The sequence below is a fragment of the Triturus cristatus genome, chromosome 7 (genome assembly GCF_964204655.1).
Source record: "Triturus cristatus chromosome 7, aTriCri1.1, whole genome shotgun sequence".
NCBI classification, from domain to species: Eukaryota; Metazoa; Chordata; class Amphibia; order Caudata; family Salamandridae; genus Triturus; species Triturus cristatus.
In genome coordinates this window covers 86,370,147-86,442,235 of record NC_140590.1, presented here as the reverse complement: position 1 = coordinate 86,442,235, position 72,089 = coordinate 86,370,147, and positions in this window count along the sequence as shown.

Here is a 72,089-nt window from a genome sequence, read left to right as displayed (position 1 = left end):
AGGAGTTCTAAAAGTGTAAAACAGAATTTGCTACTTAAACAAAATAAAAGAAAACTTCCCCCCCTGTTCATGGTCAGCTAGCTGACAAGTGTGTATCCTGTTTGCCTCATTTGCTATGGTGGTGTGTAGGGTGGCGGGGTTTTGGACCTTCAATGGCAGCAAAGACGAATGTCTTGACAGAGGTGCTTCAGTCGAGAGTCACCCCATCTGAACCCTTCTTTTAATGAAGCCCTCACTGATGTCCTACTCGGGGCATGGTCTAAGCCCTGTACAGGGCCTGCTGTGCATAGTACAATTGCCTGTCACCGTTGTTCCGCTCCTGGGGACCCCAGTTTCCTTACCCAGCACTCCACCCTGGAGTAACTCGTGGCCCAGGCCTCTAACTCTGGAGTTAATCCTGATGTGTTCCATACCACTCCACCGGATTGGGGATACAAGAGGTTGGATACCTTTGGGAAGATGGGTTGTATGAAGGAACCCCACATGCATTCACCACACATGCCTTTACAAGCAGTCACTACCCGACTGTGACGTTACCACACTTTACTTTACCACGCAAGTCATTACGACGACTTGATTTAGGTGGCGCTGGACTTTGTAATAGTATAAATTACTATTCCAACTCCAGTTTAGGCATCAGTAGGGAAGGTGTTTGACTTAAAAATCCAACACCAGTCCAACAACGCGTCCCATACAGCAAGTCATTTTAACACTTTGTGGGTTAAAGTAACATGCTGTAACGTCACAGTCGGGGTTGTGACTGTGTTGTATAAGCGGGTCTTTGTTGAAACTGCGGGGTAAAGGATATTTCCTGGAAGAGGATGTCCTCTTCTGCCAGCCTTGCACTGTGGTCGGTGACCACCGCATGCCTCTTGGGCTGATACTCCGTATGATCTGGGACTCGGAGGAGGCCGAGCCATACTTTCCGAAGTCATTGCTGAGGGGAGAGATGCAGCACAATTCAACATACTATGTGGACTGAACACGACAGACTTGCTGGGTAGAGTGATCTCATTGTCGGAAGCCCTTCGGCGACATGCCTGCCTGAGAACCACCTGCTTTTTAGGGGATGCCTGAGCCTCACTAATGGGCATGCCCTTTGAGGGCTCTCCTCTCTTTGGAGAGAAAGTGGGCTCAGTGGGGCTGCGCTTTAAGGATAGCAGATCTATAGCCAGCTCCTTGGGCTTCTCCATGGCCCCTCATCCACCTCAGCCAACCTTCTGCCACAGAAGAGGTTTTTAACCGCATTCATACCTTCCCAGCCTTTTCGTAGCCTTGGACATGGGTCCCACAGACCATGTGGGAGAGGTAGCCAAAGTACACCGTCCCCAGCAGCTGCAGCCTCCAAACCGCTTTAGTTTGCCTTAAGGAATCCAGTGGGGAGCAGGATAGGCCATCACCTGCACCACCGGAGTTTGGAAACATCTGACCATTGTGTTTTACAGATTGTAAAAAGGAGTTACTCCATGCCCTTTATGTCAACATCTACACCCATGTCACCCTCTTACAAACAGCTGATGGAGGACCACCTCTCCTTGTTCCATCTGGAAGTGTTGACTCTCTTGGGGAGCAATCAAGCGGCATCAGAAGTAGGTCACGGTTTCTATATCGCTACTTTCTGGTGCCCAAAAAGGACAGAGGTCTCCGTACTGTCCTAGACCTCCGCCTTCACAATTTATTTCTGATAAAAGAGAAATTCAAAATGCTCATGCTCCCTCAAGTCCTGTGTGCCCTGCACCCGGGAGACTGGATGGTAGCGTTTGACTTGTAGGACACATATTTCCACTTCCCCGTCTTTCCTATCCACAGATGTTACCTGCCATTCACGGTGGGCCAAGAGCACTTTTTAGTTTGCAGTGCTCCCCTTCAGCTTTACCAGCACTCATTGAGTGTTATCCAAAGTGATGACGGTGGTTGCAGCACATCTAGGGAGGTCAGGGATACCAGGTTTCCCTTACCTTGAGATTAGCTGTGAAAGGCAGGCTCACAATGGGCAGTTGTCTCCCACCTCAATACTATGTTGAACCTCCTGCACTTGCTGGTATTCACTATCAATGTGCCAATGTCACACCTGACTCCCTATAATGCGCTCCCTTTCATCTGAGCTGTTTTGGACAAAGTGCAGTTTTGGTGAGTCTAGGATATTCAGGCTTTGATACAAATGTTTCAGCCTCTATCCTGGATTTCGTTATGAATGACACTGAGGCTGTTGGACCTCATGGCATCCTGTATCCTGCTTGTAACACATGCCCATTGACATAGGCAGACTCCGCAGTGGGACCTGAAGTTCCAGTGGGCACAGCATCAGGTGAATCTCTCCAACATGGTTCACTTCTCGGAGGAAATTGTGAAAGATGTGCAGTGGTGTGTGACGAACTACGATTGGGTTAGGGGCAGATATCTCTACCTTCCTCAATCAGAGCTGACCATAGTGACAGATGTTGCACTACTTGGCTGGGACAGCCATCTGGGAGTGATGGAGATAAGAGGACTCTGATCTTCACATCAGTATGTTAGGGCTTCGGATAATCCGCTTGGCATTGAAAGTCTTTCTTCCTTCTAACAAGAGAAGACTGGTACCTCTGTTCGTGGACAATACAATTGCCATCTGGTACTGCAACAAACAGGGTGGAGTAGGGTTGGGGACCCTTTGTCAAGAGGCTCTACATCTCTGGACATGGCTGGAACACCAGGGTGTTTCCCTGGTGGCTCAACACTTAGCGGCTTCCTGTAGGTCAGGGTGGACAAACTCAGTCGACGATGCCTAGTGGATCAATAATGGCATCTCCATCCAGAGGTGGTGCAAGGTCTCTTTCAAGAGTGGGGAGAGCCTTAGCTAGATCTGTTCGCCACTGCCAAGAACTTGCAATGTCTGCAATTTTGTGCGCTGGAGTTTCCAAGGCGTCTTTCGCTCGGAGACGCTTTTAGTCTTGAGTGGAGCTCCGGCCTCCTGTATGTCTTTTTATCAGTACCACGTCTGTCCAGAGTTCTCAAGATGATCAGGAATGGCTGGGTCCAAATCATTCTTGTGGTTTCGAATTGGGCATGGAAAGTCTGGTATTCCGAGCTGTTGAGCGTGAGCATCAGTCCCCCGATCAGGCTGCCTCATCAAAAAGTATCTTCTGTTGCAACAACAGGGGAGGGTCATGCCCTCAAACCTGCACACCCTTCACCATTATGAGTGGAAATTGAGCGGTGACAGTTGACAGCTTTCAAACTTACTCATAAAGTCTGTGATGTTATTCTAGCAGCCAGGCATCCCTCCACCAAGTCGGTATACGCCAGCCAGTGGGATACATTTGTGGCATGGTGTTCATATAGGAACATCAGTCCTCTATCTGCACCCCTTTCTCAGGTTCTTCTGTTTGGTCTATCCTTGGCCCAGCAGGGCCTTGCTCTCAGAACAGCTACCTCCATTTCAGTCTTTTTGTGGTTGCCAGACCAACCTTCTTTGGTCAAGTCACCTGTTGTGGTTAGGTCACTCAAAGGTTTGCAACATATATTTCCTCCCAAGCCTTTAATGATGTCACAAAAGGACCTAATGTGCACATCACGTGAGCCACTACAAATTGCTTTCTGTTAGAAATGGGGATCTCTAGTTGGCATAGGTAGGTACCTTTGTCCAAGTAGGGACCCTAGCTTCTAGTCAGGGTAAGGGAATTTCACCCTTAGACAATCCCTGCTCACCCACTTGGTAACTTGGCACAAGCATGGGAGGCTTATCTCAGAGGCAGTGTTTAAAGCATTTGTGCACACATATAGTAATACAGTGAAGACACTTCAAATGGACACGGCACCAGTTTAGAAAAATAAGTAATCTTTATCTAAACCAAACAAGGCCAAAATGACAAAAATTCAAAATACAGAGATCAAGATTTAACTTTTAAAAGGTAAAAACAGTTCTGTCTATAGCACATTATTGATGCAACACTTTCAACACAAAGTACCTAGGATGAGTCAAAATCATAAGCAAAAATAGCCGCAGGGAAGGTGATGCGTCGGTTTCTTATGCACAGGGAAGGTGATGCCCTGGTTCCTTTCTCCAGGGGAGGTGATGCGTTGGTTCCTTACAATGCGGCCCCGGCGTTGCTGTAGACTTGGCTCCCCCGTGCGATGCTTTCGTTCTCGATAGGGCGGCAACCGTGTAGCAGTGATCTCTTCAGCCGCGGTCCAACGATGCATTGGTTCTTGCAGTCGCACAGCAGGGCCTGCATCAGAGTCGGTGCTGTGATCTTGGACTTCAGGGATCGGTACATGAGACTCGGCGTGCTGCAATTTCTCTAGCCACGGGCAGGCGCTGTGTCGGTTTCTTCAGCAGCACGATGGCGATGCGTGGAAATTCTTCCCGCACTACGGTGTTGTGTCGAAAATGGATGCTTCACGCTTCTGTAGTTGCTTCTCTTTTCCCAGCTCCAAGCAGCAAGAACAACCTCCAGAGGCCCAACGCAAGAACAGGCCCCTCTTGGCAGGTCAGAACTCCAAACAAGGAAGTTCAGGGGAGCTGGTGGTGAAGTCTTTGTGTCCCTGAGACTTGAAATAGGAGGCAGGCTCCACTTCAAGCGCTTGGAGATCTTTTTCAAGCAGATACACTGCATATAGCAAAGTCTTTGTCCTCTTCTTGGCAGAAACAGCCAATGCAGGCCAACCCCAGACAGCACACATCAAAGGGGCAATACTTCTCCTTCAGCTTTTCCAGTTGTTCTCCTTGGCAGATGCTCCTTTTGAGTCCAGAAGTAATCTATAGTCCTGGGGTCCGGGCCCCAATATTTATGCTCCGTTTCTCTTTGTTCTCTTGTGGCAGAGGGACTCTGTGCTCAGTCAAAACGAGTTCTGTCCTCTCTGGCCCAGCTTCCCGGCAGGAGGTGGAGACAGCATTGTCCAAGGCAGACCAGACCTATTCAGGTGCAGTGAAATCTCCTCCCACTATTCTAAATGCAACCCAGGTCTATTCACCCCAGCCCTGACTCATTCAGGAAAGGCAGGACACACCTCAACCCCCCAGTGGTTATCTGAAAAGAATGCACATCCCCAGCCTCTGTCACTCCAAGACCAGACAGTCAATCCACAAACCAGCAGAGGCACACAGGATGGCTAAGCAAGAAAATACCCACTTTCTGAAAGTGGTATTTTCAAACACACAATACAAAAATCATTTTTACCAAAAGATGCATTTTTATATTCTGAGTTCAGAGATACCAAACTCTACCTTTCTATCTTGTCCCAATGGAAAGTTATACTTATAAGATATTATAAATAAACTCCAATTCTATCCTCTGGGACAGATAGCCTTTCAATTGTGAAAGACGAAAGTCACTGCTTTTCACTATCAGGACATATCACACATATTAGTCCATGTCCTACCTTTCACCTATGTTTATGTTTATGTTTATAGGTTTATAGAGCGCTCGAATGCCGAGGCGTCTTGGCGCTGAGGTGTAACAAAGGAGGGGACGACAAAATTGCTCATATGGTATCAAAAAGGCGAGTTTTTTGCCCTTTCCTAAAAACCTGGAGGTCAGGTTGCAGTCTCATGGCTAGAGGCAGATTATTCCACAGTCTAGCCGCGCAATATGTTATAGACCGACCCCCCCATCGTAACTTTTTAATTTTAGGGACCCTAACAAGCCCCTGTGTAGCTGATCTAAGAAAGCGTTCAGGGACGTAGGGTATAAAGAGATTACCCAAATCTTCTATAGCTCCACCATGTATTGCCTTGTGCACATAGGTGAGCGCCTTAAATTCCACTCGTTGTTTAATGGGCAGCCAGTGCAGGGATCTAAGTGCTGCCGAGGTTGGTTGTCCTCTATTGAGACCCAACAGTAGCCTGCCCGCTGCATTCTGTAGCGACTGCAGCTTCAACAGCTGACACTTGTCAATCCCCAACAACAGGGCATTGGCATAGTCCAATTTAGAGAGAAATAGAGCCACCATCACAGTTTTTTGCAGTTCATGAGGTATGAAAGGTAGCACCTTTCTTAAAGTCTTCAGAAGATAGTAGCATGAGGATATCAAGCTATTTACCTGGGCTCCTAGATTGAGTTTATCATCAAAAAGGAGACCCAATTTTCTGACTTTTCCTACTGGAGTCGGACATGTACCCGCCTCAGATGGCCACCATGAGGAGTTCCACAGGGGCAAGCCCGGGCCAAACTCCATCACCTCCGTCTTGTCCGTGTTTATCTTGAGATAGTTCTGACCCATCCAGGACATGATCTCTGTAAGGCAGGCATGAAATCTGCCTGCTGTATCTCCACACTGATTGTTGGAGGTTAGAACAAGTTGGGAATCGTCAGCGTAAGAGACTAAAACAAAGCCATATTTCCTGACGAGATCAGCCAGGGGTGTCATATACACATTAAACAGAGTGGGAGACAGGGCCGACCCCTGTGGGACTCCACAGGGAAGGAAGAAATCCTCTGAGGTTATACCCTCCCAAAACAGCCTCTGCTCCCTGTCACTGAGAAAAGATGCCAGAAGGGTATGGGCCGTTCCTCCTATCCCAATATCCCTCAACCGCTGTGCCAAAGCCAAATGATTAACCGTATCGAAGGCAGCCGACAGGTCAAGAAGTACCAAAATTGCCTTTCCTCCACTGTCGACTGCCCTACGAATTTCCTCAGCCACCCTAACCAGCGCTGACTCCGTCGAATGACGTGGCCTAAAGCCATGTTGGGACGGGTCCAACAGACCATTAGAATCTAAATAGGCTGTAAGCACTTTATTCAGATGTTTCTCCAGCACCTTCGCTGCGAATGGGAGGCTGGCGATAGGACGATAGTTATTAACATTGGCTGGATCCAGAGTAGATTTTTTTAATAGGGGAGTGATGGCAGCACGTTTCCACATGGCAGGATACTGACCAGATATTATGACCTGATTCATAATCAAGGTGAGATGTTTACAAATCGGATCCGCTGCACGATGCATAAAGGAGGGGGGGCATGGGTCAGTTGGTGCACCAGATTTCAAAGAAAGCAAAATGCCCTTGAACTCATCTATACCTATCGTCTGAAAGCTGTTCAGCCCACATGAGGGTTGAGTGAGGGACCCTGACGGGTTCTGAACTTGTGTGGCATTGGAAAATTTACCATGAATTCCCATAACCTTTTTTTTTTTAAAGCGTTATTTATAAAGTTTAAACATTACAGACAATTGCATATGCATTCAGGAGCATAAAATCAGCACAGTGTACTTGCCATAATGCGGCACAGCTGCCGCTCGTTTGTTTTAGTTCAGGTACAGTACATCTGTATATCTAACAGAGTCCAGCCCATCCCCCCAAGAGATACTTCAACGGTAACCTCCCCAGCCATCGCAACCCCGCACTAATGCAGTGTAATCCATGCAGTTTCAAGTGGAGCATTCCCGTCCCGCCCCCCCCCTCCCCGCCTCCCTCCCCAGACACATTCCCCTCTCTGCGCACCTCAGTAGTGTCTCCCTGCGGATGTGCAAGCAAATAGCCCTTCAGCGGCCCCCAAATATCTCTGGGTTTAGAGGCACCCGGCAGCAGGTCCGCATAGGTGCCGAGCTGCTCCTGACAATATATCAAATCGCCTAACCATACTTTAAATTTCGGCGCTCTTCCTCTGCCCCAGCGACACGCCACTCGCCGCTTTGCCAGCAGCAGCGCCAGTGCTACAAACTTGCGGTGTTCAGCCTTCAATGGCTTGACATATCCCAGTATTGCCAGCAGGGGCGTGGGTTCGATATAGTCGTTTATCATCAAAGCTAAGGCATCAAAAACCTCCCTCCAGTAAGCATGGATACCCGGACACCCCCAGGCCAAGTGTAGGAAATCCGCATTCCGTGCTCTGCACCTTTCACAGTGATCCGCCGTTCTCAACTTGTATCGGCACAATCTGACCAGCGTGTAATATAATCTATGCAAAAATTTATAATGCACAATGCGCAGTCGGCTGCTAGCCGAAACCTGTTTCGTCTGCAACGCACAGTACTCCCACTGCTCATCTGTCAGTTCGGTTCCCAACTCCGCATCCCAGCCCGCACGGGCCGGGGCAGACGATACTTGCCTCTGTGTGTGAACGGTATTGTATATTAACGAAACCAAGCGTTTCGCCGTCGCGCTTTTAAGAATGAATTATAATGGCGCAAGTTCAGGGGGTTCTTCCGGGAAGCCAGGGGTAAGTGATCGGACACCCTGCCGAAGGCGGATATATAAGAACGCATCAAGAGGGGTACTCGGCGAGTCTCGAAGCATGTGCTCCAGCGTACGAAATCGACCATTGTGGTAAAGATCCCCCCATGTTTTAATGCGCACTCGGTCCGCAAATTTGCGGAACACCGTTTCCTGCAGCAGGGGCATTTTGGGGTGGTAGACGAGTGGCAGCAACGAGGAGTAGAGCATAGGTGCATCCAGTATGCTACAGATACGCTGCCACGCCGCCACAGTGCAGGTAATTGTCGTCCTCGGCAGCTCCCTGCCAGTATGCACATCATACAGTGCTCCGTCAATCGGGATGGGGTGAGCCAACCAGTGCTCCACCGCGACTTGCGGCATATATCGCTGCTGTCGCACCCAGAAATATGCATAATGTGCCTGTGCACTGAGATTGTACAATTCAAGGTTGGGTACACCAAAGCCGCCCTGTGAGTACGGCCTAACAAGTACATCCCACTGTAGCCGTGAGTGTTTGCCCCCCCACACCAGGCGTATCAGCTCAGATCTCAATGTTTAAAAAAAATAATTACCGGGATAGAATGGTATATTTAGGAATAGATACAGCAGCTGGGGTAAAATCACCATTTTAATCAGGGATGCACGTCCCGCCATCGAGAGCGGGAGGGAGATCCAACGAGTCACGCATTCCTCAATACGCGTCAAAGCCGTGCCGTAATTGAGACGCATAAGCGCATCCCTGTCTCTCGAGACCGTAATGCCCAGATATCGCACCTCATCCTCGCACCACTCCAGGGGGTAGTCCAACGGGAATCGAGTTGCGGCGGCTGTCAAAGGGAAGACACAAGACTTACTCCAATTTATTTGGATACCGGAGAGCCTCCCGAACACAATAAACTTGCAGAGGATCGGATTCAAGTTGACGTGTGGCTCTCGAACATACAAAGTGATGTCATCCGCGTATAATGAGATTAATCTGTGTCTCATGTTGCAGCGCAGCGCCTTATCGCTGTGATGCTGTCGCAGTTTAGCCGCTAAGGGTTCAACTGCTAATGCGAAGAGTAAAGGGGACAGAGGGCACCCTTGTCGGGTGCCCCTCGTGACCGAGAAGGATCGGGACACTCGGCCATTGACGAGCACTTTAGCCATGGGCATGCAGTACAGCAACCTAATCCAAGAAAGGAAAAGAGGTGGAAACCCCATACGTAACATCACCCCAAACATGTAGTCCCATTCAAGGGAGTCTAAAGCCTTCGTGGCATCCAGAAACACTGCCGCCAGAGGCAATTCAGGCGCAACATTGTTCAGCACCGAGAAAAGGGTGTGTGGGTTATGAGAGGTTGCGCGCCCGGGCACGAACCCCGATTGGTCAGGGAGAACCAAAGCCTCTATTAATAAGTTTAGCCGGTTGGCAATTAACTTGGCCAGTATTTTGACGTCGCAGTTAAGGAGTGATAATGGACGATATGAGTCGCACAAGTGAGGCTCCTTCCCAGGTTTCAATATGGAAATGATCAGGGCCTCCCGCATAGACGGCGGGAGGTGCCCAATCTCCAGGGCATCTTCATAAACTTCACGCAATATGGGGGCCATCTGATCTATGTACATTTTATAGAATTCTACCGGTATGCCATCTGTGCCAGTGGCCTTCCTGGATTGAAGCTGCATTATGGCCTCCCAATTTAAATGGGGTGCAGAGGAACTCCCGTTGTCCATCACTCAGCCACCCGAGCGCTACATTGGCTAAGTAACTATCCAGGTCCAGTTCCCCAACCCTCTGCGTGGTATACAGTTGCTCATAATGTGTGGCAATAAATTCCCGTAACCTTCTCTTGAAAATGTTCTGCGAGGGCATTACAGAAAGTCTGGTCTGGTTTAAAAATATTGACTTGCTGAGGTTTCATCAGGGAGTTGACTGTTTTAAATAATTCTCTGGAGTAGTTACCCGCCTCCTTAATTTTAATTGAGAAAAAAACTTTTTTAGCCACCACAATTGCCTCTTTGTATTCATGGGTAGCAAGATTATAAAGTATTTTCTTCGGGTTATCATAGTTGATCCTCCAAAGCCGCTCCGCCTTTCTGCAGACAATCTTTAAGTTTTTAAGTTCAGTAGTGTACCACGGGGAAGATAGCTTCCCTTTCTGTATCTTTACTAGTTTAACTGGCGCAACCTTGTCAGCTGCTTCTAAAATCCAGTTGTTAAACTGCTGTATTGTGATATTGTTATCACCCTTTAGGCTAGTAGGGCTTGAACCTAATACTGATTCAAACCCCCTCCTTGACTTTGTCCCAGCGTCTGATGGGCATTTTTGTCAAACTTGCTTGTGCTGTGGGCTGTCTTTTCATACTTTTAAGCTTAAAATAGATAGCCTTGTGATCAGTCCAAGGAAACTCCACTACCTTACAGAAGTAGATATCTGCTTCGTTAGTAAAAATCCCATCCAGCGCATGTCCAGCTGTATGTGTAGGCCCTACTATTATCTGAGTTAAATTGAAGGCTGCCATATTGTCTAAAAGTCTCTCAGTTTCCGCATTCTTGTTTAACTCCAGGTGATAGTTGAAGTCTCTTAAGACCGTGCAAGAGTGACAGTCAGTGTATGACTCCAGGAGCGTCATCAATGTTTGCGTGAAAGGGCCCCTTGGTCCAGGGGGTCTATATATTAGAATGCCCTGGAAGATCTGTGAATTATTCACTTTTATGCGAAACTGCAGTGCTTCTGCTGAAAGAGTTAAAATGTTCTCTGTGTGAACTTTGAGATCAGCTCGATAGATAATAGCTATCCCTCCGCCTTTACCTGTTTCTCGGTTTTGCGACAGATATGCATATCCATCCGGGACTGCAATGTTCCAATCCGGGACAGAAGAGCCATCCGTCCACGTTTCAGTTAAGAAAACGATGTCTGGAGCGGAGGAGCGAATAAGATCCTCAACTTCATACCTGTGCTTAACCAAAGAGCGCACATTTAGCAGAACGCACTTAAAATATTCAAAAGTGGGTGCTTCAGGGATTGAGGGGGCTTGCATCCAGTCCTTCCCAGCAGCGCCTAACTCTAAATGCCTACCACAAGAAATCTCCTCCGGCCCTCTCCTAAGACCTTTACGCTGCCCCCTTTCCCCTTTCACATGAGGATCTAATTGAAAGAGGCACCTGGGACAACTAACCACAGCTCTCGTGGCCAAAGATTCCAGTGAGTTCTGAGGTACACAGACCGTAGGTCTAAGCTTCAAGAGGGCCTTTCTGTCGTACCTTATACTTTTGGTTGGTCCAGGGGTTGTGGCGCTGGTCGCGCTCCAGGCGCCGCACCATTGCGCCAAATATAGCAGCAGGGTAACGAGCAACTAGAGCGCCAACCCCGTTGCAATGCGAGTCCCGGACTACTTCCGGGATTCGCCGGGGCCGGGCGCTCGCTCAGGAAGAGAGGAGGGAGATCACTGAGCCGGTCGTGGATACAGGTAAGTTAAAAGCATAAAAACCTTCAGCGCCTAAGCACCCAAGTTATAGGCAATGAATTATTAAAATTTGGCAGCAGCAGACAAATCTAAAAACAAACAGAGCAGCAAAAAGTATCTAAATGTGCAAATGAGCAACTCGAAGTAGTGTTTCCTCTCGTGAGCCCAGAGCCCCACAGAGCCTACACTGCATCCTGCCCATAGGGATAACATGGGCCTACCTTAGGGGTGACTCACATGTACTAGAAGTGAAGGTTAGGGCCTGGCAAATGGGTGCACTTGCCTGGTCGGCAAGGCAGTAGAGACTGCACGCAGACGCTGCAGTGGCAGGTCTGAGACAACTTTTGAAAGGCTGCTTGTGTGGGTGACACAATCAGTGCTGCAGGTCCATTAGCAGCAATTGACTTACAGGCCCTGGGTACACACAGTGCACTGTACTAGGGATTTAGTAGTAAGTCAAACAAGCCAATCAGGCAAACAACAATCCATATGCACAATTTACATAGGGAGCACTTGCACTTTGGCACTGATCAGCAGTGTCAAAGTGCCCAAAGTATCTAGACCAGCAAAAACGAAATCCAGCACACATCAAAAATACAGGAGGCAGAAGCAAAAAGACATGGGAAAACCATGCCAAGTATGCCAGGTCTAACATTTTCTTTATTTATTAACTATGAAGACTGCTTTTTTAATGCCTATTACAAATTGGCCAGAAGGGTCAGCGAATTGCAGGCACTCTCTGTACACCCTCCCTAGAACATCTTTGATCCCGACAATCTGGTACTCTGGACACATGATTCCTTCTTCCTGAAGGTTTTAATTCCTTTCCTTCTAGGCCAGAATATCACACTGCCTAACTTTTTTTCTCCATCTCACACTTCAAAGGAGGAGAGACTGCACCGTCTGGACCCAAAGAGAGAGTAGTAGCTCTACCTTGATCGCACAAAAGAGTTCCAGTCAGACGATCGACTCTTCGTGGAGTGCCTTGGGGCTAAGAATGGGAAGGCTGTACTGAAATGGACCATCTCAAGAGGGATAGTGCTCTGCATACATATCTGCTATGCATTGGCCAAGTAGCAACCCCCTGAGGGCCTACGTACTCATTCCGCCAGATCCAAGGCGGCGATCACTGCGTTAGCCCAAGGAGTCCCTGTCCTGAATATCTGTCAGACAGCAACATGGGCATCTCTGCACATGTTAACCAAGCATTACTGCCTGGACAGTCAGGTCCATTGTAACGGGCACTTTGTTCGTTTGGTCCTGTAGGACATCCTGACTTAAATCAGCTTTGCTACCCACCTCCCTGGAGGCATTGCTTGGGTTTTCTATTCTAAGATAAGGAATCTGTGGCTAAATGTCTCTATCAGATGAACAAGTTGCTTACCTTTGGCAACACCTTATCTGGTAGAGACTCTATGTAGCAGCAGATTCCTTACTGGGCATCCCATCCTCACCGCTTGCACAAGTGATTACAGTGTGAGGGTCACCCTTATAAGGGCCTTAGCATTTCAGTCCAGTTGACAGTCTTCATTGTTGACCTGCATTCCAGTGTGGAAAGTTGCGAAAGGAACTGACATCAGTGCTCAATGTGGCATTTATATAGGCACCACGCATCTCATTGCCGGCGCAGACACCACTGACACAAAGCTGAATGACGCCACCTTCCGGCACACAGGGGTACTGCTTGAAAACTTCTGGATCTAGTCTGATGCCTGGGGAATATTGTAAGGAAAGGAATCTGTGGCTAGATAGAGTCTCTACCAGAGAAGGCGTTACCAAAGGTAATTAAATAGTTATTCTGGTAAGGAACAGTCTGCAATGGTTAGAGGGGGCAGGTAAGCAATTGCACAAGTAAAGGGGTGTGGCAGGGGAGAGATAGGTACAGAGGTCAGGTCTCATTGGGACCAGGTGATGAAAATTACATTATCGTGAAAAAGGAAGGTAGGACGCATGAGAGTGTCAAGGAGTCCAGTCACAAAAACACAGCAAAGTAAGGACAAAGCATGAAAGGATATAGGGAGAAAATGGCACAAGCAAAGAATAGAGAAGGAAAGGAAAAAACAGACTGCATGGGATACACCCAGTGTGTGCAGGAGAGTGAAAGAAATAAATTACACAATATTAACTGGAGGCCAGGAAGAGAGGTCTGCTCATGTTCATAACCTGTTGAGATGGGTTGAAGCAACAATACCAGGATGGGATACACATGGAAAGGTAGAGGACTAAATGCGGGGAATGGATCCAGGTAGGAATGGGATCCAAGGAGAACTGGTACATGCAAGTGTACAAGAAAGCGGGGAAACGGACAAGTCAAAGTGGTCAAGGCTCTGTAGGGGAGAGGACTGAATGGAAGAAGTAGCCCAAGCATACAGAACACTATCCACACCAGGGAAGCCGGCACAAAGAAACAACATATTAAATTGAATGCCGGAGGCTGAAGGAACAGGATACTCCCATAGGTTCCCCTCAAAATTGTCTGCAAAGCCTATTAACTGAATTGCCTTTAGCAAAGCTGTGGGCTGTGTGCCCTTGCATGTAGATTGAAAACAAAAATGTCATAGGACTCGACATGGATCCAGGTAGTAGGAGGCACCTTCCAGTCAGCATCACACCCCACAATCCATGGTTAAAAAGGGGAAGACACAACTGTGCCACAAGATCAGCAGGCTCAGGTCTAGGGGCAGATTTACTAACAGTTTATGAAACAGTGCAGCAAGGCAAGTTTCTATGCTGTGTTGTGTGAATGGGAGAGAGCTGAGAAGGACCATATTTAAACTATATGGCACTTTTCAGCTCTCAAGTGCTTGCACACTTGTTACTGTTTAGCATCAACGCAGGCACCCTTGCATTATGCTAGAAGGGAGCCTATGTAAGGTGCAGGAAGGTTTATGTGCAAGATCCTACAACAAAAAAAACAATTCAAAGAGGCATTTTCTTCTTTCTATATGTGAAAATGTGGGAAGAATTTGGTCTCATTTCTGTTTCTGTTCTCATTGAAGTAGTAGAAAAGGACATCTTCCCTTGTCCTTTGCTCTCTTTTGCTCTCTTTTAGCTTAATCACCTGTGGAAGAAAAGCCTGGCCCCATTTACGATGCCAGCATCAGCGCAAACCATGCCCTTATGACCTTACAAGAGTTACACTTCCCCTAGCTAGCTACATACTCACTGCATAAGTAATGCAGGGCATTGGAAGAAATATGTAACTGTGTTGATGTCTATATGCAAAAAGAAAAGATTCAGAACTATGATTAATAAAGTAGTCTTTTCTGTCCCTCTCCTACTGTTGCAGGGATTCTGATCATGCACAGAACTATGCGCAGGAAACCAGGACCTCAGTGAATTGTTGTGTACCAAAAACTCACCTCAGAACCCAGAACCCCTTATCCGACCAGCATCAGTGTCCCATTCGTTATCCGAATTTATCTCGGCGGTCCCAATGTATAGCCAACCCAGAACAAGCAACTTAGTGTATTCTCAGGAATGGTGGGAATCAGAAATACCTGTTCGTTATTATTCTCATATCAGTCCACAACAAGAGTCCACAGAGACACGGTAAAGTTTAAAGAGTTTATTTTATAAACCTCGTGTCCTAAGATGCAGGACTTTGGCTAACATAAGCAGACAAATGATTAAAATCAAAACCATCAGCATAGTTACAATACCATAGACAATTAAAGGAGAAATCATAATAAAATGACAGTGGATTACAGCCACCTTCCTTTCGCTAGTATACTAATATTATTATTATTATTAGACTAATAGAAGGTCTCTAGGCTTGAATGGGGAACCACATACCGTAAAGATCAGCTTAGTGGAATCATATCACAGGATCAGGTATACTCTGCTCCTGGGAAAGCTCTTCTTCTGAATGTGCATAAAGCATGCAGCCTGCAATATTAAAAGCACTCGACTTTCAGGTATTTGCAGCTGCGTGCGTGTTACGGCTATATAGTGGGCCGATCAACCTGAACCCAAAAACATGCACCGTCTAGTGACCCAGACTGTTTCTTTACACAATGTTCAGACCAAGGTCGCAGCTTACTGTTAGGGATGTGAACAACAGACAGTTCTCATGTGAAGCAAAGGCGAGCAAGCATTTCTCAAATAATAACATGTAACTGCAGTGTCGTGTGCAAATGCAGCAAAAGTGGCAAGATGGCTTTCTAACATCTAACGCGGTTGTGCTAACTTAGCAATGTACGTATATAAATAGCAGTCCTCACTACACCCCCCTTGATCGGACCACTAACCAGTAGGGGCACAATTAAGGAACGCAGAGTTCAAGTTTTATAGAACAGAACCAAGGGCACAAATTGTGAATCCATATAAGGGCAGTGAAAAGTTCGAAGAGAAAAAAGAGAGAAAAAAAAACATTTAAAGGGGAAAAAAATATTATCGATGGATGTTCAACGAAAAAACAAAAGGTATTCCACAGGAATTTTGGATGACCTCCAAGTTAATCCATCAATGTATAAGCACAATAAGTTGCAACGGCTTCCAAGAGGAAATCATTGGAACGTTCTGCAAAATGATCTGCCATCCAGTTCAGCAAGGGGAATGAACACACATGTTCTTCGACAACTGGAGCCTCTAGCACCATCAGAGGACAACTGGCGTGTTCTTCAAGATAACTGCTTGCCAAGAATTCAGCTGCAGCCGTTCCGATGTCCCAATTCCCTAGGACTCCATGCGCTGCTCCACAGGCCATAATCCTGGCATCAGAACAGTCCAACTCATGAGCCACTAAGGGGCACATTAGTCGATCATAATCCGGGGCGGGAGACACTGAGTTTGACAAGCACAAATCCAGAGCCCATTGGAACGGACACTCTAGGCAATGAAAGACAGGCTGTATGCAAGTAAAGTAGGGAAACCGGAAGGACAACCCATAGGCTATGCTCAATGTTGCCAGTGGTAGTGTTCCATAGTATTCAATCATCCAGTTACGAAGATGGAGCAGCCGGGACATGCTGCCGTGTGACGCAAGTTGTGCATCCATTGCGTAGTAAGCAGACCAACAACAGTACCCCAGCCACGAGGGCAGCCCTCCGAAGATGCCTGAAAAAATAGAATGAAAAAATGCCGGGATCACACCAAAAATAGTTTGGAAGAAGGTCACGAGGCCGGAGCCCACAATTCTGAAAAAATGTGCCAGGCCACTTGTTGACGAGACATTAAAGATAGTCTGAATCAGGGCACAAAAATTAAGTGGGAGATCAGTATTCAAAAGCGCTTGCACCTCTGTGCGCGTGTTTGCTACGTGAAGGACAAATGTTTCCCGGGATGAAGTCAACGCGACTTCTTTTTGAGACAATAGAGCCCTTATTCTGCTCATCTTGTTGAACTCTGCTTTCAAGGTTGGAATGAAAGGTCAGATGGATACATCGAGCCGTCCATGCGGGGGTGGGAAAAAGACGTTGTTACAGCAGACTACTCTCTGTGATACAGTCACTATGTAGGGAATTCCCACTAACATCCCGCAGCAAGCTTCATTATTTAATAGCAAATAACTACCGTTAGCCAGCAGCGTAAACGACGGTGTTATGACTGGCACTGGGATCCCTTTCAGGACGCAAGCTAAATTAGGAGCGTGCACATTACATGCAGCATGCAATTGAATGTGCCGACACACTACAGAGCGATCCGGAGTGGAAGTGCACTCTTCACCTTTTAAGTAAGCTCTTTACCGTCCCTCACGCACCTGTATGTGAATGGGAGTGACCAAATTTCATGCAGGAAGGCAGTACCTAGTTGTTCATATCTGCCTAACGCATAATGTTTCATGCAGGAAATGAACTTAAATAGGGGAAACGGTAATGTGATTAACCCGTGGATAAGCCACACAGCAGAGTTTAATTTGGCAACAGAGAAAGGTAAAGGTTCTAAATTTTCAATGTGCAGCAATGAGTATGTTGTATCTTTCATGGACATGAACTGTTGTTTTGCAGTTAAATTAAAAGGAAGGAACAAAGATGAAGTATTCATGTAATCCCAAGGGACTTTCCCAGCCTTTAACGTTTGCAATGTCCATGCAAACTGCATTATAGAACGCAATTGATTTTGACCATTGTCGTAAATTGGCTGCGATTAAATTAGCGTTAGCAGAATCCATCTGGTATTTACAGGCTATCCTGTACATTTTGTGGAATCCATTTTGTATTTCTGGCAGCCATTTTGTCTTCCCTTGTGCTCTGTTTAAAGGACTGGCTATACTTAGACTCTGCTACCCTGCACATGCGCAGGAATATCTAACTGTCCATGCATCTGTTTTTAGTCTGTAACTATCAGGTTGTTTCTACCAGAGTCAGCAACTGCTAGCTCCTCCTATACTATTTACGGTGCATTTCTGTATGACCATCTATGTATGTAACTCTTCTCATGTATGCTTGCATCGTCCTTTTCCTGAGCCCCTGTGTGGGTATAAAAGACCCATGGTTCTTCTACTCTGGGTGCTACCTTCATTCAGCACCACAGGGTGCTGGGTGAATGTGGTTCCACCTCCTGAGGTTTAATAAACTATGTATTTTCTATTTCAGATTCTGTGCCAACTTCTTTCTAATAGTCTGAGGACTCTGTGCAGAGAAGGGCGAACCCCTTGCACTGGTAGGCCTAGCTGAGGTCTATTTTCTACAATTGGCGCCTCAACGTGGGGCTCATCGGTGACTCGGATGCCCAAAGGATTGGTCGCGACGAAGGATTGGAATCTCGCTCTGGACGTGATCACTGCCCGATAAGACCAGAGTCTTGGCATCCACGGCGACTTTTCCTTTCTTTCTGATCTGACCATCCAGGTGGCACCGGTCCTCGACTGAGATCTCTTCTGTTGATTCACCGTGCAGTGACCATTTGGTCGATTTTAGAACTTGGCAGGATGAATCTGAACACCAAGTGATTGGTAAGTGTCTGCGGCGCTTGCTGTTGGTTTTGATGCCTGTGATTGGTAAGGTAGTTTAGTAACGCTTACTGTGGCTTTGAGTATGGTATATTTTGTGTTGGCCAACTTGGTTTGTTTTGACATATGTGACTTGCAATTCACATAGGCAGGTAATGAGGAGAATTTTCTCTAACTGAATTGATTTGAACGGCACATCGTACTAAAGGTACCTTAAGTGCTACTTTGATTATAATATTGCATATTCTGCACTATTTTTTGGCATATCTGTCTTTAGCACACTTCAAAAGATGTGTTGCCTTTGGAATGGTACCAAAATGAAACTTGATGAAGCACAACTGGCCCCCCCTCGGAGGGGACGCCTAATAGGGATATGTATATTAAGTATGGTCTTTCTTCTATAATGTACAGCGCATTATGGAATAAAAATACTTGTAAGTGGTGACTAGTACCCCGAGGAACTAAATATGTACATAAAAGGATCCTGGTCTGTGCACTTAGTAACATTCATAAGTGATGAGATGCAGAGCGTTTTTTTTTTTGGTGTTCTGCCAGCCAAATCTGGTGAATATGACTTGCAACTAGTATTTACAAATGGTTTGGTTTAAGTACAGTCTGTGGGCTGTCTTTTGTTTCTGTCTTAAGTGTTGATTTGTGGGTTAAATGTGTGTTTACATGTTATGGTGTGGTAAATTGTGTTTTGGATGTTGCTAGCACTGGAAAAAGCGTGTGATTGAATGACTGTGAATATGTGAAAGAATTCTGAGAAGTGAAATTGTTAAGGAGTAAATTTAATTTGGTCTCATCACCATCAATAAGTCGCAAAAGGAAATTGAGAGGGGTGTAGCAAGAGAAAGAGCAACCCCTGTGATTTGATGACACCCTTAATGTACAAAAGTATTAATGAAGAGTAATTAGGGACCCGTTAAAAGTTTAGCTTGGAAAAATTGTGGGTATTTCGAATTTGCAAATTGTTCCTATGCAGCTTTGTGTTCTTGGTGGTTCAGTGAGCCAATGTGCTGGGTCCACAGGGTTGTAGGTTCTAATTTAAGCTGAACCTGCTAATCTGAGAATTGAACCTAAATTTATGACCCTTGAAAAGAAATTGTATATTAAAATAAATGTTTCCATAGGGCAAATTATTGCAGTTTAGATAACATTAGGAAGGCTTTTTGTCTTTGACAGCTTCAGGGCTGTGCAAGGCAGATTTTGACCTTGCAGCTTGTAAGGTGGGGGCTAGGAGCACTCGCTGTGGCCCGGTTCTGCGCTGAGGTTTAGCTTCTCTGATGAGACAGGGCAGCTGAGGAACGAAACCCAAGGAGCCTTCCTCTGCCCTATTTTGTGCAAAGACCAGTTAGACTTTCCATAGAAAACTGTTTTTTTTTTTTTTTTTTTTAAACTGTTGCATTAATCCTACACAAAAAGTAAAATGATGCTCTTGCTTGAAATTTTAAGGGCTATATGCCTATATAAAAACGATTTTCCAATTGAGAATTAATTTTCTCAGTGGAAATTGTGGCGCAAAATTAACATGGATTATCGGATAAGAGTTTTACCTTTAGAAAGTTAAAATTAAGATGACCTGTGTAAAGAGAAAAACGAAATTGTGTGTTTTACAATAGACTAAATTCAGATACAAAATGTCACAGCATTTATCTTTTGTATAGGGTATTCAAAGGCATTCACATTATACAGCACGACAGATTTGTGTTGGCTTGAAGGGTTGACTTGCAAGGCGTGTGAATTTCGACACCTTTACGTGTTAAACAGCTGCGTCAACAAGACCATTTCTATTTTGGACTCCGGCTACAGAGAATAGTTGAAGTCAAAAACACGGAGTAAAATTCTGCATTTCAGACTGCTGTTTCCAAAGTTAGAAATGTAGTTTCATTATTTTTGCAGATTGACAGTAGGGATTTTTTTTCTTAATGCCTTTTTTTAAAATAAGGATAAGAGTGGTTTTTGATGTTCAATAATAATGGCTGTCCTTCATTTAAAAGTGGCGCAGACTTAAGATGTTTCAAGATAAGCTTCTGTGCTTAGGGCTAAGAATTAATGTGTTTCAATATAATAGGCAAGGGATGCAGCTCGCTTTTCATATGTAGACTCATCAAAATGATTAGATTTATTAACAAAAAATATATTTTGATTATATAAAAAAAAAAATGTTATTTCAAATAGGTGCTAAAACAAATTCGTTTTTTACTATTTATAATGCCTAATAATGATACTGTGACCTCCTAGCATCCAAATTGCATTTAAGCCGTGCTATACAGCAATAGGGGGTCAATTACATGTGAAAATGTCACTTTACCCAGGCGTACAAAACTCATTTTTATAAGGGTATACATTATACATTTTTGATGCCACATCTCTGGGATATGTAGAGGACATTCTGGGGATGACTATTATGCAAAAACATTGTAGGATGTTAATTTTTAAGTGCCCTGAAAATCAAAGTCGAAATTGGGTAAAAATTCACTATTTAAGTGAGTTTTCTCCAGTCAGATCAGTTTTTAAACTGCCTGACGCCCCAGTAAATGCACATATGTAAGCATAGACCATCTATACTGCTAGACAAACGCTTGGCACACTGCTTATACATATCAATGTACAAAAATTGGCAGAAGTTATTAAGCTTACCTCTGAAATTGCTGGTAGACACACAGAGTGGGTTTTGCTGCTCTGTCTTCGGTCTTTAGGGTCACTTTGACTTGGAAGCACCACATGAAAACCTTGCATGCCTGCTGGGGAACAGCTGCATAGGTTATAGGTCAAAGTCCTACATTTAGAAGCCTGTAGGGCTCAGCACAACGTTGCTTTGACATTTCGACATTTGAAAGACGAAATGGCAGGGGAAGAAAGAGGTTTTTGCTTACCCTTTTTTTTTTTGGTAAAAGCAAGTTTTTGTGTGCACTCAATGCACATAGTATATGTGACCTCTCTTTAAAGGACAATGGCTCTGCCATATATATATAGTATAAATGTTTTTAGGGTTGAATTCAGGAAGCAATGGGATTCAGTTTGACTTCATGCGGTCTCATGTTGCACTAGTACATTTGCTAAAGGAATATGTTCTTTGGCTAGCTGAAATGTGCTATTTCGCTCCTCAGAGTTTGTTTATGCCCAGTTGCTACAAATTAGGGTTGATAGTGTTGACAGAATGAAACCTGGTACAGGTTTCTTACCGTCAAAACTGGGGAGTGGAGGCTAGCTCCTCTACAAATTAAGGGTAGGCAAATTTATGTGTTCTCTCTCTTTTTCTTACTTTTTTTGAGCCTGTCTAAACTGTCTGTGAAATAACCATGAGACATTAAATTGGCTATTCAGTAATACTGTTTTAAACATTATTAGCATTAATAAAATGAATAAATATATTTTGCTATGTTACTACCCATCCTCTCTGATGGAATTATGAGAGGATGAGTAGTCTAGGTTGCTGTTTCCTTATTTGATCTTTAAGGGGAACTAGCTGTGGGTAGTTTTTGTTTGAAAATTCTCAGGTGACAACACCACTATTGTTTGTTATTCTCATGCTACATACAGTTTTGCAAGGGCATTGCTAGTTTTATTAGCTAGTCTGTGTAAATAAACTGACAGTCCTTACTAGAACTAATGTTGCATAGTTTGGATTGTGAAAATGTAGAATGCAGGGAAGAGGTCTATGTGATCCTTAGCAAACATTTTTGAGGAAAATATTGTTTTACAGGAGTCTGTTAGTCACAAGATGTTCCGCTGGAGAACATGTACCCATTATGTTGAAGTTTTTAGTTCTGTATGTAATAGGAATCCCTGTTAAATTAGCAGTGTTAGATTTTCCTGTTGCTCCTATAACATGAGAGCATGGTCCTGAGTATACAATATAGGTGCTTTAATTAAGAAAAATCATTTTAGAAGTGTCTGCAGTCCTGTACAAATAATGCAATGTTTAGGAGTAAAACGTGTATAACATTTCCTTTTTCTTGAGGGTCTTTAGAAATGAACACAGACTTCCTTGACTGCTTGGCATTGGGTGACGTATTACTCTTGTCAGTTCACTAAAGAGTTTTTATACTTGCTAATAGGTCCAGACTGTTGTTTTATTTACTCTCACATATATGAAAGTGGTTCCAGGGTGCCTTGTTAATATATGGGGCGTCCCTGGACTAGGAAGTATTCTGAGACTATCCTCTCTGTTGATAGATTATTTTTGTGCCTTGTCTAAAGACCTTTTGTTCTGTCCACCAATAGATATTTGCTGCTTTACAACCATTGCCAGAGGGGCGCGTACATCAGATCCAGCTTGAGGAGAAAGCACCAGTCTAGCTTGAAGTCAAAGTGAAGGTAACCTGCACAGGCACTGCTGGCAACCAGGACCTCAGTGAAGGTAGAAGGCCGGAAGCATTGTGATGAGCGTACCCCTGCTACTATCTTGGGCGAAAGACGGGGTCACAAATCAGAAAGGAGAAATCGTGGATCAAGCTTTTGATGCCCAGCTGAGAGTCACAGACCGACCAGGAAGGGAAGAAGGTTTTTGCTTGAGGTAACCCCCTTTGAAACAAGGGTTGCTTCAGAGATCCTAGCATCAGGCCTCTGAATCCTGGTCCCAAAGTGGCTGTAAAGGAGATACCTGGGCACACTGAATGCAATCCATGGCCCCAACGAAAGAGCAGTGTGCCAGCAGAGCAATACAGGAGTTAGGGAAGGACTTGAGTTCAGGGTACAGGTGCTGTGTCTCTGGTGCCTGTTAGATTGAAATGAAGAAAACTGGTGCACTGCCTGAGACACTGGACAGGATCGCTGAGCGCATTTGCCCTGGTGGGTGATTGCCCTATCCTGAAAGAAGAAACTTTTCCCTTGAAACTAGGCCATGATTCCTGAGTTGCGAGTTGTGCAGCTCCACCGTGGGAACAACAAGAGCCTGCCTGTGAGGCTCAAACGGACACAGGGAGAAGACTCCCCTCTGGTTGGTTGTACAGCGGCTTTAATTTCCCAAGGACTTCTTTTTCTTTTTGTTGAAAATGTACCCCATTGATCGTCCCATTTTTGAGGAGGAGCAACCCTTTGCAGCTCTTCGTCCTAATTCTCATGGTCCTCCTGGTCCCCTGGATCCAGGATCATTTTTGTAAATAATATGTCTGACTGCTTTAATGTTTGTATTGGGTATAATGATAGATACTCTAGCCCTCATAAAGGAAACACTGGAAAAGTCTAGCGAAAATGTTTTTATTAGATATGTACTGTTGGATACTTTGATATTGAAATTGATGGTAACTGAAATGCATGGGAACCTTGAAAATGTTTTTACTGGATGGTTCTAGGATTTGCTAAGGACTAGAAAGCTAATAATTCTGTTTCTGATAATAGTAATTACTCTCTCCTGCTATCTGTATGACCCAATTCTCTGTTCCCTTTGTACTTCTGTTTATACCTCATACATACCCGCTTAACAATATTTAGAATGAGAAATGCCCACCTAGCAATGAATTAGGAAATTTATGAAAAGAAAAAAAAAATGTTATTAAAAATTAATATGCATATTTTTCATTTTTCCTACTGGATTATGGGAGATGTCTTCAGCTAACGCTAAAAGGGTCGTCTGTCGTAAATTGGCTGCGATTAAATTAGCGTTAGCAGAATCCATCTGGTATTTACAGGCTATCCTGTACATTTTGTGGAATCCATTTTGTATTTCTGGCAGCCATTTTGTCTTCCCTTGTGCTCTGTTTAAAGGACTGGCTATACTTAGACTCTGCTACCCTGCACATGCGCAGGAATATCTAACTGTCCATGCATCTGTTTTTAGTCTGTAACTATCAGGTTGTTTCTACCAGAGTCAGCAACTGCTAGCTCCTCCTATACTATTTACGGTGCATTTCTGTATGACCATCTATGTATGTAACTCTTCTCATGTATGCTTGCATCGTCCTTTTCCTGAGCCCCTGTGTGGGTATAAAAGACCCATGGTTCTTCTACTCTGGGTGCTACCTTCATTCAGCACCACAGGGTGCTGGGTGAATGTGGTTCCACCTCCTGAGGTTTAATAAACTATGTATTTTCTATTTCAGATTCTGTGCCAACTTCTTTCTAATAGTCTGAGGACTCTGTGCAGAGAAGGGCGAACCCCTTGCACTGGTAGGCCTAGCTGAGGTCTATTTTCTACACCATGATATAAAACAGACAAATCATCTTGCACAATGTCAACAACAGATGAAACGATATTATCTAATGTATAAATTCTGGAAGACAGGGTGTTAATGCTATTATCTATAACAACCAATACTTTCTCCATATTGGCTTGATCAATAGCTCGTAATCTGGATGCAGCTTCAATTTGTGACAGCTTCCAAACTTCGTTATAAACAGCATATACCCATCTTTTGGACCTGCCAACCGCAGGACCCTTAACAAAATCATTCAAATATATTTTGTCGTGTAATTGTGATAAATGAAGTTTAACAGATGCTAAGGTGGAATGTTGCAGCCAAGATTGGCATATGTTCCCTATTGAGTAGGTAGTTACAGTATGAGAGGATTCAAAACGGGGGTCCACACGAACTTGCGTATACCCCGGATTTAAATCCAGAAACCGATGTTGACAGGAATCTGAGCTCGTTTGCCATATTAACCATGCTTTCGGATTTAATTTGGAAATATTGAAGGATGTGTTAGAAATGTATGACTGCAACGTAGCAAGGGACAGATCTGTATGATTATCCCAATTAGGATAAGCACCCAGATCTGGTGTAGAGGGAGAATTTAATTTTTAAGAAGTAGCCAATCCAAAACAAGTGGTCTGAAAAATTGACGAATTCAAAAATAACATGTGGTTCGGGATGAGGCAGGCACGATGCAAAGCTTCTGTTTCCTGTACTTGCCACGGTTTAGAACCCCAAACCGATTTAAGATCAATAGTAGCTTTCCACAGATCATAACCTCTGATTCCCAATTCATCCATAAAGGATATGGAATATAACAATTTTGTGTGTGTCAGCCTAACTTTCGAGGTAGACTCAGCTGCCATTTTAAAGTAAAAGGAGGCAGGATTCGACACACTGAAATCAGAAAAATATGTGAATTTGTCCACTAACGTGGTGGAGCTGCCCAGCCTAGGCGCTGGACAGTGTTCCCATTGCGTATAATTTACAAAAATTCTAAACGTATTGGCTTTGTGAAGGAAATGATTGCCATAATGTTGATAGCAAAACTGCTTCTCATAATTAGCAGTATCTAAATACAAATCCTCCGCATCAAACGCAGCATAATATTTCAAATTAGAAAACAGTGCTTCTATGGCTTGAACATCCCAATCATCCGAGCGGATGCTTTGCTTAACTACATCACCCATAGAAGCACAAAATACATTTGGCACATTAATTACTTCAGTGGGACCATGACTTTGAAATTTAACAGCATCCAGCGCAATCCCATCCATTACAGGCCAGGCAGTAATGTTCACAAAAGTCTGGTCCCTTTTCATGATATGTGATGAGGAGTGGGGGGGCCAAAGTTCCATCAATTAGTCTAATTGTAGATCTTTCTTTCAGGTAGTGTCCATTTACAAGTCGGAAAAACACTACCACAAATCCAATGGACATAAACAAAAAAATACATATGAGCACCAGCCAAATGTAAGTCCAAAGGGGAATTAAAAAATGTCTTTTAAACCAGACAGCAAAAATTGAAACTTTTGATGGGGCAATGTAAGTCATTGAATTAGTGTCAAAGGAGAAGCGCGACTGGTTAACTGTGGTGGATTGTAAAACAGGCAACGGGACATCTGCAGGATAAGCATACTCAGTATCTTCAGGTAGACCACCAGCTGTCCGTGGTAACAAAGGTCCAGTAACTGTATGCATCTCGATGGCAACATCAGGCAAGGTGGTAGAAGCTGGAGCCAAAACAGAATTTCTCAGCATCGCAGGGCAAGAAACCGCTGGAGTCATACTAAGAAGATTCGGCCACTCGCTGTAGCTTGACATTGTCAATAGAGATGTACCTGTTATCCTTGCGACCAGGCAGTGGAGGTAAAATGACTGTTCGTGTACCCTGCACGCCAAGCACTGGAACCGGTGCACGATAAGAAGGGTCGAACTCCTTCTTGTTCTCCACCTTCTCACAGACCAGATCACCAACTCGAGGTACCCAGCCGACTACCGGAATCTGAAGCACAGCATCAGATGTGGAGGGCACGTGTTTCTTCGCTAGACTGTCTCTGGCTTCTTGTAGAGTCTGCAATACAGCACAGTGATCATCTACGTCAAAGGGTGCGGCTGACGCCGCCATGTCTAGACCATCAAGGTCCGGGACAAACATTAATATGCCAAAGAGCATCATGTATGGGGTCCGCCCACCCAGAGACCTTCTAGGGAGATTATTAAGTGCACGTTGGACGTTATACAAATGGGCTAGCCAGTTCCGGCCAGTGCCTAAAACCCTAGCTGTCAAAGATTGCTTTAAGTCACGGTTCATTCGCTCCACCACACTATTACCCTCAGGTCGGTAGGGAGACGAAAATTTGACTTAGACCCCCAAAGTTCTCATGGCTTCTTTGTACGCCTTAGAGGCGAACGCAGGGCCCTGATCAGAATGAAAGGTACCACATGCAAAACTTCCGACAAAGACACGCAAATCCCTGATGACAGTACGGGCATCAGCACTCCTTTGTGGCCATACCCACAGAAAACGTGTGCACGAATCCACTGCAACCAAGATGTACTTGTACGCAGTATCAGAGGTGAATGGACCGCAGTGATCTAAATAAACACACCCTAGTGGTTTATTAGATATGTACAACTGAGTTTGTGGTGGGCGCGCCGCAGTTGAAGGTTTAATCTGCTGGCAAATGTCACAGTCAAGAACAGAAGCGCGAGCTTGTTTATATAAAACGCACCGCCAGTAACGTTGTTGTAACAGAGATACAGTAGCTGCAACGCCGGCATGGGCAGACGCCATGCCCTCGTGAGCCGCTAATATCAAAGATGGTCTGCAGTCCGCGTTGGGAATCAATCTGTCACCAATGTCGTTAATCCTCACTAACGGGATGTTATCAGGACTTAAGCGATAATGGTAACGAGAAGGGAAACCTCTCGGGTAATGTGTTCCCTTCTCTGTAGCAGCAATAGCTGCCAAGATGTCATCATCGATCTTACTTTTCGATCTTGTAACTGCTGCCACTAAGTATGTCGCCACTGCTGTTTTTGCTGCCTCGTCAGCTAGGCTGTTGCTGACAGCATGGACACCAACTCGTTGGTGACCAAGAGTGTGAATAACATTCATGAGAGGCAGATGTTCTTTAAGTTCTGCCACTCGAACCCAAAGCATTTTATGCTTAATTGTGCTACTTTTGGAATCACGGTATTCATTTTGAGACCAAAAATGTAGATTGTCGGTGTAAGATTGATCACAATAAAACGAGTCACTCACTATAAGAGTGGTGACCCGAGAATCAGCAAACTCCAGTGCGAGAACCAGAGCACGGAGCTCTGCCAACTGTGCGGTACAATCAACCAATGACTGCGTATGCACGACATCAGATTGGAATTCACCATTCACGAAAGTACCCACTACAATTGCGCAGGCCGCTGAATAGGCATGCTTCGATCCAGTCGCCGGTTGCGCAGAACCATCAGTGTAAATGACACAATGGTAATCCTCGAGCGGGCGCAAGGACAGAGGAGCTGGATGAACGAATTCATACTGTAAGAACTCCTGAGTCTGTAGTGCTGCGTCAAAGATATAGGTGACGTCGGGCGATGTCAAGGAAGTGGCCCATTGTATCCATTAGAATTTGGTACACTCGCTTTGGTCACTGCCTCAAGGGCAGGATATGGTGTCACCACCAACATGTGTTTCCCTTGCGATAGCGCTCGTTCTTTAAGAATCGCCATCTAAACTGCCGTCAAAACTTTCTTGACAGAGGAATATCGCAGTTCAGCCGAAATGTACAGGTGTGATTTGTAGGCAATAGGGACGGTGTCGCCCTCATTGAACGTTAAGTACGTGAAACCCACTGCGCCTGGCACAATTCTTATTACCAGGTTTGTGTGGTTATCACGTGTCAGTAAGTATTTTGAAGCAAGAAGGTCAGCTTGCAAAGATTGCAATATAGCTGAATGCTCCGGCAGCCAGCATGATTTGGAAAAAGTAGGTTGTACCAAGGCATAAAGCGGCTTGATACGCTGGGCATAATCAGGAATGTACATGCGACCAAAATTCAGAAAGCCCAGCAAAGATTGTAATTTTTTCAGTGTTGTAGGAGCACGCAGGCATGCTCACTTCTCTAGGAAGTGCAGAGCCAATCCTCGACCCTCATTGTTGAGTTGGTATCCCAAAAACAACATTGTATACTCTGCAATGTGAGACTTCGCAAAGTTGAATTTGTAACCGAAGTCTGCAAACAAAACAATAATGCGATCAACGCGACACAGATGCGGCCACAACTCGTCATCTGTGAGATAAATATCATCCACATACGAGTACGCATCAGGGTCAATACTCTCTAACAGAGAGACTACACGAGCGGCAAAGACTCCAGGGCTGTTTTTATAACCCATGGGCAATCATTTAAAATGGTTTAGTTTGCTGCCCGATGTAAACGCCGTCCACTGACAACTAAGAGAGGACAGGTTATGGCTGTAAAAGCCATTGGAAATGTCAAGTGTGGTCTTAAACCGTTTTCCCACGAGACTATCGACGAGAGCAGAACTGTGGGTATTCTGTACTGCGCATGTCCGGCAATGAGAGTTTAAATGCCGGTAATCTAAAACCAGGCGGTATGACCCATCAGGCTTCGTCACAGTGAATAAAGGATTATTCATTGGTGACACACATGTTTCAATAACACCTTGATATTCCAATTGTTCAAGGATTGCCGCGACGTGAGGTCTTGCTTCGCGACGCATGGGATATTGGGGTTGTGGCTGGGGCATGGCCCGCAACGGAATCTCATGGCTGGGGGACAATTTATCCCAGCCCACCTGATTACGATACAAAGCCGGTGCTAGCACCAGAGCCAACTCCTCGGCGAACTTCTTAGCTTGGTCCTTTGGCACTGTGTGCGCAAAGGACGAGAGGATCACCTCCTCCCCTCCAGGAGTATCTAAAATGAAAGCCGGGTGCCAGTCTGCCTCTGCCAATAAAATATTGTACGAAGAGGTCAGGTTATACCAAAAAATCCCCTGAATTGTACGTTGTATGTCACCTTCAATTAAAAGGACTATATTATATAGTCTGTCGGGGGAGCCACTCTAGTGTCAGCAGTTTCTACAGTAATGAACGTGTCATTTGCTGTCGCCACCAGATATGGACGCAGTACTTGTCGCACTACTGTAACTTCCACTGCGCTGTCGAGCAGCGTTAGTGCCCATGTCAGGTTCTGAAGCTGCGTCCACACTATCAGTGGCATACCTCGCTGTTAGCGCAGCAACCTTCTTCTTTTGAAATGGGGGCCGTTGACGTGCAGACTCGTCCTGCTTGCCTTTACCGTCAGTCTGACGGAGCTGCTCACGTCCTTGGGCACCCCGTCCTTTCCCACGGTCTCCGCCACCAGACTCGGAAGCTGATGTTTCCTGTGAAGAACGAGGAGAACGTTGTTCAGAAACCTGAAATCTATCAGGTGACTTAATGCTAGAGCGATCGCGCAGATCATATGTGCGTTCACTAGTCGACTGTACGGGCGAGGCAGGACGAGACCCCTGTTTCTGTTGCTGCTTCCCCTGTTTCTTTGCCCGCCAATTTTGTTTTGGAAAATTTGGGCGTTCGTCTTTACCAGACGAGCTCACCTTAGTTTGCTGTACCAAATCAGTAATTATTACAGTTGGTTTAACACCTAAGGCACTGTGGCCTATGGTTCTATAGGCTTCCACAATTATCTTAGTGACCTCCTTAGGTCTGTCGAGTTCGTCCACGCGGTCCAACTTATTAGCTACTTGGAACTGCATGGCATCGCCTTTGAGGTTGCCCATTACCATGGAAGCAACCACATCGAACACCCCGACAAGCCGCATTCCTAATTCTACAGTAGCCTCCGCACCTTGATTTTCTTGAACACGTTTAATGACGGAGGGAAGCACAGACATAGACGGAGTGCCGAAGCACTTCGAGTATGTCGCGGCAAAGACCTTGCCCCAGTTGTCACAATCGGCCATATCTCGGACTATGTCTTTCGACAAACTAATGGTGAGTATCCTGTGTTTCTCCACAGGAGTAGTATGCGGAAAAACCGCTTCCAGTTGGTCAAATTTCTCAGCAAGCCAATTAGGTAAGTCATCCTTATTTTGGGGGCGCTTGCCCATCACCGAATTAACCATAACAGGACTAATAACCACCGCGTGGTGTTCAGCTGGTTGACCCGCAACAGCAGGTGTCCCCACCTGCACGTTGCGTGACACGTACTGCACTAAAGCCCTATGCACTATAATAAGGGCTGTGTGAAGTACATGCAACTCAGCCACCGCTAACGTGAGATAGCGGGGATGAGGCGTAAATCCGGCCAGCACCGGCCATGTGGCCCCTGGAATTGACAACGGGCCCATTCTAGCCGGTGAAACCGCATGGGGAAGGGTGCCATTAAACCAAATGGTATGCTGCCAGGCAGAAATAGGAATTTCTTGTGTCCTATATGGCGTATAGATTGCAGGTAGCTGCGTGGGAGTATAGGAATGAAACGTATCATCGTCTGCATCCACTGCCGGCAAAGTCACCCAAGAGTAAAACAACTCGTAAGGGAAAGAGGCATCAGCGCTCACCACAAAAATAACAGCCATCCCATCGTCTGGCACCCCATACGTCGTCAAACGACAGCGCAGAGGTGTACGGCTATGTGCATCAATATCAACCGCCATAAGGACACACTAAAGATCAACAACGAGTATAATCAGTAGCACCAGGGTTCAGAAGAAACCTTTTTAATGATCAAGCTTGAAAGAACCTATTAGTCGAGAAACAGGTAGGTTATAAATCCGTCACTCCTGTTATCCGGAAACAAGAGTGAGGGTGTCGTGGACTAATATAAGCACTACTAAGGCTTTTCAAATCAATCGACCAAACGTTAGGTGTGCCATGTTGCAGGGATTCTGCTCATGCACAGAACTATGCGCAGGAAACCAGGACCTCAGTGAATTGTGGAGTACCAATAACTCACCTCAGAACCCAGAACCCCTTATACGACCAGCATCAGTGTCCCATTCGTTATCCGATTTTATTTCGGCGGTCCCAATGTACAGACAACCCAGAACAAGCGACTTAGTGTATTCTCAGGAATGGTGGGAATCAGAAATACCTGTTTGTTATTATTCTCATATCAGTCCACAACAAGTGTACACAGAGACACGGTAAAGTTCAAAGAGTTTATTTTATAAACCTCGTGTCCTAAGATGCAGTACTTTGGCTAACATAAGCAGACAAATGATTAAAATCAAAACCATCAGCATAGTTACAATACCATAGAAAATGAAAGGAGAAATCATAATAAAATGACAGTGGATTACAGCCACCTTCCTTTCGCTAGTAAACTAATATTATTATTATTAGACTAATAGAAGGTCTCTAGGCTTGAATGGGGAACCCCATACCGTAAAGATCAGCTTAGTGGAATCACATCACAGGATGAGGTATACTCTGCTCCTGGGAAAGCCCTTCTTCCGAATGTGTATAAAGCATGCAGCCTGCAATATTAAAAGCACTCGACTTTCAGGTATTTGCAGCTGCGTGCGTGTTATGGCTAAATAGTGGGCCGATCAACCTGAACCCAAAAACATGCACCGTCTAGCGACCCAGACTGTTTCTTTACACAATGTTCAGACCAAGGTTGCAGCTCACTGTTAGGGATGTGAACAACAGACAGTTCTCATGTGAAGCAAAGGCGAGCAAGCATTTCTCAAATAATAACATGTAACTGCAGTGTCGTGTGCAAAAGCAGCAAAAGTGGCACGATGGCTTTTTAACATCTAACGCGGTTGTGCTAACTTAGCAATGTACGTATATAAATAGCAGTCCTCACTACACTACCTGAAGTATGTTAAAACAAAGAATGATGCGCAGGCAATGTCTTGTAAGTAAAGGTAGATGATTTATTCTTCAAGTTACATCACAGGTTCTAGGTTACAGGAAGATGTTCTGATCCATAAAAGTGCCCCACCAGGAGCAGCCTCCTTGCTGCTCAGCCCTTCCACACCAACTAATTCTCCCTTCAATCCAAACCCACTGAACATTCTATATGACCTCATCATAGGCTGAGCAGCAAGGCAGAGAACTACTGTAGGGAGAGTGCATTTGGTATTTAGTACATCACAACAAAGTACATAACAGTAGACCCACAGAGAGCAAGAGACTAGCCAACTATTGACAACCAGAGGCCTTCACAGGAGGGCACTGCATCAAAAATGAGGGGCATTTAATCAGATAAAAGAGTGTTATACATTTTAATATCAGGGCCGCCTCACCAAGCTGGATACACCAAGTGGATTGGCCCTGCTCATGCCTGGAAGTAGGGAAGTTTGAAATAATTTCCAAGTCCATTGTATTTCGTTTTCTGAGGAATTCCAATCTCACACTGTGGAACTGTCAATCAAATACTTTTTTCCGTCGGTCCCCTTGAAGCTTGTTGTGGTGGCTGAACTACTACAGGAGGACACTTATAAGGTCCACAGGACCCCATGTGGAGTAGTTTTAGACTCTCAGGGGCAGATTTATCAATGGGTTGCATTGCCTTTACGCCATGCAAGGGGCGCAAGGGCGACACAACTACTAATTCAGATTTATCAAGCCATGCAAGGTCACATTGCGTGGCTTAATAAATCTAAACTACCAAAATGCCGCACAAATTGCTGTGTTGCATTACTTTGCCGCAGGGAGGTGGTTCATGGCTGGAGCGTGGGTTTTTCCCATGCATCCACACAAGGATTTTGGCACATACCCCGATTTACCATTACTGGTAGACGTGGGAATGGAGCAAAATGATATGCGTTACCAGGTCAGGCGTACCAAGGAGAAATATCTTTATTTCTCCTCTTTTGTTCCTACATAGAAAGAGGAAATGCCTCAGAGGATTGTTTTGCGCAGGAAGGTGTCTATTCCTGCACAAAACAATCCTGTCTTCAAAGCAGGCAACCTTGCACCACCGCACAAGGTTGCCTGCGTTGAAGCTTGGCAGCACATTATGCACCAGTGCAAGCAAGTACAGGAATGTGCCATATTATGTTAAATATGGTGCAATCGGGCCCTTTCTCTTTCACCCAGCAAGGTGGCTTGCTGCACTGCTCTGCATGAAATAATGATAAATCTGCCCCTCAGGTTGACTGGCAGATGGAAACAGCAAAGTCCAGTCCAGGTCCAGTTGCCACTGGTCAACTGGCATTCTTCACAGGAATGTCCTCTTCAGCTCTTTAGGTTCCTGGAGCCACCCAGAGGATCAGCCTCATGATTTTTGGAGACCTGTCTTAACTTTTGTTTCAAAAGGAAGGGGGTACGAATGACTCGGGCTCTTCTTATTGGTCACAAAAGCCAAGTGCAGCAGATTCAGTCTGCCTGGCATACTTTTGCAAGTTCAGCATTTTTCTGAGCAATGACTAATGATGAGGGTCCAGACTTGTACAATTCATCAGCCTGAGGGGGGGACACCCTATGCCACTCCTAGTTCCTCTATGACCAATGGAGTAAAGGATCCCAGGTCGTGACAAATCTATTTTTGCCGTAGCTCCTGTTTGCGTTTCTCTAAAAAGGCCAAAAATGCAATGTGCCAGGACAACTCCACTATGGCACGGGTCTTTGGCCACACAAAACTTGGGCTCTGAGGCTGTGAGTGGGAAGTGTACCATGGTATTCTTAGTGCGTCCCACATCTAACACTAAAATGCAGTTTGAAGCACTCTCTGTAACCACAACAAACCCAGAGAATGAGGCCTGATAGGTCACAACAAAGCACGGACTTTCAGTAAAAGGCATTAAATATACAAGAATTGTCTAGGCATCTTGTTCTCTCTCTGTCAAGTGTTAGATGTGGTTCAACAGAACTGTTAAGCAGGATTGGACATTACAGTGTCAACAGGATGCCCACAGCCTCCACTGTGAATATTCTGTGGAATTCTGAGGGGTCATCTCTGCCCATTCAGGTCAGCCTATTGCTTGCTTCTGGGATGCAGTTCACACATTTTGCACACCTATTACCAGGCTTGAGAACAGGCTGGGAGTTGGCAAAAGTGAATGTTATTTAGGCTTGTGACAGCTCAGGCAGATTAATGATAACTTTCTATGTATTATTTCTATTTAATAAAAATTCAAAATCACTCTGGTTTTATATAAAGGACAGCAAGAAATGGCAAACCAAAAATAGCTTTTAGGGATGTATTGTTTAGGGACGTTGTCAAGTTTATTTTCAACATGTGACACTTTTAAATACCATCACCAAAGCTTGTTGGCTACAACGCCTACATAGGTGTGACTTACTAATATTTAAAAGGGAGGTTTTTACCTATTAAAAAGGGTTCGTTTAACCGTTTGCTCGGCAAGCTTTACACTGCAGCAGTCAGGCTATAATGGTAGTGATCCAGCGCAAACAACAATTCGGGAAAAAAGTGAGGACACAACTGTCATCCTGAGTCACAGAACCGCCGTCACACTAACTCATTCACACATGTATTCATTGGTGGGGCCCATAACACCAACACTCGCACATTTCTCTTTCACAGGTCTACACACAGGAGGGGGAATAATGCACTGGACATGTGGGTGGGAGTACCTTATAACCTATAGGGAAAGAAAAGTTAGCTTACATCATATACATTAACATTCGCCACCTATAGATTCCTAATCCTAAACATCAAGGCACTCCGCCCACTTGGTCGATGGGACCAAATAGTTGGATTGGTTGATGGTGATTTAGAACCAGCTAAAACACATTTAAGACTCAGAATCCTCTATTCTCTTTTCAAAAGAACCACAAACTCTTTTAATTTCTGTTAATCAATATTTGTTTATCTAAATTATCATTAAATTAGCATTTGTCTCTTCAAATTGTAGAATTTCTAGATCAATTTCTTTAAATCACAGAACACCATATTTACCTATACTGGCTATCTGGGTTTTTCTCTAATTCATTGGTTCAGCATAACCGAATTTTGTCGTTAAATTGTCCTAGGATCAGGCCAGATCTCAGAGTCCGAAAGTCCTTTGCTCAGCACGTTACAGTCCCAAAGATCATCAAAGGACCAGAAATCGTGCCAGCATCCGTCATCGAAAAGGTCTCGAATAGCGTAGCGATCATCTCCCTCTCAACTTAAAACCCCTCACTATTCTACTACTCTTTTATAATACATCCCGGGATAACATGAAACATTTTTGTGCGAAGAGAGTCTGTGATTGGTCAGGGGAAAAACGTCGAGTCCAGGTTAACATGGATTTTGCTGATATATTTCCGGTTGTGACCAACTCCCGATTGTTGCAATATTTTGACTTCTAGTTTAATAAGACCATTGTTCATTTATACCACTTTCTATACTCTGGGGTCGTTGGCAGTCCACCAATAACCTATCCTTGACAGGAACGGCGTGTACAGAGGTCGTTAGGAAGTTCACGGAGCCATCCGATTTTGTGCAGTTGCCTTTGCGCTTCATGAGACGGTGGCCACTTCTGAACTTGGTCTCTGCCGCCATGTTTTCGACATGTCAACTTAAGCAAAACAAACACAAAAAGTAATTAATACAAAGAAATGATGCTTCTAATGTTATACCCTCACTAATCCCTTTTTGTATTAGTATTTTCCTAGCCTATAGCGACATTTAAAGCAGTATATTCACCTTTACGGTCCTCCACAAAGGTGCAAACGTGACAAAAGCAACATAAAGCATGAGATATCTAATTATCACATATACTACTGTTAATATGCGTACGTATTTTAGTTATTAAAGTTATTTTGCCATGCAAATAGCAAATTCAGTATTATAATGAGTAGGTTATTCAATTAATACTTTCATGCAGAATAGAGGAGGTATACAACATTTTGCACTACCTGCTCCATCAATCCCCCCTTTGGTGATTTTTTTTAACATCACCACACTACCCTAACATCTTGGGGAAAATTTAGTAAAAGAAATGAATTCAATGCACTTAATTTTTTTGTTAGATTACATTACTGGTTCCCCTGTCATCTCTTCTCTTGTTTTAATATACATATTGTCTTTCCACTCTTCTAATTCTATTTCTTCAAATTCTCTTTCTTTTCTTTCTCTCTCTTTATTTCTTACAGTTTCTCTTTTTATATGTTTTTGTAAATTCCTTTTCTTGCTACATAAACATCCTAGTCTTAGAATTAATACTAAAATAATCACACATGTCGCTGGAATTAATATTTTACCAATAAAGGTACTACCTAGCTTAAGTAAGAAGCTCTTAATAGTAGAAAACTGTTTACCAATCTTTTCCCAAATACCTTTAACCTCCAGTGGAACAATTTCCTCATGCAAATCAGTTATATTCTTAATGTAAGTCTTCAAATCTTGACTTTCGTCAGGAATGTAAGTACAACAATGTTGAACTTTCAGCATTCCACAGACTCCACCATCTTTTGCCAAAATGATATCAAGGGCAAGTCGATTTTGCATTACCATGGCACGCATGGCAACCATTTCAGTATTTACTAATAAAAATCCTCCAGCGGTGCATGTTGACAAGCGATCCACTACTGTTGATAGTTTTCTAATTATGTGTGCATTCAGAGATATTGCCACTGCTGGTATCAATGCTCCAAAAATGTCTCCTACAGTTTCTGACCAAGATTCTCTTTTCCTACGTGTTAGTTGACTACCTAACTCATGTGCACCATCTTTTCCTCTTCCCACATGGAATATCTTTGGGAAAACCAGGCCTAGATAACATGTGCCATACCAGTGATCTGGTATTCGATAATATGCCTTATTCCCGCAGATAAAATATAGTCCAGGAAAAACGGGATCATTTCCTCCTTTAAATCCCCATCCACCCATGATTCTATAAGTATCATGGCAATCACTAGTGCCTACAAAATAATTATCATATGCAGTTTGATTCTTTCTAATACACAACTTCCCTTTCTGTGGCCAATCTAAAGCCATTGTTGGACTAGCTTCTCCTTTGAAATGTTTTTCTCTTTCAACATCCCAAACTGTCTTTTCTTCTTTTCCCTCAGGTACTTTCCTTTGCATTTTCAATCTCCTTTCTTCAACCATATCCAAGAAAACCTTCTCCTCCTTCTTTAAACTGCAAGTTAGATTATTTTTAAATATTGATTCTAATGTTAATTCTTTAGTTTTGTAAGAAAAATTCACCTAACACTTTTGCAGGTTTTACTTTATTCAATTTGTTAATTACGGGTACTTGTGAAAATACATTATCTACATCTGAAAAATAATATTCTAATTTCCCTATTTCGTAAAACAAACTTGCTATTACACTACATGTTATTCCATATGTTATTGGGAGGTGATGGTAAGTCACTCCCTCAGATACAGACGCTGGCAATTGCATACAGACACAGCAATCCCTTATATCCATCATCTTCAAATATTCATATAGTAATTTTGAAAATACATTGTTAGAAAAATCAGTTATAGACCTATCTTTATGTGAATAATTTCGATCTATTTTAGTCGGATATATCTTCTGAATCTTTTCTACATTAGTTTTATTCTCACTATGTCCTCTATTGTTTCTAGTGTAACCTTAAATGAAACCATTAGAGCTAACACACTCCACAGAAGCATTAGTAATCCTGTACAACAATAACATATTTTGAACCATCTTCTAAGAAACACACATTTAGAATTTCTATTTTCTGTGTTTGCCATTTCGAAAAATTATCAGTGTCTTTCGACTTAGCCTCTTCTACTTCACAACTAGTTTTGTCTAACCCAAGGCTCTAAGCACCTACTTGGTTCTTTCAGTTTTATGTCTTTTCCGGTAATTTATTGTTTCTTCATTTTGAACCCATTTATTTTTTCAATTTGGCATTTAATCGTCTTTCACTTTTTTTTCGTAGTCTTGTTGTAGGATTTCCTGATCATCAATCTCTTCTCTGATTTCGGACAAGATAACTCTCAGGGTTTCCGATTCTTCGTCTTCCTCAACCACTCCTGGTACAGTCACCTCTGGATCCCCTTGGCTATCTGCCACTTCTTTTATTTCAGGCAATGCCACATATGATCATTCCGGCAACTTATACTTCTGGTTAGGTTTTCTCGTTCTTTTATTTTCTTCTACCGTCGTTTGTTCCACATCTTTCAGTTTCTCTTGGCTAGACACTTGATTTACCTGTTCAGCCCTAGATGAATTCACTTGTGTCAATCTGTATCTTAACCTTTTTATCTTGTTGGGCCAAATTTCATCTCTTGCTTGTGTTTTCAACTTACTTCCCTTTTAATTTTTCTCAGTTCTCCATGCTCTCTTTCTCAGAACTCGACCTTCTGGTACTTCTTCATCACTGTCCTCTGATTCAGTTCCAACTTGACTTTTACTTTCAACTGTTCTTCTTTCCACCACTTCTGTTTTATTCCCTACTTCTGTCCATCCTCGTGGTTCTTCCACACAATCTTCCTGCTGACTAACTGTCCCTTCCTCTAACTGGATGTGTGACTTCCCTACAACTCCTCGGGGGTCTTCCGCAAAAATCTTTCCCTCACTCTCTGTATCTGGTACCTTACCATCTAATTTTATTACTTCAGGTGGAATTTCTCTTGAACTTTCATTGGGGACTGTCTTATCAAAAATTTCTTTTACAGTCCCTTCACTGTTTTTACTCCATCTTTTTTGTACTTGAACAGATTCGGTGTCTGATTCTGAGCTGGTGTCAGAAATCTGTAACTTTCTTTTTAAAGGAAGATTTTCTGGTGCAATAGCTGGGCTTTGTTCTGGTTCCCCCTTTTCAGGAGTTTTTCCTGTTCTTATTTCTTCAGTATCTGATTCAGAGCTCGTATCTGATTCTTCAAAGTATTCTCCCTCCTTATTATCCACGGGGTTAGGAATCCGCAAGGTGTGACTAGCATGAATCCAGTTCTTTACTCCTGCACATTTTTCTGCTGTTGTTGTGGTCAAGATCACCTGACGTGGTTTTCCCCAACGTGGGACCAAACAGTTTCGTCTTCTGTGCACTTTTATTCTCACCCAGTCCCCTGGGCTCAAATCATGAGCTGGCTTCTTTTCAAGAGTGGTGGCATCCAATCCAACCTGATGGAACACAGAATAAACGGAATCAGCCAACCCCTTGCAATAATCCAACACCAAGTCATCAGATATATGCGATAGCTTGTTGACTGGTATGAAAACATGTTGCATTGCTCTTCCCATGACAATTTCATGGGGACTCAGACCTGTATTCCTATCTGAAATTGATCTAATAGTCATGAGTACCAGAGGCAAGACATCAGGCCATTTCAAACCTGTGGCTAAACACATCTTTCCCAGTCTGTTTTTAATGGTGCCGTTTACTTGTTCCACCACACCAGAAGCCTCTGGTCGATAGGCACAATGTCGTTTTTGTTGTACATTCAATGCTTCACAAATCAACTTCATGATTTCGTTATGAAAATGTGTTCCTCTATCTGACTCAATTGTGACTGGAAAACCAAACCTAGGAATGAACTCTCTTAGTAATAGCTTGGCTACGGTAATTCTATCACTTCTCCTCGTTGGGTATGCTTCCACCCACCGTGAGAACAGACAAACCATCACTAAAACATACCTCAACCTATTACAGGGGGGCATTTCAATGAAGTCAATCTGCATTCTGGTGAAAGGCCCTTCTTCTTGACCAATTGTTCCAAGACTTACCACTGTTTTTCTTCCAGGATTGAACTGCTGACATATAAGACATCTCTGACAAAGACTTTCAGCTACAAGTCTAAATTTAGCATTGTACCATGTCTGTTTAAATAGTCTGATCATTGCATCTCTTCCTACATGTGCTTGTCCATGATACATCCATGCCATGGCAGACACCATGCTATCAGGCATAACTGGTCTTCCATCCCGATAAACCCTCACATGGTGCACATCCTGCTTTTACCCACTGTCTCATTTCCTCATCCTCTGCTTCTTCCTGCAACTGCTTTACTTCCTCCCATGTATTCACAGTGTTAGTAAACAACAAAGGGCATAAATTAATTTGCCTTTCTCTTCCCCTGTTAATAGAATTCTGGTTTTGTGCGCAATATTAAGCCATATCGTTGACGAATTGGTTACCAGCCGACACATAGTCATTGGACCTTGTGTGGGCTGCACCCTTCACAACAGCTAATTGCTTAGGCAGCTGTATCGCCTCAAGCAATTTTCCAACCACTTCAGCATTCCTTATAGAAGTTCCACTTGATGTCAAAAATCCTCTTTGTGACCAGATCTGACCAAAATCATGCACTACACCGAAGCCATATTAACTATCGGTTATCACAGTCACTCTCACATTCTTTCCCAATTTACATGCTCTTGTTAAGGCAAATAGTTCAGCAACGTGGGCTGATTTTACTCCTTTCAGACACAATGCTTCCAAAACAGCTGCTAGTGTGCATACTGCATATGCTGCACTCAGAATTCCTTCATCTGTTCTCAAGCATGACCCGTCCACAAACATCACATAGTCACTTTCTGTCAAAGGTACATCCTTTATGTCAGGTGGGGTTTAGTACAGAAGTCAAGCACTTCCAAACAGTCATGATCCACATCATCTCTGACTTCCACATTCTCAGCATCAGGCAGTAACGTGAAGGATTCACATTCAGACATCTCACCAGGCTCACATTTGTTGCACCTAGGATAACTTTCTCATATTTAGTCAGACGACTATGTGTCATGAATTGAGTGCGGCTCCTCCTTTCAGACAACCTGGCAATGCTACAGCTACAGGATCTAATATAGCTGAGAAATATGCAATTGGTCTCCTCAGTTTTCCATGTTTCTGTATTAATACAGAAAGTGTACATACATTTGTTTCGCTGCAATAGAGTTCAAATTCCTTTTCATAATCAGGCATACCAAGTGCTGGTGCTTCACACAAACTGTCTCTCAATTGTTTAAAAGCCGTCAATTCTTCTTTATTTAATTCAATGGGATCTTTTACATCACTTCTGGTTAAGCGTACCAAAGGTTTTGTAATCAGGGAAAAGTTACTTATCCACTGACGACAGTATCCAACCATTCCAAGAAACATTCTCACTTCTCTTTGTGTCATTGGGGCTCTCATTCCTTTTATTATCTTGAATCTATCTGCAGTTACTTTTCTCAGTCCTTTTTCAATTTTATGGCCTAAATATTGTACTTCTTTCTGACAGAATTGTAATTTCGATGGGGATACTTTAAGTCCTTCATCTGCCAAATGGTTCAGCAGTGCAATGGTATCCACTACACAAGCTTCTCGAGTTCTTGACGCTACAAGCGAATCATCTATATATTGTACTAGAACTGAACTTTCAGGCATTTTTAAATCTTCTAGAGACTTTTTCAATATCTGATTGAATATTGAGGGACTCTCTGTGTACCCCTGTGGAATTCGGCACCATACCAAGATACGTTCGCCAAATCCGGAACGCAAAGATTTGTTGAGTATCAGGATGTAATGGAATGGAAAAGAACGCATGACACAGATCAATTACTGTATACCATTCTGCATCATGAGGAATCTGATACAAAATCACAGATGGATTTGGTACAATGGGACAACATGACACAACAATTTTGTTTATTCTTCTCAGGTCCTGTACTATTCTAAATGTTCCATTAGGCTTCTTCAGACCCATAATTGGTGAATTACATGGACTGCTCATTATTTCTCTCAGAATACCTTGTTTGATCATTCTGTCTATTATCGGAGTAACTCCTGCAATTATCTCGGGTGTCAATTTGTACTGTGGAATATTTGGGTAACTTACTCCTTCTTTTAGAGCAACTTTTACAGGATCTACATTTTTCATTAATCCCACATCTTCTCGTGTGAAATCCCATACCTCCCTCTTTACTGTCTTTTTCAACTCTTGAGGCAGCTCTTCAGGGTTAAATACAGTAAATGCCTCGGTAATCTCAGGTTCCATATTAGCCATAGTCATTTTATACAGTACATTTTCATCTGGAGTTTCAAATGCTATACCATCTGGAATACAAAATATAGTGCAATTCATCTTGCACAGTAAATCTCTCCCTAACAAATTTACAGGGCTTGAATTGCACACGACAAAGCGGTGCATTTCAGAAAATTTCCCTATGTTAACTTTTACTGGATCAGTGAGATACGTTTCTATCTGTCTGTTGGATACTCCAACTACTTGGATTGTTTCGTCCGAGAGAGGAAGATTTTTAACATCAGCTGACCTAACAGTTGAGCGAGTAGAACCAGTATCAACTAGAAAAGTAATGTTTTCGTCATTTACCTTTCCATCCACAAATGGGCCTGTCTGGTCTACTTCGAGAGTTACGCCAAGTACGCACTCCTCTTCCTCCCCTCGGCACTGTCAATAACCTTCTTCTGACTCACTCTCATCATGTCGTAGCCAATACTGCGAAACAGCACTATCGCGTGGCAGTTTAGTTACCTGTTCTTCGTTGTAGAATCCTGTCTCATTACTGGATTTCTGATGATTTACGATCTGTGTAAAAGGCAGTTTTGCACCTGATTCTGTTGGGGAACAACCTGCTGCTGTTGCTGTGGTTGACAACTCACCTGTTTCTGCACCTGTGAATGCAATGATGCATTATCACCATTAGCACTCAGGGGAAATTTACACTCGGATTTCCAATGCCCCATTCTTCCGCAATTATGACATGGCCATTTCTTTTTTGCTTCCTCTATATTAAATTGTCCCTTACCTTTTCCAATATTACATTTTTGTTTCATACCTGTACCAGCTGCTTGTTCAATCAATTGTACTTCCTGTCTTTCTGCTACCTTTACTTGAGCCCACATGGCTTTTTCTTTTAATTTACGCTGCTTTGCCTCAATTTCATCACTAAAATATTTTGCGTGTCTTAGTACTTCATCTATCTTTTTATTTTGGCAATCTAATGTATGCTGTTTAATCATTTCGCTTACTTCAGGTCGCAATCCATACACAAATCGATATACAAAATGACTCAAATCCTTTTCACTCAAGTTTTCATCACCACTATACTGTTTAAAGGCTAGGATCAATCTTTCATAGTACGCATGTGCCGACTCTTTTGCTTCTTGATGTGTTCTATCAATTTTTACCCAATCAGTTTCTTTAGGAGGTACTTTATTTTTCAGAAAAGTAATTACTTGTTCATATTTTCTCAGTACTTCTGGATCTGGGGCACCTGTGTTTGGATCTCTAGGGTATTCTTGTGTAGGCCAGCTGATCATTACCTTGCACTCTGTCCATAAATCTGCAGGTACTATTATGTCGAAAAGACTATTCAAATCAATCCATGGGACTTTTGATAATTTTACAAATCTGTCTATCTGCCTGTACCACTCAACTGGCTTTTCGCGTAGTCGAGGAAAATCATTAGTAAATGACAATATATCTTGTCTAGTCCAGGGGACATGTACATATCCTCCACCTGGTATTTCTCTCATGGGACATTCTGTTACTACCTTTTCCTTCTCTCTTACTGGGTAAGCTGCAAACGTCTTATCCGTTGCATTGTCTTGTTTTCTAAACCATCTACTCTTCCATTTGTCTACATCACCCCATTTTTGCAGTAATATGATTAAGGGCCATATGTAGGTAGGTAAATACCGGTCGGTAACGGCCGAAAATCGGTAATTTTCCCGTTACCGACCGGTATTTAGCCCTTTCTAATGTAGGAGGCAGGTTTTAAGGATTCGGTAATTTACCGATTCCTTATTTTAAGGAATCAGTAAAATACCGAATCCTTATTTTAAGGAATCGGTAAAATACCGAATCCTTAAAAGGTATGTAGGAGGCACTCAAGTGAGTGCATTTTTGCATTCAGGATTCGTTATTTACCACCAACTACAAGTTGGTGGTAAATACCGAATACCTTTAAAAAAACAATAATTTGCTTTTTTCAAGGTGCCATGTGGCAGACATACATGCCCTTAGGGCATGTATGTGCGCCACATGTGCACACATGCACGATTCAGGGGTGTTCAATGTGACACTCTGCCACCCTTGAATATGCTCCCCCTATTACCGAATAGTGAATGGCTTCCCATTCATACCTATGGGCCTCCAGGCCCATAGGAATGAATGGGAAGGTATTCCTTATTACCGATTCGGTAATAACGAATATTACCGAATCGGTAAACATTACCGAATGTTTACCTACATTCTATTTACCGATTCATAAATACCGAATCGGTAAAATTCGGTATTTAGGAATCGGTAAATAGGAATTATCTACATATGGCCCAAAATCTTTAATCTGAATGATCCATCCTGTCGTGTTTAGGTTTTCAATGTCTTTTTCAGAAAAATCTACTCTATATGGTTTTTGTAATGACTTTACCTTTTCAAAATCAATACCCATTTCATTTGCCACTTCTTCCAATCTTTCATGTAAATTTCTAGCTCTCCATGTTATGCTTTTGCATAGAAACATTAATTCTTCATCCTGATAGCTCTTTAATTTTTCTGTAGGAATAGTCCCTACTATTAATTCCTCTAATGCTATTTTTAATTTGGACAGATATAAAGGTTTAGGCTCAGCATCTTTTTGCTGTAAACTTCTCAACCATTCACTTAATTAATCAGAAGTAGGACCTACAGGAATCATTTCATTTCGTGTCTGTTCTAATGCTTTTGGTGATCCTGGGACTGACTGTCGTCATTATTGCTCTATTTACTAAACTCTGATTTATTGTCAAATTTTTGGGAGTACTTTGTTCAGAAATTCCCACCGTTTGTCCCCACAAATTTTCTCTTGTATCTTGTCTCTGTATTTCATTTTCTCTGTTTCCATTATAAGGAATCGTCAGACAATGCTCACTATCCTTCTGTTTATCAAAAATCGGCATTACAGGTCCTATTGTTACCGGAACAATTACTGCTTCCATATTTTTAGTTAATTCTCTCATCTTCATCAATTCTAAAGTACTTCTAGCCAATTCAGCTGAATTTTCATTAACCATTTTACTAACTTGAGTATTTTCTGTTTCTCTAAAAGGATTATTTCTTCCTGCCTCATGTGGTACTGTTTCAAATTTTATATTCTGTGGCGATTCTTTTCCAGGGGCACTCGGTGTCAATGTGGAATTTGGTTGATATGGGGGTGGATTTTAATAAAAGATGTCCTCAAGCACATCATCCTCCGACTCATGCACACCATACTTATAACTTTCTGATCCTGTATTATTTCTCTTTTCCATATATTTTCTACTAGTAGTTTCTTCCACATTTCTTATAGGAAACAACCCATCAGTCATATTCGCACTTCGCCATCTCTTCATCCTATCATCATGATTCTCTTGTCCATACGATCTACCAAACAAATATCTATACCTTCCGCCACTCCGCTGTCTTTCTCTGTCATACATCTCATCTTCCCATTCTGTCAATGCTTCAAACTGTGTAGGTCTAGGTCTCGGTTCTAATTTCATCATTCTTTCTCTCAGACTTCTCAAAACCGCTAAATTAAATGAACCATGTTCTGGAAATGCCAAAACTCCATCATCTTTTGTATACTTTGCCCAATTGTCTAACCAAATACATGTATGATAACCATATTTCGTAATCATAAAAGATGTAGGTGAGTTCGCTGGAGGGAGCAACTGTCCCTCTCTAGTCACAATCAGTTTGTCCCTTTTAAATAAGTTCTTGATTTTACCGAACCAGGACTTTTTCTCCTTTTCTGGTGGATCGTAATACATCATTTTCTCTTTTCTGTATTGCTAGTTTTCTTCTACGACTATTTTGTTTGTTCTATCCAATCGTAGCGCGACTCACACTAACGCACCAATCCTGAGCATCTATGTCACTTTTACAATTTTCCAATCCTAGCGCGTCTCTCACTAACGTACCAATCCGGAGCGTCTACGTCACCCTGTAATTCTCAACTTCTAGTGCGGCGCACACTAACGCACCAATCCTGAGCGTCTACGTCTCTTACTGACTGTCCAAACCCAGCGCGGTCTTTCTGACGTCAGCTTTTCTCGCTGCTCCTGCTGACCCCTCCTTTACAAAATTTTATCGGTAAACTTTTTACATTCAGTTTTTAGTAAAATTCTGTTATTAACGACATAAAAACACCACCATTATCTGTTTCGCTAACAAAGGATAGTCCTGACCTTTCTCACAAGAATTCCGTCTTTCCCAAGAGCAGCGCTTACCTCTGCCCGACTACGGAACCGTTACTTCCGTTGATAAAGTAGCACTTCCCTCTACTTCACCCTTCTAACAAGCATTAGCTAACCGTTTCTCTAGAAATAAAACACCTGTTGGAGACCCAATGCTCCTGAGAATTAAAACCAGAGTTTCACAATTAACCTGAATGCTATTTCATTTACACACATTCAAACAGAAAATGTAGTTCATTCACACAGAATCCTGTTTTTCCCGAGAGCAGCGCTTACCTCTGCCCTACTATAGAATTATTTCATTTGTTAATAAAGTAGCACTTCCCTCTACTTTATCCTTCTAACAAGCTTAGGGAACACCTATTACCTTTCCAGTGATAAGCGTAATCAGAGCTCCTTTTGGACTCCTGGTACTTAAGACCAAAATTTCACAGATGACCTTCGCTACCATGCATTTCTCTCATACCGAAAATGTCCCTAATGGCAACACACGACGATATTACCGAATTGAACCCAGACAATGTGTCGTGCAACTTCAATCGTTACACGTTTTCCCCGTGTACCTACAGGGCAACAACAATCCCGTCTTTCCCGAGAGCAGCGCTTACCTCTGCTCTACTACGGAATTGTTACAAACTTCCGACTTCCTACATCCCAGAAGTCGTCAAACAACATGGAATGCAATGCCACTCAACATAGAGTGTTAATACAAAAACCAATACTTCTCCTCAATCAATAATCAGTAATCAATAAGCAATTTACAAGCAATAATCACCAAACCAATGCAATAAAACCATCATCTTGCTACCAGGAAAACTGATTCAGCACAAACAACATTTCGGGGAAAAAGTGAGGACACAACTGTCCTCCTGAGTCACAGACCCGCCGTCACTCTAACTCATTCACACATGTATTCATTGGTGGGGCCCATAACACCAATACTCGCACATTTCTCTTTCACAGGTCTGCACACAGGAGGGGGAATGATGCACTGGACATCTGGGTGGGAGTACCTTATAACCTGTAGGGAAAGAAAAGTTATCTTACATCATATACATTAACATTCACCACCTTTAGATTACTAATCCTAAACATCAAGGCACTCCGCCCACTTGGTCGATGGGACCAAATAGTTGGATTGGTTGATGGTGATTTCGAACCAGCTAAAACACATTTAAGACATTTAAGACTCAGAATCCTCTATTCTCTTTTCAAAAGAACCACAAACTCATAATTTCTGTTAATCAATATTTGTTTATCTAAATTATCATTAAATTAGCATTTGTCTCTTCAACTTTTAGAATTTCTAGATCAATTTATTTAAATCACAGAACACCATATTTATCTATTCTGGCTATCTGGGCTTTTCTCTAATTCATTGGCTCAGCATAACCGAATTTTTTCGTTAAATTGTCTTAGGATCAGGCCAGATCTCAGAGTCCGAAAGTCCTTTGCTCAGCACTTTACAGTCCCAAAGATCATCAAAGGACCAGAAATCGTGCCAGCATCCGTCATCGAAAAGGTCTTGAATAGCGTAGCGATCATCTCCCTCTCATCTTAAAACCCCTCCCTATTCTACTACTCTTATATGAAACATTTTAGGGCGGAGAGAGTCTGTGATTGGTCAGGGGAAAAACGTCCGATTTGTAGAGTCCAGGTTCACATGGATTTTGCTGATATATTTCCGGTTGTGACCAACTCCCGATTGTTGCAATATTTTGACTTCTAGTTTAATAAGACCATTGTTCATTTATACCACTTTCTATCCTCTGGGGTCGTTGGCAGTCCACCGATAACCTATCCTTGACAGGTTCGGCGTGTACAGAGGTCGTTAGGAAGTTCACGGGCCATCCGACATTGCGCAGTTGCCTTCTCGTTTCATGAGGCGGTGGCTACTTCTGAACTTGGTCTCTGCCGCCATGTTTTCGACAGGCCGAAATGTCAACTTAAGCAAAACAAACACAAAAAGTAATTAATACAAAGAAATGATGCTTCTAATTTTATACCCTCACTAATCCCTTTTTGTATTAGTATTTTCCTAGCCTATAGCGACATTTAAAGGAGTATATTCACCTTTACGGTCCTCCACGAAGGTGCAAACGTCACAAAAGCAACATAAAGCATGCAATATCTAATTATCACATATACTACTGTTAATATGCGTACGTATTTTAGTTATTGGCCTCTCAGTGGTCTCATATGCTGATGATACACAGCTAGTCGTATCAATTTCCAGCAACATTGAAGAGACAGCAGATTGTTTCAACCACTGCATGACTCAGGTCCATCAGTGGCTGAGTCAGAACTGTCTGAAATTGAATGGGGGAAATATAGAGGTTCTCCTGTTTGGCTCGGACACCTCAATTTGGACACCCAGATGGTTGCCGTCCTGTCTGGATGACCTTCCTGTCCCGGTGCAAAAGGCAAAAATCAAGGCTTTATTTTGATGATAAATTGTCCTTTAAAAACCAGATCAGCTCCCTCACCTCTTCAATTTTTTTCATCTTGAGATGATTAGGAAAATTCACCCCTTCATTTCCCCGGAATCTTTAAAAACCCTGGTGACGGCACTATCCTTGTCCAGACTGGACTACGGAAATGCGCTGTACGTAGGGATCCAAACTCAGCACCTTCAAAAGCTGCAGCGTCTTCAGAATGCGGCTGCTAGACTGCTCCTGGATAAACCAACATTTCAGCCAGTCTCGCACAAGTTGAGAACTTTGCACTGGCTCCCAGTGGCCAAGAGAATTACTTTAAAATCCCAATGCCTAATGTTTAAAGCACTCCATGGGTCTGGTCCTCACTATCTGAAGAGCCGACTGAACTGGTACTTACCTCCTAGAAATCTACGGTCTGGCCACCATAAACCGCTACAAACACCCAGGATCAAGAGAGCTTGCTGGGGTGAAAGACGTTTCCTGGTCGTGACTGTTAAAACCTGGAACATGCTCCCAGACAAGATAAAACACAGCCCAACACCTCTGGCCTTTAGAAAAGCACTAAAAACATGGCTCTTTCATCAACTAACTCTCACACACCTAGTCACAGTGGCAGCCGCGCTGTATTTCGGGGTATTAGTGCCTAGACGCCTCCGGGGCAGTTGTGCGCGCTATTCATGCTCAAATCAAATCAAATAGTGTTCAGAGTCTAAAACAGCAATACATTCAGCAAACAAAAGAGGTGGAGCATGAAAAAATGAGCCATTCCTCATGCCCACTTTATCATTTTAAACAAGAGTTTGTCTTGCAGCAAAATGAGGTTTTCATCATGTTTCAGATTTAGTTCATAACCTGCCATATTCAGTACAATGGACGCACATTCAGTTCAAAGCTTCTCGTATTCACTCAAACGTTGACCATATTGGTTATAAGGCATAACAAATTCATTTAAACTGTGGTCAAATTCATATCAACATATATCACATTCAGTTCAGTGTGGGTCATTATCATTTTAACACTAAGTAGATTACTTTCAGTGCATGCCATACTCATTCAAGTATGGATCACATTCATTTAACATAGGGCAAATTAATTTTAACAGTTGTTATATTCATTGCTATGCCTGTCTTATCCATTATGACATGAGTAATCTTTATTTCAACAGATCAAGAATTATTATGACAGTTGTCATATTCCTTTGAAAGTGTGTAATTTCAAATTCAATTAACATGTTACATATGTCATGTATGTTTCATGTGTCAAAATTATTTCAAGATGTGCAATATTCATTTCAATGGATGTTGATTCAGTTGAAAGCATCTCATATTAATTTAAGTGTGGGCCATATTCATTTTAATGTACATCAAATTAATTTCAACTGCAGTCATATTCAAATGAACATGTGTCATATTCAGTTCAGTGTTAATCATATTCATTTTGACACCAGTCATATTTATTTCAACTTATCTTATATTCATTTGGACATGTGTCATATTCATTTGAACATGGCTTGTATTCATTGATGTATGTCTGACATTCATTTCATGAGTGTCACAGTCATTTTAAAGAGTGTCAGATTTAATGTAATCTTTGCCATATTCGTTCCAATGTGGGTCATATTCATTTCAACACCAGTCTATATCATTTCAATAAGGATTATATTCACTACAGTTTTCGTTGTATTCTTATCAGCAACACCATATTCCTTTCAACATAGTTACTATACATCTCAGTATATATTTTATCCAGTTCAGAGTGTGTGTTATTTCAATTGTCTCCTAGATAGTATATTCATTCTGCCATGTTTCATATTTGTTTTAACACATGTTACATTCATTCTGGTGTGTTTCAAATACATTTTGCAGCACCCCATGCATTTCAGGAGATGTCTTATATGGGGATCTGTAATTTTGACATGAACGGCTTCCCATACCCTTGCACCATGTTGCAAGGGTGCCTGTACTGCAGGGGAGATTGTTTATGTGCAGGAAGGGACACCTTCTCGGACATAAACAATCTTTAAAGTCGATTTGGTGTTTCTATGTTTCTAATGAACACAGATTCATGTGAAAGTCAGTACCTTGAGTTAGTAAAGCTTAGCTTCTGCTTATCCGGTGAGAGTTATAGATCTGAAATGTCAGTGCAGAGAAATATTTAGTAAAAAGAAATGCTAGCTGTATTGTGCAGCGTGAACAGTAGGTGGTGCAGTTAGACAACAAAAACTTAGGGACTCTTCAAGCATTGTAGCCAATAAAATATGAAAAATAGTGATCTGGGACATAAACACCCCGGATCTTTTTTCGGCCCTGGTACAGCCAAAGCAGGAAACCACTCTGAATAAATCTCAGCCAGCAGGAGAGCGCCGTTATGAGAAATGCCGGTGTGATCACAGGAGGCAAAAAACCATATTAGATGTGGTGCAGGTTGTGGACCCATCATGAGCTGCAGAGGGGCTGTTGAGTAAACCGAAGCGATGTGTTGGAGGTAGTGAGACTTGGAAACCTTTTTTGTTTCCTTTAAATACAGGGGCAGATTTACAAGCCCCTTGCGTCACTTTTGCGCCGCAGTTGCGTAATTTTTTGAGACACATCGGTGACATAAACAATGTACCAGTTTTCGGGCAATTTACAACGTGACGCATCTATGGAGATGTGTCACCTTGTAAAGCCTTGCACCACATTATACCTGCTTCAGGTATAATGTATGCAGGGTGCACTTCCCACGCAAGAAAGCCTTGTAGAAGGGACGAAGATTTCACTGCGCCACTTCTAGGACTCCACTGCGTCAAAACCTTATGCCTGCTTGGAGCAGACTTAAGGAGTGGCGCAGTGTATTCAGTATAGGCCTACCCCAAGCATTGCTGGAGTTGCGTCATGCTGGCAACACGACTCCAGCAATGCGTGACTTTTACACCAACAGATGTATCAGAATTTCTGACGCATCTATCAATCCTTGCGCCATGGTGCGCCGTATTGTAAATACGGTGTATACATAGTGTCGCAAGGGTTTCGCAGGCTGGCACAGGGAAACTGATGCATCTCTATAGATGTGTCAGTTTCTTGTAAATAAGCCCCACAATCCCTTGGCAGACGGCCAGGAACTGACTAGCACATACTGGGCCTTATTTATGAGCCCTTATGCCTCCGTTGCGTCACTTTCTGTGATGTTGCAGCAGTGTAAAATATGCACCACACAGCGCTATATTTATCTATCTATCTAGGCAGATGTGTCACTTTGTAAACTCCTGCGCTACATTATACCTGCGTCAGGTATAATGTATGCAGGGTGGGCGTTCCCCCGCAAAAAAGGCTTGTAGAAGTGTCACAGTGAAATCTATGAGATTTAACTGCAACACTTCAAGGACGCAACTGCATCAAATTCTAACGCCTGCCTCATAGCATGCGCAAGACTGGCACAGGCCCTTTCACATTGCCCCATGTGACAGGACACATTGCTGCAGCTGCGACTGTTTTCAGACACTCCCCAGGAATGCGCCACTTTTGCACTTACAGATACGTCAGGAATACTGACGTATCTGTAAATCCTTGCGCTATGGGGCACAATACAGTAAATGCAGCGCATCCATGGTGTCGCAAGGAGGGCCCACTGAAAAGTGTTGCATTGCTGTTTTCACGCAGCGATGCAACATTTTTCATAACTGAGGCCCACCACGCGTCTCTATTCTTGCACTAACAAATGAACCCCAGCCTACTGTCCCCCAAGAATCATTTTCCCTCCCCTCAAACCTCAACACTCTCCTTAATACAAAAACAAATCTAACAGATCTACATCTTAAACTTCTGTTCCTAGTCCTTATGCATAAGTTTCAATCAAATTCCTTTCCAGCTTATCCCACCAGGCCCATGATGTCTCTGTTTTTTCTCATTATTAAAGTTATTTATTTTACTACTGGCCATCAAATTCTAACGGGGCATAAAGTCTTGATAAATCTGCCCCCTGGTATCTATGTAAATATCAGATCACAAATGGTGAGAAGGAATGCATTTTGGGAACCCCAGAAAGCTGAGAAACCATTGCAACACTATGCGGAAGGTGAATGAGGGTGAGAGGAATTTCCTCGTGGAAGACCACATATACTCGTTTTCACATCCACGTTAGTGGGTTGTTATATACGTTTCCTAGATACCCTCAAAGTTTGAGCCAATATGCCACCTACATGCGTATCTACCACCTGAAGGATTGAAAAGTTGGGGCTTATTTACAACAAAGTGACTGGTGCAAGCCATTTTGCTGCACCGCTATGAGTCACTTACAAAGCACAGGGATGTGTCATATCTACAACAATATGACGGATCCCTGTGCTCCCCCCTGCGCAGGTGCACAATTGGCTGCCATGCGCCGACGCAAGCACACATTGTGGGGAGATTGTTTTTGTGTAGGAAGGGACACAAAAATGAATGCAGCATGCATAGAAAGAGGAACAAGCATTTGCAATGCAATAGGTCTCGCATTAGAAAAGTGTGAGCAGTTGGCATTGCTAATAATAATGCAACACTAGCTATTGGCATTGTAAATGATAATGGCATATATTTATGTGTTTGTTTTATAAAATAGATAAAAAAAGGCATTGTCATGAACAATGCCAAGAGCTTAAACTTTTGCAAATGCTAGACCTATTGCATTGCAAATGCTTGTCTTAGGTTTGCTGGAGTTATCCACAATCGTCGGCCCACGCACCCTTGTCATTGACATCATCAGATACGTCATCCTCAATGGAGATCACCCAAATACTGATTTTAATATAATTTCTCTTTGGGCTTTTAAACGTGTTTCTGTCTGCTGGGGAATGTAGATATTTATTTTTCCTACTATAATGTTATGAGTGCACATTGGTATTACTGTCTGCAGGCCTGCGGTGTTGGTGCCAACGTGAGAAACATTTAAACAGTGTCACAACGCGTTTGTAGATCGCCTCAATGTTGGCAATCTTTATTACAGCTGGGATTTTGGTGGTTTTTTTTTTAGGTCTGCGCAAATGTGCTTTTTTTCCAACCTTTGCAAAAGTTTGTAGCAACGTTCAATGAGTTAGTGAAGGTTTAGCTTCGTGACATTAGCATAAACATCGTGACACTGACAAAATATTCTTTTTGGCCGCTAAAACTTTTCTGAAGAGGCATTCTTTGCAGTTTCTAGTTAGGGTTCTTGTCCTCTTCAACGCCATTGTGGGAAGGAAATCTGAACATAAAGTAAACCTGCAGCAAAAAAAATATACATTCGTTTTCTAAAATAGAATGATATTAAAAACCTGCAAGAAGTGGGAATTGTACTCAGCTGTCCTGTTTTTTGGCTTGGCTGTTGTAATTAGCGTGTAATCCCGATGGAAGGAAGAAATGTTTGTGACGACAGTGTGAACAGGAAACTTTATAGCCTTTGAAAATAACAAACATCTTCGTGAAAACTTTGCAGACAACACACCACTATGGAACGCCCCTAATTTCAAAGCCGTGCTTCATGGAGGAGGATTGTGAGGTTTGAAAGAAAATGTAAGCCAGCGCTTTTTTTTTTTTAAATAGAGTTTTATATAGCGCGAACTTGACTCGAATCGGGTATCAGAGTGCTTTACATAGCACCAGTTGCGTTACATGATCTATATCTGCTGCCTTCTTCTTATCCATGGTGTTGTAGGCATGCTTTTGTTTTGGTTGTTAAACGTATCTTGTTTTTTTCTGAAAATCTAATAATCTATTTAGAGTTCAACCCATAGTTTCTGGTTTAGAGGGATGATGTTTAATTAATCGCGTGTATTGGTGCTACTGACCTGATTAACTGAATAAACAGTGCTTCCCGTGTGACTTACCTGTGTTGTGAAACAGCGCCTCCTAGTGGCTATCCGGGATATTACAAGTGTGCACAATGTGTGAAAAGGAAAATAAAGTCGAACGCAATCTAAAACCTTTATTGTTTCCAACGTCATTGGGGAGAGAAGCAATGTAATAAATAACATTTTTCTAAAAATTGCATGGACTGGAGTGAAAAGAAAAACAAGCTTTGGCAACGCGGCCGCAAAAGTGATCGCAATTGCGATTACGATCGCGTGCAACGGAGGGCGCGCGTGCACGTTCACGTGCACTGTAGCTTTAGGCCACGGCAGCACTTTGAAAAAGCCTGTTTACAAAATGTCTCGGCCAGATCAGCGCAAGCGCTGGATCAGGCGAGACCTAAAAAACGAGGAGAAATGTTTTTGATGCGCCTCCCTACGCCTTCCCTGGGGAGGTGTAGCATTCTGACGATTTTCCAGTTTTACAATTTCTCGTAAATCTGGAAATGCGGCAGAAGCCATGGGCGTTGCTTGGGAACACCCACAGCAACACCAATGTCACGTCCCTTTCATGCAAAATGCTGTATGTAAAGGGGCCGTATTTACAAGGACACAAAAAGCCACGCAGGGGGCTTTACCTGTCCTTGTAAACATGGGGCAGAGGGATGAGCCGCCGGTAATTCACAAAAATTGACGCACTGGCGGTGCAAGGGGCTTGTAAATAAGCCCCTTGGTCCCAGTAAGATGATGGAGGCGGCCACAAAGATGTCTAACGCCACAGCCATAGGCCTGTTGCGTGGATTTACCCAGAGGCTCATCGCTTGCTTTGATCATTTTCGAGTGAATTCTCGTAATCTGTTTGGAGCTTTCATAGGTCTGATCTGTACTCATTGGTTTTTCATAAATATACCATTAAAGTAAAACAGTTATAGTTATCCTGCTGCTGCTGGTGATTATGAATGAGCTCAGGAGGACGCACTCAGCCAGCTTGGCACTGTGATGACAGAGGGCGACACTTTGACTGCTCTGCATGAACAGGCAGACCAGAGGGTCCCCTATGGGAAATTTGCTGTTATTTAAACTCAGATTTTACTTTTTACCAGTCTTCTTCAGATATTCTCGGATTCTTAGTTCTGTCCTTGGCCTCCTGTAAATCACTATATTATCGTTGAATAAAAAGACAACACACAAGTTCCTAAGCCCCGCTGACGTAGACAACGAAAAGCGGCAATACCTGAATTTGGCTGAAAGACACCCTTTTAAATCGGGAAAGTCCACCTGGAATAATGAAGATTGTCAAGATGATGGAAACTTCAATTTGATGATAAGCAATGACAGATTTAAAGTGGACACAGCAATTCCCTGCAGTTTAACTTCTCTCCAGGATTGAAAAAGAACTCACATCTAACACATTTATTGAGTACATGCAGGCAAAGTTAGAAAACCCACATGCTAAAACTATGAACACCAAACTCTCTAGCTTCCACTTCCCGAAGGATAGCTTTTTGCATGATTTCTGTAGGAAATGTATCCTTTATGTGTAAATCCAGATTAGAAATAATCCAGCGCCTGGATACCCTTTGGGGTGATTAGTGTGCTCTAAAAACACTGATTGATTGACTGATTGATTGATTGATTGATTGATTGATTGATTGATACAGTGTCTCACCCAGAACAGATCTGTGCCTGCATGTAAGCATGGGTATTTGTAAAGCATGTACCCAGCTAGAGAACAAAAGCGTGCAAAACAAGGGTCCAGTCAAGGTCATCTACAATGACGCAGGCTATCCATGGGGGTGGTTTATATTGGTTTAAGATGCGTGCATGTCACATCCTCTGTAGATGGAGTACTTCAATCAAGATGTAGTCAATTTATTGGTTCTGGTCAGAGATATTCCTTATCTTTGCCGATTTTAATCAAGAGGACATTTGATGTAGAAGTCGATTAAAGCCCTGATCACGGATGGAAATCCACACCATGCTAAGTCACCTCTTGCTGATCCGCTTCCTTCCCTTTGAAGTACTTTTACTCATCCACTTACTTCTCTTTGAAGTACTTTTACTCACCCACTTCCTACCTTGGATGTACTCGTTGCAAAGTCATCCTGGTGCCCTGGGCATCCCCCATTTGTTCCTGATTGGTACTGGTGGTAACTGACTGTCCCTGGGCTCTGCCTAACTAGGGCCAGGGCCAGTGCTATGCTTACACTGAAAACACCTACGCACACTAGGGTACACTATGGGTTAGGCTAACCCTACGATTAGCATGCCCTACCCTATAAGGCCCTGGAACATACTAGGGCAGGGTGATGAAAACTACCTTTAAGTCCCTAGTATATAATAGGGCATGGCAGTTTAGAGGCCATCAGCCCTTTCTGCACTTGCATGTGTTCCCTGCTGGAGCCTGAGGTCAGTTTAAAGCAGCCCTGCGTTGCAGCAGTGCTTTTAAAATGCAAATTGTGCCTAAAATTGACTTTGGTATTTGGCATATTAGGTACCCCCAGGGTCTCTCCTAGGTGTCCCAGTGGTGGAGGTGGGGGGCAATAGGGGTCGGGGTGGGCAGAACCGGTATTTATAAGGAGGACCCTTATAAAATATGTCATATGCCTTGGGTTTAGTAAAATGGCACATTTTTCTCCCAACATTATAGTAAAGTGCTTCCCAAAATCGACGTTTGTGCTAGGAACTCTGTGGAGTGAGGATCTGCAATACGTTTACATATTCAGAACCCCTGAAGTCTCCCCTAGATGTCCCGGGGGGGGGATCCTGTAGATTAAGGCAGGGTCCTTATAAAAGAAAGAATTAATATGTTTATTGTTTAGTAACGATTGTATGAATTAAAGCCATAATATGCCTCCATTTCAGTTTAAAAGTATGTAGTCAATGCTCCTATTGAGTTTCGGTTTTCAGAGCCTGGTCATGTAGGTTGAGACAGTTTATCAGCTTCCAGTTCATTTGGGGATCTGACGATTCTAGTCCTTGCATTATGGCAGCTCTGCAAGTCCTTATTCCTCTGATAATTGGGGCTTTTTTTAATTAAGTGACTCATGCTGTATAAAGTTTGGGGCATATGTAGATTAAATGGATGAGGTCCTCTTTTTTACTGCCACAAAGTCGGCATTCTATAGGCCCTTTATATGCCCACGGTAGTTTTCCAAAGCGTAGGGCCATCAGCTGTCTTTTTAGATGTACCAAAAATGTGATGCTCAAATAAGGTGCTGGTGCAAGCACCTTATATTTTTTAATTACCATCCAAGCGTGCGATCTATGGCTAAAGGTGTTTTTGTCAAGTAGCAAGGAATGGAATTTTGCTGCTTTGTTTATGACTTGTCTAAAAGTTGAAAAAGTGAGATTGTTGTTCCATAACTAAGCAGTGCAGGTTGTTGTTAACGATTTTTGGAGATATTGATTGTATACAGATTCTTTGTCATTTTCAAGTTCTGTCCATAGGGCTCAATTGAGTAGGGAGCATGCTGTATTCTGTTTTAGTCGATACCAGAGCTTTATTGTGGTATACATTCTCCCTGTTGTTTCATTTATAAGCCCAAATTCAAGTCGCACCTGTGCTGGTGATGCGGACTGGTAAATGACTGGCTGTAACTAACTTTTTGTTCAAAATTGCAGAGTCTTTATCGTGTAGAGCAATGCTGGCATCAGATATTGTTGGCAGCATTTTTGCCGCTATCACGTTACGCAGAGGTTTCTCGGAGGGGCCCTTCAGTTTTTTTTGACAAGGTCCTAAAAGTAAAAGCTAGTGCGCTGGTTCTCTGTGACGTATACTTTTTCTGCTCTTGAGGATTTAATCTACAATCCATGTAAAACCCAAAGTATTTGTAGCTAGTCACTTCTACTATCGTTTACCGTCAAGCCAGATGTTCTGTTTGGTGTTAGGACGATTGGTGATGAGCATTGTTTTTCTTTTTGATGTATTTATTTCTAGTTTGTTAGCTGTTATATATTCCATCATTTCTATAAGTATCCTTTGGAGACCAACCTTTTTTTTTTTGTTTAAATTCTTTTTATTGGCATTTTCAGTAACAAACTTAAAACAATGCTTCTCACTGCTGTGTACATATTTCAAGCAATGACGACACGTCTCCCCACCAACAAGGCACAAAATACGGAATGTCAAGGACATCAACTCAGTGTTACATGTCAATCTCCGCTTTACCCAACTGTCCATCTGTCACCTCCTCCCACCCGTGTCTCCCCACCCCGACAGCCGCCAACACGCCTCACGGGCAGCAGCAGGTACTAACCTCTCCCTCCCGTCCTAGGGGACAGCATCGAGCTACAGCGTTTGTATCGGAGTGAGCTTCAGCCAGTGTATGAAGGGTCCCCATATATCCCTAGGCCTCGATCGCATCGGCATAAGCTCCCAGTACAGGGTTAACTGGGTCTGGCAATAGACAAAGCTTTTAACCCATACCCTAATGCTAGGTGACGTAACAACTCCCCAATGCATAGCAACTTGTCGTTTGGCCAATAATAATAGCATCGCTGGCAGCTTACGGTGTTTGAGCTCAACCATGTGCAAAATCCCCAGCAGTGCAACCTGGGGTGTGCATGGGATCAGTATGCCCGTGATTGCGCATATTATCTCCACTACCCTTGTCCAGAACAACGCCACTGCAGGACAGCCCCAAGCCATATGTATAAAGGTGGCCCCCGAGGCATGACAGCGCCAGCATTCATCGGTGTCCCTTAAACCCATGCGGTGCAACCGGCTTGGTGTGCGATAAGTCATGTGTATGTATTTGAAGTGTATCAGGCGTAGCCTGTAGTTGGGGGACTGAATCTCAAGTAGCTTACAGCACAACTCCCAGTGTATATCAGAAATTTCCGCGCCCAATTCCGCCGCCCACAGGCCCCGTGCCGCCGGAAGCATCACGGGGTGGTTAGTCTGCATTCGCACATACAATCGGGAGACCAGCTTGCGCCCAGACTCCACAGATAACACATTTTCCAAAGCAAGCAGATCCGGCGGTGGCGCCGGGAACGTGGGGAACAGCCTCCGGCATGAGTGGCGGAGCTGATAATAAAGAAGCGTGTCCAGTAGCGTCGGAGCCTCCGATCCACACATCTGCTCCGGCGTAAGGAAGGTGTCACCTGGAAACAGATCGCCCCCAGTGTGGAGGCCCAGCTCCGCGGCCCGCTCCCCGGCCCGCATAGTCCGCAGCGGCGGCCACATCGGGTTCCCGCGCAGGGGCACAGAGCGGGTATAAAGAAGATCTAATCCGGCCCTATGTCTCAGCCCATTCCAGGCCCACCTGAGTGCGTGCACCGGGTCGATTTCCGTGCACCTCCGGACGTGTGGCGTGTAGAGTGCAACAGTCAGCGGCAGCGGAGCCGCCCTATCAGTCTCGATCGCCACGTGCGGTTGAAACGGTGTGGGGTGCGCCCAGTAGTGCAGGAACTGTGCCTGTGCACAGTAGGCATATAATGAGAAGTCTGGTGCAGCCTGGCCTCCCTGTCTCTGTGGGAGAGTGAGGGTCTCCCAGGACACCCTCGGCTGTTTACCCCCCCAGGCGAGCTCCACCATCAGTGAGCGTATCCGTCGCAGAAAATGTGCAGTCAGGGGCAGCGGGATATTCACGAATAAATAGAGGAGTTTAGGCAGGATCACCATTTTAGCCACAGCAATCCTGCCAGCCAGCGAAAGGGGCAAATGCTTCCAACGACCAACCCTCTCTTCAACCCAACCCGTCACACGCCCATAATTTTCTGCCCATATCTGCTGTATATCTGTGCTTATCCAAATCCCCAGGTACCGTACCGGCCCAGTTGCCCATTTCAGCGGGCAGTCCGGGGTAAAGCGGGGAGTCCCGGTGGTCAGGGGCAGAATGACTGACTTCTCCCAATTTATATTTACTCCCGACAACCGTCCATATTCCAGCAGTTCTCGCGTCAGAGGGGAGAGGTTAACCTGAGGATCAGAGACATATAGCGTAACATCATCTGCATATAACGATATGGTTAGCGCCCTTGACGAGAAGCCAATGCCCCTGGCCGCATGATGTTGTCTAATGCGGGCAGCCAAAGGTTCTGTGGCGATGGCAAAAAGCAGAGGTGACAGGGGGCAACCCTGTCTCGTGCCCCTCCGAATGGCAAATGGCGCAGAGACCAACCCGTTCACCCTTACCCTAGCAGTGATGCCGGTATAAAGCAGTCTAATGTATCTGATAAAGGCCTCACTCACCCCCATGCGCTGCAGCAGAGGAAACAGGAACCCCCACTCCAGGGAGTCGAACGCTTTGGTGGCGTCCAACAGCACTGCCGCAGCCTTAACATGTGGGGCCAAATAGTGCAGTACACCGAAGAGGGTGCGGAGGTTGTGGGACGTCGATCGGCCCGGTACAAAGCCCGACTGATCCGGGCGGATCATCAGGGGCAACACCGGCTGTAGCCGAGTTGCAAGCATTTTCGCAAAGATCTTAGCGTCAGTGTTGATTAATGATAATGGTCTGTAGGAATCGCATTGCTGGACATCCTTGTCCGGTTTCAGGAGGGTAATGATGACAGCCTCCCTCATGGAGTCTGGGAGTATACCTGACTCGACCGCCTCTGCATATACTGCCAACAGACGGGGGGCCAGGAGATCTGCATATTCCTTGTAAAACTGCGCCGGGAGGCCGTCCGGTCCCGGTGCCTTGCCGGCTGCTAATGACCCAATTGCCTCCCGTACATCGTCTGCCTCAAATGGTCGATCGAAGTAACCTTTTTGGTGCGCATTAAACCATATAAGCTGTATCGTATCAAAATAGTCAGACAGATCTGCCTGTGGGTGGGCTGCCCGAGCCCTATACAAGTCCATGTAAAAAGTCCGGAAGGTATCTAGTATTTCCGGAGGGGTATACACGGTATCCCCACCCTCAGTCATCACTGAGGAGACAAAGGGAGAGGGCCGTTGCGAGCGCAGCAGGAGGGCGAGCGTTCTGCCCGGGCGATCCCCCTCCCCATATCTGCGGGCCACAGCATGCTTAGTCAGGAATTTAAGCTCCCTGTCGGCCTCTGCCTGATATTCAGTGAGCGTGGTGCGAGTGTCCGCCAACGTGGCAGTCGAGGGGTCCGAACAGTACTGCACCTCCAGAGAGTGCAGGCGATCTTCCAATTTACCGAGCGCACCCCTGATAGTCTTTAGGACTTTGGCCTGTCCCGCAATGCAGTGGCCCCTTATCACCACCTTAAACGCATCCCACAAGGTGCCCAACGACGTCACGGAACCCTCATTGTGCTCAAAGTAGTCAAGTATGTGTTGATGGATATCCTCCCGAAACACCGGATCGGACAGGGCCTGTGGCGGCAGTCGCCACGTGAAGGGCGTGATGTATGGCTTGGGGACACGCAGAGTTAGTTCAACAGGGGAGTGGTCTGAGAGGGTGCGCGCCTTGTGAGCGACTGCAGACACCCAGGCATGGACCTGCGGGGTCAAGAGCCAGAAGTCCAAGCGGGACCAGGCTCCTCTGTGCGGGGTGAAGCAGGTGCCTTCCCTAACCGCGGGATGCAATACCCGCCATGGGTCCAGTAGATTATAATCTGCCATTAGGCCGCGTATGAGACCTGTAGCTTGCGGGTGATGCGCGCGAGCAGCCCCCTCCCTATCCAGGTCCAGCGACAGCACGGCATTGAAATCTCCTCCCCACATGCAAGCCCCTCCGCCCAGTGATTGTGCCAGGTGCCTTTTCTGGGCATCAGGGAAGGCAGTTGAGGCCAAAACATTGCCTAGAAGAACAGCACTTAGCACTGAGAGAAGGAGCCAACCCAGGTGGGAGCTAGAGGAAAGGTGAGAGTTAAGGATAGAGAGAGAGAGAGAGAGAGAGAGAGAGAGAGAGCTCTCACCTGGGAAGCCCAGCAGGGAGGAGAAACAACTCCCCCCTCCACAAGAAGAAGCAGGAGCCAGGTAACAGGCCCCACATAGAGTAGAGCCCAGAGATGAGTCAGAAAGAAGGCCCCTAACAGAGACAAACACATCACCTGGTCGTCGGTGTAGAAGAGGGGCTGACCAGGAAATAAGCAGTCAGGGAAGCCTGACAGGGGCACAATTGAGACACAGAAGGAGCAGCATGGTGCCTTTATGCTTGCATGAGGAGAGCGACAATGAGGATGTCTGCCATTCCCCCCAAATGTGCCGGTCAGTTAGGCCAACCCCTATAGAGATAGTATCCAGGGAAGAGGGGAAGGCCTTTGCGTGGCCTTTTTGTCATCTAGTAGCCTGCTGGACTAAAATAATATAATCTCACAAAAAGGTCAAAAAAGGAGAAATTATTACCATCCACAGTACCAATCCTACTCTATCCGACTCACAAAAAGTAACCAGATAGTGTGTCAACTAAATGTAAATGTGGGTCGGTAGAGGAGCGTAAGGTGTTTTTTCTCCAATGTTTTTATGAGAAAAAACACCTCACGCTCCTCTCCGAGGGAGAGTTGTAGCCCACACTGTGTATCTTGCGGCCACAGTGTGCAAGAGGGAACCCGATGAAGCATGTCACCTCTGGGTGAGTGAGGGTTCTCGTCTTTAGAAATCAATTGCTTCCTCATTTGACACACCATTCGGTTACTTTTTGTGAGTAGTATGCTACTGGACTGAAAGGAAGGGCCACAGTATGATGGGCCCTGGCCTGAGGGGGGATCCTTCGATCCAGAGGATATGGCCGTTGCCGAGGACTGGATTCAGCATGGGGGAGGGGTCTGAAATGGAACTACCCGTACGTTATGGAATGCCTGAGATGATGGGAGCTCTACATCTGAGAGAAACCGACAGAGCTTCCTGGGCCAGGATGTGTCCTCTACTGCATAAAGATGCAGTAGGACCAATATATGTGCCTTGGGCACAGATGGACAAAGAAGGGCTTAGGACTAAGCTTTCCACATTGATGGACGGGGCAGGAAAATTGATCTCATGCTTTAAAAAGAACACTGAGGATATAAACTTAGCTATAGGTAAAAGTCTGCCCAGTATTTCATTGCAAAGCAGACCGACACAGTGTTCTCTCAAGCCAGCAACACCACAGTCACTCCTCACAATACCAAGCATGACAGGGCTGCATTTAACTTGTAATCACAACGTAAGATGGGGGACAAGGAGCAGTTTGGAAAAAGGTCCTGTACCGATGCTCCAAAAGACTGTGCATAGACACTATGAGTGGTATCAGTTCCTAAAGGGAGAAAGAGTATGTGCTGCAGCAGTCCAGATAGGTACTGCGACTTGGGATGGGTGTCTCCTAAGACAGGCTGTGAGTGTGTAGGGTGCGGGAGTGGTACTCCTGTGCGGGTGGTAGTTGTGCCCTCACACACCATTGCGGGTGCAAAGCATCGTCATTGGTCACTGCTCCTCGTGGTGGTGGCGCTGCAGTCCCTCACGGGCCGTACTAGAGGGCACTCTGTTGGAGATCTTTTTAGGAGTCGCCGCAGTTGTGCATGTGGGTGTGTGCGTCAAGTGGGGATAGTGAGTGACAATAAAATGACCTGTTGGTGCCCTAGTATATTTATTCGTGGGGCCTCTCGGTCAGGTTAAAATAAAGCGGGGATGGAGGCGCAAATAACACACAAATGTGAGGGGAGAGGAAAAGATGTTCTCCCGCTGCTCTCAACCCGTATGTGAGTCTAGAATAAAGGTTTTGGTGAGTGGTGGGTGGAGCCTGTGTAGGGCAAGCGGGGTTGCTGGGCCCCAGGTTTGACACTTGTATTTTCGCCCTTCTGTTTTTGGGTTGCGCGCCCCCTCATATGCAGGGCTATTTCAGGACGCTTACAGCGCGTCCGCACAGCCCCTTCAAGCAACAGTAAGTGCGTTCATTTTCCTTACTTGTTCTGTAACGTTATTATTATATTGTAGGCACAGAGAGAGCTTGTCTCTCGGCACCGGTTTTCCAGAGTTGGCTGGCTCCACTCTCACCTTTGCCTGGTCCTATCTCCCCTAGCGAGCGCCATCTTTGAAGGGTTAAATAGCCAGTTTTGTTGATTTTATGTTTTCACTCATCCTTTATTTTACTTATCCTCTGTTCCCAGTATCTTTTCCACACAGGGGAGCCTGTGTTGGGGAAGCGGGGTTGCTGGGCCCCAGGTTTGGACCTTGTTTATTTTGCCCTTCTGTTTTTAAGTTGAGTTTAACACCAGCGTGTAGACATGCCCCCTCATATGCAGGGATATTTCAGTACGTCTTCTGCAAATCCGCGCAGCTCCTTCGAACACCAGTGAAAGCGTTTAATTTCGCTGCCTGTTCTGTTACATTTTTATGTACTTGTAGGCACCAAGAGAGCTAGTCTCTCAGCGCTGGTTTTCTGTAGTTGCCTGGCTCCACCCTCGCCTTTGCCTGGTCTTATCTCCCCTAGGGGGCGCCAACTCGGAAGGGCTAAATAGTCCATTTTATTGATTTTATGTGTTTTTTCTCATCTTTTATTTTACTTATACTGTGTTCCCAGAATCTTTCCCACACATGGGAGCCGGTGTAGGGCAAGCAGGGTTGCTGGGCCCTAGGTTTGACCCTTGTATGTTTCGCCTTCTGTTTTTAGGTCATGCTCAGCGCCGGTCTGTAGACACACCCCGTCATATGCAGGGCTATTTCAGGATGTCTACAGTGCATCCACGCAGCTCCTTCGAGCAACAGTGAGTGGGTTCAATTTCCCTACCTGTTCTGTCACGCTTTTATTTCCTTGCAGGCACAGAGAGAGCTAATGGAGAAGGCGCGGGCTGAATAGGGCGCGCCGCCATTATGGCGGTCTCACCAGTCCCCGCCCCGTCCACCGGAGAGGGGGTGGGGGGGAGGCCACGTCAGCGAGTGACGCAGCTCTTCCCAACGCCCGCATCAGCCAATCGCAGGTCAGGGTGTTTGTGCGCCGGAAGCACTCCAGTGCTTCCGGCGCAGAAACGTCGTGCTCGCGTCCAGGCCGACCGGTCTCATCCGGTCGGCCTGGGCGCTCCCTTTAAAAAGAAGTCATGGGGAGCAGAACAGTCTCTTCCCCGGGCCGGCTGCGGGCCCGTAACTTTCTTTATTTTGTTTTCTCTACAGGCAAAGAGGCTCGTCGCTGGATCACGTTGTTTGAGGCATCAGCGGGGATCGTCGCTGGACCGCGTCGTTTTGGCCTGCGTCGTGTGGATCCTGGTGTGAAGATCGCGGATAGAACGTTGCAAGTGGAGCTGCGGGCAAGGGCGGGAGCGCCACGCGTCTGAAGCGCATCATCGGTGGGGAGCCAGCATCGTGGGCGGTATATGCAGCGGGCGGAGCACCGGAGGTTTGAAGCGCGGTAGGCACTGCGGCAGGCAGCCAGTTTGTTAAACGCGAGTGAATTGATTGCGAGGGCTGCGCTTGATTCCTTGGCCGGCAGGGGTGTTTCCGGCGGGGGCTGTGTGCGAGGGCTGATGGAGGCACGGTGGCATACGGGGGAAGGTCTTGAGACTCTTACTCTAAAGGCACAGCGGCAAGTCAGTTGATTGTGTTTCACATCGACAGGTTAGATCAGTGAGAGCGTGGTGTTCATAGCCTCAAGGTCACAGGTTCATTCCCTGTACAGGCCAAGTTTTAAGAATTTTAGGCAGAGGTCGGGGTGGTTTGGGAATTGAAGGTACAGGCTCACTGCCCATATTTTCGCTGCCAGATTAAGTTAGGTCTGAGACTCCATACACGCAGGGCTGCAGGTGCAGTCCCCATTGAGCTGACCAGGTAGACAAAGCAGGGTAAATACTGTCTCAGTGCATTAGAAAATCTGGGAGTGTTTTTTACGTGTGCGCAACCAACTGCAGGGAGGAGGTTTGCTGTATCTGTGCACTACTGCTGTGTAACCATATTACATGTATTTGACGCTGTAATTTTGAGGAGCGTTAAAGGTCCCTGTATAAACAGGGGGGGCACTAGACACGTGGTCTTTCCTTTCAGTTCCAGGACACTGTTACTCAGTGGGTACGGTGGGCAGTAAGGTTTGTCTGCAAACTATCTAGGCTTCCGCGCAGCGCAATTGGCTTATTTGTGTTCCCACAGCTCCAGCATTTTCGTGAGAACAAGACAGTAACAAGGTCCAAGGAAGTCGCTGGTGGTGATTTGGGAGAATACGTTGGGCGGCACCGGCTAGCCAGCATCTCATCGCCTCTGGGAGCCACAGAGGGTTCGAGCGGGCGGCTCACCTGAGCTTACTGGGGTAGCCAGTAAGTCGTGGCTCTGGTTGCGTGGGTGCAAGGGTTGGCTGGTGGCTGCTACTTCAACAGGTAAGAGGTGACACAGTCACCTGCGGGGGGTTTGTTACAGTTACGCGAACAGGCAGGTCCCAGTTAAGTGTTTGACATGGCCCCCCCAGTCCGGCGGCACGAGAAGCGATCGCGCACGGACGTCCTCCTGGAGTCTTTAATGCAGCAAGTCCAGGTCATGGGGCAGACGCTCAACAGGTTAAAAGATAAGGTGGAGGGTCCCGAGGTCCCAGAGGGGAGGGGTAGGCGGCCTATTGTACCACCAAGACCCTACTCCCCGCCACCGCCAAAGAGGTACAGGCGCAAGCCAGGTGGGAAAGGGGCAGCGGTCCCACCAAGCCGGGAGCCCACACCCACGACTAGCCCTCAGGGGGAGGGGGGGCGGGTGAACCAGTTCCACCCGTGGACACGCCGGGCCCCGTGGGCAATGGGAACGCTGTGCCAGTGGCCCCCATGGGTGAACCCATTATCCCCCCGGTGGAGGGGGCGGACAGCGCGCATCCAACTGAAGCAGACATAGCCGCCAATTTAGCAGTAGTCCTTCCCTGCCTTGAAATGGTAGGGGACTGATCACATGCCGCAGGGGCGACAACGGGCGGGGGGGATGCCATTGAACGGGCTAAGAAATTGATGGCTGAACTAGGAAAAGGAAAGCCAGGCAAGGTGCCGGCAGTACCGGCAGGAGGCGTAGTACCCGTGGCCCCAGCACCAGCTCCCGGTGGCGAGGTGCCGGCAGTACCGGCAGGGGGGGCAGCACCCGCGCCCACACCACCATCCCCCAGTGGCGAAGGTGGCAGGGGGATTAATGACAGCAGGAAGACTACGGACGCGGGCAAGATGGCTGATGCAGCAGCACCAGCAGGTACAAGGGAATCATTACCTCCACTGGGTCTGGGGGAGCTGTGCTCCGGGAGGGAGCAGTTGGGGCGGCATCTCTCAAAGGAGACTAAAGAAAGGATCTGGAGAGGGGGGAGTACGTTAGCATGTTTCCCCTCTTGATTGATGAGGCAGATAGGGAAGAGGCAAAAAGGAATAAGGAATTTACATACTACAAGGAATGGTCCAATATAGTCCTGAAGTACAGAGTTGAAGAGAACTTGGCCAACTGGATACAGGGTTTCACTATATTCATGGCCGTCATGTTAGAGCGTTTCCCAGAGGTTGGATCTGAAATGGCGTGTTATCAGAATAGGATCACAATTGCCCATGCTACACAAGGTGGGGACAGGTGGAAAGAATATGACAAGGAATTTAGAAGGGCAAAAGCACAGGATCCTACCCTAAGATGGAGCCAGACAGACATGTTTATTCATCTGAGACATTTGGTGCCGAGCGCAGGGGAGAGCGGGCGTGGGCAGGGACCTGATGCAGGGCGGTCTCAGCCCTTTAAGACAAGCCCCGCAGGTAACACGGGGGGGTTCACGGGTAAGCCAGGGAGCAATGGTAAGAAAGGCGTTTGTTTTGACTTCAACAAACGGACATGCAATAGAGCACCAGGCACATGTATGTTCAAACATTCTTGGGGTTACTGTGGTAATGCATCCCACCCCGAGTCCAGTTGTCACAAGAAGTCCAGAGGCAGAGGGGGGAAAAAGCAAGAATAGCAACCTGCTGCTAAAAAAGGCACTTTCTCCTATTAACATTAGCACTATGATACCTTGGTTGGAGTCTTACGCTTGCCCAGAGGCAGCCAGGACAATCAGGGAAGGGTCTGTAGAAGGTTTTAGGATACCGGCCCTGGGTTACAAACGGGTGGCGCATTGCCGGAATCAGCTGTCAGTGAGGTCCAATGTAGGCATAGCAGCAGCGAAAATACTGAAGGAAGTGGGCCTGGGTAGGGTGGCCGGGCCGTTTGATGTCCCTCCAATGAAGGATTTTGTGTGTTCCCCGCTAGGGGTAGTGCCTAAGAAAGCGCCAGGGGAATACAGGTTGATTCACAATCTTTCTGCGCCCAGGGGGATTTCAGTAAACGATGCCATCTCTGACGCACTTTGTAGCGTGAAATATGCATCTTTCGACCAAGCGGTAGACATGCTTCGGTCTTTGGGTCAAGGGGCCTTGCTGGCTAAAGCAGACATTGAGTCGGCATTTAGATTACTACCTGTACACCCAGCGGATTTTCACTTACTGGGTTTCCAATTCCAAGGGAAGTATTATGTTGACAAATGCATGCCAATGGGGTGCTCAGTATCATGCGCCTACTTTGAGAAATTCAGCTCTTTCTTGGAATGGGCATTTAGGCGGGTGTCGGGGCATCGCTGGGTGCTACACTACCTGGCCGATTTTCTGTTTCTCGGGGCGCCACAATCTGGGGAGTACGGGTCAGCAGTGTCCAAATTCTGCGCATTAATGCAGGAGTTCGGGGTGCCTTTGGCGCCGGGCAAAACAGTGGGCCCAAGCACGACAATCGAATTCTTGGGGATCGAATTAGATGCTGTCCAAGGGGTCTCACGGTTACCCGCTGACAAAGTTAGGGATTTCGGGGCAGCGTTGCAACACTGCCTCAGGAAAGAGAAGGTTACATTGCACCAGCTACAGCAGGTGGTGGGGCAATTGAATTTTGCACTACGCATAATCCCAATGGCGCGCCCTTTCTGGCGCTCTATCGCACATGCAATGTCAGGTCTCATCGTACTGAGAACTGGAGAGACGTGCATCCACCAGATCGTGTAAATCACCCGACTGGCTCATAAAGATTAACCCTTGGAAATTATTCCCAGACCTCCAAGATTCTTATATCTTTTGAGGTCTAAATCGTTTTTTGCTGGACTAAGAAACCCAACGCATGCGCAGTGATTCATGACCCTCTGCGCAGGGCTACACACCTACCCCCCTGTCCCGAGGAAGACCCGCCGTGACGCGTATTAAATATTGCGCTTTACATAGGGTCGAAACGTCGACGCATACTATGAGTCTACACAATGCTTCAGTTCAAAAATTAACTTACACATGATGATGAAGCATATGTGAACAATCATATGGACATAATCAAAATTTGTATCCTCCCAAAATAACCTTTTTGTGATTTCTCTATCTGTCATACTATAGTGTATCGTCTGTATTTACCACTACATGTCACTCTTTCTTCACAAATCTGTCAATTGTATAACTGTAGCCTAGTTTATTTGTTATTTCCTTTTTTCTAAAAATAATACCAATTGAAAAATTCAGCTTGGGTGTGTTTTGTTATATTTACTTATGGATATGTGTTACATGTAATGTATTTATACTGTGAACACCCTAAAGCAATTGAAACTTCCCCGACAGAACCATTGTATTTATATAATATGTATACCCAGGTTCTGAGGGACACCGGGTCACCCCATTATTTTTTGTAAATAAAAAAAAGATCTCAGGGAGAAGCATCACCACACCAGGCTGTCCAGCGAGGTGAGGCAGGACATGTTGTTTTGGAAGGCATTTTTGCGCGATTTTAATGGAAAAGTGGTGTGGCCCAGCCCACCTAAGTCCAGCCCGTAGTTCGGCCTCATGACTGACGCCGCAGGTAGCGAGGGTTTCGGGGCCATCCTGGGGCGCGAATGGGTAGCTCAGCGGTGGCCAGACTGGTGGAAGGAATCTTGAATCACCAACAACATAAGTTTCTTAGAGCTTTTTCCTATTCTAGTGGCGCTGATTGTGTGGGAAGAGATTTTAAAAAACCAGTCAGTGATATTTTGGACAGACAACATGGCAGTAGTAGATTGCGTGAATGGTCAAACAGCGAAGTGTAGTATGATACTGCGTTTGTTGAAGGAGATTGTGTTACACTGCATGAAATTGAATGTCCTTTTTAAAGCTAAACACGTGCCAGGTATTCTGAATCACGCGGCTGACGCATTGTCTCGTTTTAAAATGCAGGCTTTCAGGTCACATATCCCAGAGGCAGCGGCACACCCATCACCTTTCCCAGAACATCTGTGGCAGCTTGGTGCCCCAGAGTATCGAACCTCGTGGCAGCAAGCCTAGCGCCCAGAACCAGGAGTGACTACGAAGGGGTGTTTGGGTCTTTTTGCTTGTTCTTGGGTGACCAGTGGGAACACAAATGGCATAACCATGCATCTGTAATTGACTACCTGGTGTACATGAGAGGTCAGGGGCACACGGTGGCTGGGGCGAGGAGGCACGTGTCAGCCATATCATTTTTTGCAAAAATGAAAGAAAAGGGTGATCCCACAAAGAATTTCATAGTACGCCAGGCGTTGAAAGGGTGGCAGCGCTTGCAGGGAGGGCAGCTAGATGTCAGACGACCCATAGGTTTCGAAACGCTAGGGAAACTATTGGGGGTGCTGCAGCGGGTTTGCACTTCATCAGGCGAAGTCAAGCTGCATTCTGCATTGCATTTTATGGTGCTTTTAGAGTAGGCGAGTTAATCACCAGGAATAAGGGAGATTGACTAGGGGGCCTGCAAATGGGGCATGTTAGCATCAAGAAAGATTCTGTGCTGATTTCCATCCGGAAATCTAAAACCGATCAAGAAGGTAAGGGTGAGAGCGTAGCGCTGCACAGAGCAGGGCACACACATTGCTGCCCGGTTTACAGGCTGGAGGTTTTTATGGCCCAACGGGCACGCACGCAGGGAGGGCCTCTCCTGATACATGGGGACGGGACACCACTCGCGGTATTTCAGTTAAAAAAAGTCATGCTCCTAGCGTTGAAGAGTGCCGGGCTGGACCCTGCTGAGTTCGGGACCCATTCTTTTAGGATAGGGGCAGCCACGGAGGCAGCAGCAAGAGGGCTGGGGGACGAACATCTCAAGAGGATCGGTTGGTGGTCCTCTAACTCTTTCAAGAGATATGTGCAGGTGCACATGCTCTAATATGGACTGTTGAACTGCTGGAGCAGAGTTTTCTGTTTGAAAATTCGTTGGTTTTTGAAGCTCTGGCATGTCTATTTGTCATATTAATTTATTAATTACTAATAATTAATTATTTGTCTTGTGCAAGTGTGTTTATATTAATCAATCCGTTTGTCCTAATAAGAGAGAGTTACACGTGGGTACGCATAAATGTG